At 34.6% G+C, this 63,689-nt stretch overlaps 1 protein-coding gene across 1 annotated transcript; it reads right to left on the bottom strand.

The window, feature by feature from the left end:
* Positions 1 to 6,270: 6,270 nt before the first annotated feature.
* Positions 6,271 to 30,227, bottom strand: PLSCR5 (phospholipid scramblase family member 5). Its single transcript, XM_019748851.2, has 8 exons — positions 29,969 to 30,227; positions 25,007 to 25,170; positions 20,153 to 20,195; positions 18,989 to 19,209; positions 16,220 to 16,381; positions 14,434 to 14,595; positions 12,094 to 12,176; positions 6,271 to 6,349 (listed from the first exon to the last, which is right to left on the bottom strand). The coding sequence occupies exons 1-7, from the start codon at positions 30,066 to 30,068 to the stop codon at positions 12,138 to 12,140; spliced, it is 891 nt and encodes a 296-aa protein (XP_019604410.1). The 5' UTR covers positions 30,069 to 30,227; the 3' UTR covers positions 6,271 to 6,349; positions 12,094 to 12,137.
* Between the last annotated feature and the right edge of the window lie 33,462 nt (positions 30,228 to 63,689).

The raw sequence follows: 63,689 nt of genomic DNA, 5'->3' as shown, positions 1-63,689 counted from the left end.
TAGTGGTTACTAGAGGGTAGTGGGGAGGGGTGTGGTAGATGAAGGTAAATGGGATCAAATATGGTGATGGAAGGAGAACTGACTCTGGGTGGTGAATACACAATGTGGTATGTATTACAGAATTGTACACTTAAAACATGTAACTTTCTAACAATTGTCACCTCAATAAACAAAAAAATTGCTAATTCTGCTACTTATTAATACTTCTAATAAATATTTCCTGGAAAGGGAGCTAAAACTATTAGTTCAAATCGAAAATTCAGATTTTCTTCAGATTATGATACTAAATCTCAGGGGTCCCAGGAATAAAGTAAAATGTTATTTTTCAAGAATTCTTACTTTTATTTTATTTTATAACGGTGGTCTGCTATCCTCACTGTGCATGGAGAAAAGGAAGGGGTTAGAAATGAAATCAGTGTAGAGTTTCCAATTAACTGTTTTTAAACATTCTTCTTACTCCCACCTTGCATGAGACTGGTGACTTTGAGCCAGGAACCTCCACGGGATCAGGGCGTTTCTCTCTTGCAGACTGTTCATGTATACACTGGGATGCCTTTTGCTGGTTCTGTTTTGTTCATCATTATCTTCATTTGCACAATTTTATTAGAGACTTAGGAAACAGGGGCGATACGTTCTTATACTGAGTTGTTTTTAACTGGAAAAGACATTTTGAGACACTTGTTTTCAAAAGTCAATCTACTGATTATGTAGAAAAATAGATTGTAGGAAAGAAAGGCTGGTGCCAGGGACATAAGTGATCAGGTTCAGAAATAGAATAGTGACAGTAGAAATGGAGCTAAAGAAAGAGAAGTAAGAAGTAAAAAGAAGGTAAAATTCATAGCAATTGGTGACTATTTTGTCATCGGTAGTTGTATACGCACAAGAAGAAATAATTGCTTCCTTTGGCATGACCAAGAGGCATAATTTTGATATAAAACAGTATGTAAAACACCAGGCTACATGTTTCTTCAGAATTACTATTTGTATAATTAGTTTCTAAGCAACCAAATTTGATCTACTGACAAATTATATTTTAACCGACAAATCATATTTTCTGAAATCTAATACAGAGCCAGGATGTCTGGATTTACATGTAAACAGTATGGAGCAGTTCATTGAGAAGTTGGAAGCCATAATTCTACATCTAATTTTTCATTTTTTTTTCTCTTTTTCTGTAACTCCATAAAATAATATCTGAGGCTCAACCTTCTAACTCAGATTAATCAAATGTTTATACTTTCGATTCTAGAAGAAATACTCCACTCTTATCCAAATGACAGGTTTGTCCACCTATTTTTAGTATATATATATTTTTGTTGTATTATTCTATGGGCTTGGCTTAGCTTTTTCCCCATAATTTTTCTGCAGCATGCTGAAATACTCCCTGCGTAACTAATGCCACATTCTTTCTGATCCTCATGCTTGCTAATTGCTCTCTATAGTAATTCCAAGTTATTTTTGTTACATTAAAACAGTTCTTCACTCATTTTCTCTGTTTCCTTTCTTTTCATCATGCCCAAATGCACCAAATTAGGATCCTTAACAAAATCCATTACTACTACCTTCTCTAAGGCCTAATAATGTTTGAAGGCCCATAGCCCAAGAAAATAACTAAATCATGTCTTTCTTTTTTAACTCACTGTAACATTGAGCATGGTTAATTACCACTCACCTCATGGAAACCACTTCTCTCTTACTTTCTATAGCATCATGTTCTTGTCTTTACTACTGGTCTTCAGGCAGTTCTACTCTGTTCTTTGGGGGCTCTTCTTCTTCTGCAGTTTTAAAGGATAGTATCCCATGGTTTCCTTCCACGTTTGACATTCTTCTCTTTTCATGCAACATAGTTTCAGTGGGTTAAGTCAGGCAATCACAGCTTCAATTCCCCAATTTAAACCTTTGAGCTAGAACTCTCTCCAGATAGGCATTTGCCAATTTTCTTCACTTTGATGTTCTATAAGCACCTCAAAACCAATCCAGTAAGAGATGAACTTCCTCTCCCAATTTCTCTTCTGAATGCGTTTTTTATGTGGGTGGAAAATAAGCTAGTAATAAAAAGATTATCATGTGTATTACTGATAAATTAGATACCAAGTGATTTCAAAGTGTAAATTTTGTACTATTTAGTATTTTGACAGAAGGATATTTATTCATCCCCATCTTTATTATTTATGTACATTGATGTCACCTCAAATCAGACTGCTACTGAATTATATAAATATTAACAGGCTGGGATTTAAATATGTTAGCTAGTATCTTAGATTCCAGGAAACTCAGTACAAGCTCATAGGTTGGACATTATGACAAATAAATCAATGGAAAAAATAGAAATACATTTTCATTAAAGATAAACTCATTTACAATACAATTTAAAAAATTGGGAGTAGTCATAAAAGGGGGAAAAGGAACCATCATTTTTCTTAATTTGATTCTTATTTTTTCTATGAATTCAAGAAATGTTACAAATTTTTCCCTGAGGTAAATCTGAATAATTGTTTTCAAAGATAGTTGCACTTTACCCATTATGTGTGGTGGGGGTGGGGATTGGTGGGGGAAGTTTTGTGTGTGTGTGTGTGTGTGTGATGGGTTTATTGTTCAAATATTTCAGAAATATATAAAGTAGTAATTAAGTACATTACGCCTGTACGAACTGTGAATCACTATTAAATTTGAGATATGTTCTTCCAGATTTTTAAATTTAAGAATATCCTCTATAGTGTATATGTAATTACTATTTTTTTTTATTTTTACAAAAAAGTGAATCATAGCTCTGCATACTTCTGTAAAACTTGCTTTTCCTCTACCTACTGTATTATAGCTATTTTCCATCCTCCTTCCCCATCCCTTGCTCCTGTCCTCTGGCTCCCATATAAATGACTATCAATCTAATTTTTAGAAAATAAAATTTCCTTTTCTGTACGAATAATTATTTATTAACTAATCCACTACTGGTTAACATTTAAGATGTCTCCATTCACTTTATTGTGACTATTAAAACAGTTTTGGTACTAGCACCCTTGTACATATGACTTTGAAAACTTTTGCATTTATTTAACATATCTATAGAAAAATCCTGACAAAACAAAGTTGCTTGCTCAACTAATGTGTACATTTGAAATTTTTTACACCTGATGCCAAATTTCCCTCCTGATCAATATCAATTTACTCTCCCACCAAGAGGGTATAAAAAGTGCTGCTTTCTTGATCCTTCGATAACAACGATAACAACGGATAATTCAAACATTTGAATCTTTTCTAATCTGATTCATTTCTTTAATAGACAGTTTGAACATAATTTTATTTTTACTAGCCATTAATATTTCCTTTTTAATGAATTTTATGTTCATTAAATTTTATGGTCATTGTTATGCCTGTTTCCTTTTAAAATATATGTCTCATACCTTGGTAGAAGCTGTTTCCTCATTGTTAATAAGCACTTGTTTTCTTTTATGTTACACATTTTTCCCCCTTTTACATAACAGAAAATTTTAATCATCTAGAATTTTGTGGTTTATTTTCATATCCAAATTTCTGTTTGTGTGTGACCATAAATTATATTTTAATTTTTTTAAATAGTTATATCAAATAGCAATATTTTCAGCTTCATGTTACAGTCTCCCTGAATACTTGTGGCTTAGGTACTAAGTGATCTCTTAAAACATTAATGATCTCACTAAAAATTTTGTAGCTGGGCTGTCCAGGATTGGTACAACAGCTCTATCGTGTCATCAAAGACCCCCATTCCTCCTATTATTGGAGTTGTCATCCTTCCAGTATTGACCTACTGACTCATTAAGATCACTGCTGGGCCAGCCCGGTGACTCAGGCAGTTGGAGCTCCGTGTTCCTAATGCCCAAAGGCTGCTGGTTCGATTCCCACATGGGCCAGTGGGCTCTCAACCAGAAGGTTGCTGGTTTGACTCCTCGACTCCCACAACGGATGATGGATTCCACCCCTTGCAACTAAGATTGAACATGGCACCTTGAGCTGAGCTGCCACTGAGCTCCTGGATGGCTCAGTTGGTTGAAGTGCGTCCTCTCAACCACAAGGTTGCCAGTTCTATTTCTGCAAGGTGTGGTGGGCTGTGCTCCCTGCAACTAATAATGGCAACTGGACCTGGAGCTGAGCTGCACCCTCTACACCTAAGATTGAAAGGACAACAACTTGTGTGGAAAAAGTCCTGGAGATACACACTGTTCTCCAATAAAGTCCTGTACCCCAATAAAATATTGAAAAAAAAGATTGTTGCTACATTTTCAGGCATCAATCGTGTTCCAAGGAGGAAGAATTGGGTAGAAAAGTGGGCCAGCCACATCTGTTCTTTTAAACAAAAAAGTAAATGCTTTACTGGAAGCCGTAATAGACTTTGGTTATGTTTCATGGACAAGAGCTGTGTTACATGGCAACACCTAGATCCAAAAAAATAAATAAATAAATAAAGCTGAGGGAACATATAGTTTTAAAATAGACATAGATTTGTAGGATAAACCTATATTCTGGCTGTCATGTTTTTAAACATATATCTAAAAACATTTTGTATGGCTTTTATGATTGCATACTTGTGCTTCTGCCATAGCAAATAGGAAATTTAACCTTTTGAACTTCTCTTTTTTTCACACATACCTTACATGTAGTTATTTTTTACTTTACAAAAGTGATCATAATTCTGCATACTTCTGCAGAGTAACTTGTTTTTTCTTTACTTACTATGACATAGATATTTTCTATTCTGTCTGCCCATATATCTATGTATGAGGTCAATGAATTTCATGAACTTAAAAAAAGTGCTACATACCTCATTGCTGAATATCACTACGGTCACCTTCCAAGTACTTCCCTTGGGAAGCTGTGCACTGACGCCAGCGCCTAGTCCAGGCTTCAAAGCGATTTTGGAATTCTTTTTCTGGAATGGCCATCGGAGCTGTCGTCGTATTACTCTTGATGTCCTGAATGTCATCAAAATGTCATCCTTTCAATATTTCCTTTATCTTCGGGTAAAGAGAGAAGTCATTGGGGGCCAGATCAGGTGAGTAGGGAGGGTGTTCCAATACAGTTATTTGTTTACTGGCCAAAAACTCCCTCACAGTGTCGTGTGAGCTGGTGCATTGTCATGATGCAAGAGCCGTGAATTGTTGGCGCAAATTTCAGGTCGTTTTTATCTAACTTTTTCACGCAGCCTTTTCAGCACTTCCAAATAGTAAACTTGGTTAACTGTTTGTCCAATTGGTACAAATTCATAAAGAATAATCCCTCTGATATCAAAAACGGTTAGCAACATTGTTGCAATAAGTTTTCAAACTTAATTGTCAGACCTCATATCATTTATCTGACTTACAATCTAATTTTAAGAAAAGAGTTTTCTATTCTATGTGCAAATCATAATTTATTAATCTATTTACCATTGTGAGCATTTCCCCTGTTTATTAATAGATTTTTATGTAAAATCTGGTGTGGTAAAAAGGCCTGTGAACATGAAGTAGATGAAAGTCATTCAATTTTTCTACTTCTTATTTTCTAACTCGACTATATGGAGGTTGTACCTCATCATTTCCAAAGTTACACACAATTGAAAACCTCTTTTTTTTTTGTGAGGCCCTATGTGTGGAAGTGCTTTGAAATACTCTATGGAATTATATCAATCTATAGATGATGCCCTACTATTATTGTGATTTTGCGATCACTCAGTAAACTGGAAATGGGTTAAGAACAATCAACTAGAGATTTGCACAAGGATTCCCGAGGGACATGATTGTCCTATATAAAGGTGTCAGACTACAAGGAAGTTTAAGTAAGTAAACCAGAGCTAGATTACCAAAGTTTTTGAATGCCAAATTCGGGATTTAGACTTAAAAATGAAGTTTATACCATTTTGTCAGCATTAAGTAATAAGCTGTTTGCAATACTGGTTGCACATTTATATTACTGGGAAGATTTTAAATAAAGAATACAGTTGTCTAGGAGACACTCATAGGGATTTTGACCTAATTGGTCTGAAATGAGGCCAGGGTATTTGTATGTTTTAAAGAATCTCTTCACAATTGGCGTTTATTAAAAATGTGATTTGAACAGTTAAACGATTGAAAGTCACCCAGACAAGATAATATTGATTTCTCTATATTTTACACTATATTTCCCCTACTTCTGTCCCCCCCTCCTCCCATCATCCTGGATAGAATATTCATTATGGTTTTTGTGCTCCTATCACATTACTATATTAAAGCCTATTTAAAAATGGTGGAGCATTCCCATCCATGATCAGACCTACTCACCCTTGCTTGATGACCTTGAATCACCAAATCTGGAAGAGATTTGACTCCATGTATGTGGCACGGCTTTGACTATACATTTCCTGTGAAGATGATCAAGATGCAACATACAAATGACCAAAGTGAAGAGATTTTCTACATGATTCTAAATAATTTGAGATTTTGTGCATTGGTTGTTTGCTCTTAAGGGATGAATAGCAAATCAGATATGGGAATTTACTTACAATTATATTCTCAGTCTTTATGGTTGCGTTTACTGAACTATTTGATAAGAAAGTGTTATTTAGTTTCCTTGGAAAAATAAGAATATCTGCATTCACTAAATTGAAATTGTATTCAGTCTGTTCATCAAAAATAGTTAATTACTAAACTTTTATGCTGTGCGTAATGCATCCATAAAAATGGTCTGTTTCTTGTTTGATAAGAAAAATAACATCAAATTCACCCTCCTACATACAAAATCAGCATGTTTTCTTTTCCAGATTATAGAAATAACAAAGTAAATACTCGATAGATAAGTGTGTGTCCATGAGTCTGCTGGTATAAGCGGAGCTGATAATGTGGTGTTGCTGCCATCTGCAGGCTGAAAGACTTATTAAAAGTATATGTTACCTGTATGTATATAACTGGGTTTTGAACAACTCACTTATTTAAAATACTAAGAACTGTTTAATTGCTCTATTAGGCTTTCTATGTATTTTCTACTGCTAGCTTTAAACACACTTAAAACTGTAATATATTTTAAAACACTCAAAGTACTTGTGAATATAGTATAGGTGTCAAAATGAATACTGAGATTATGTTTATTGATTATTTGATTATGCTGAAATTAATGTTGAAAAAGCAATTAAATGGTTGATTAAAATAGCCTTTATGATTTACTGATACCAGAAAATATTTTCTAAATCTTTTATGTTTGACAGTTTTAAAAAAAACAACACGAAACACTCCAATAAAATGTAAACTTTTTCTCAAAGTGATTTTTTTCAGGATTATCAATTTCCTACTTAATCTGTTGTATGGAATAGTAACCACAGAGGTATCCACAAAAATCACACCAAAGATAGACTGTCAGTGGATGAAAGATTTTAAGTTGTTTGTGTGTTACTTTTCCAAAAGCAGACCGCACATAGCATTGATGAGTCTATTACTTATTTAGGTCTCAAAGGGATGAGAACACGTCTTTCTTAGCTTTTGAATTCTCATTCTATGTATTTTAAAAGTTCTTCTCATTTTGCCATTTCTTGTCTCATCAGAGAAGGTAGACAAAAAGCTAACAACTCTGTAAAATTTGGCAAGTTCCTTTAACCTCCCTGAGTGTTGATTTCCTCTTCTGTGCTTTTGGGCTTATAATAATCCTTTTGTTTTGCTGCACTGAAATTAGATGAGAATTGTAGGTGAGAAATCGAGCACCATGTCTAAAACATGCACATTAATGTTAGCTTTGATATATTCATGAAACAAACAATTTCATCATGTTTAGTTTTGTTTCAGGCAAAATACCAACTTTCATATTTGAAATCTTTTATATTTCTATTGTAATTGATCTTTAAACCCAGATATTTCTAATTAAATAGGAAATGCCCATAAAATGCATTTCAGTTATTTTGATAATACTTTTTTGGCAGATAGTCATAAAATACTTGCTCGGTTAACAAACATAATGTGGTTTCTCCTTTTCTCTAACAAAAATTTAATTATTCAGTTGTTTTTTCTTTAAAATAAACCATAGATTCCTTACATTTTTTAATTTAAATTATTTAAATCTGTGATGCTTAAATTTAACATTTGAACAGTTGGAAGAATTACAATACATGTCACTAAGTACAATGCTCACTTGTTTTGGTAAAAAATGTCCTAGTATAAGAAATAGACAAAACCATTTGCATTTAGAGAATTTTTATTAAAAAGCGTTTTTTTTCTTTTTAAGATAACCCACAGGTTCCAAACAAAGTATTAGAAGAAAGAAAAATAAATCAAAATTTATATAAAGGAAAAATTGATGAACTTAACTATTATAAATAATTTATTTCCCCCTAATTTTAACAATTAAAGAAACTGTGACAGAACTGTAAAACTAAGACTAAGAGTAAATTGTGAAGCATTAACATAAACCTAAAAGGTTTATTCTTATTTTGATAAAAACAACAAATCTAAAATAAATGTATATAAACCTCTAATTAAGGCTCAAGTGAATCCAAATTTTAGTGAACTTCTATATATACTATCTGGGCTACACTCTTATTCTTCAAATCACTGTTCAAAATCTCTCTTTTGAAGGGAAGTCTGAGTGATTTATCTAATGAGTTTTAATTTCTTTTCTCTAGGATATTATGTTTAAAGAAAGATATTTAAGGTGTTGTTTTGTTTGTTTTTGTTTTTCAGTACCTGTTGGTTCATTCTGACTCAGTTACTGAGTTCAGTCGAGTTTCTAAATAAATTTCAAAGCACAAAGCATGTACATCCAGGAGAAGAAGTTATCCTTTGAATCACGATCTAACATTATTACCTGGGACACAGCTGAGTGGGCAAGTGCAGCCTCATGGCTCAAGAAGAGAGTCTGAACTCATGACTCCTGGGGCCTCTTCATTCTTGGTGATAACTACCATGATTCTCACATCTATGACTTTGTGCTGTGCTCCTCTGGCTTGGAATGTTTTCCTAGCCACCCACTTCCCGGCGCTTACCCAGCCTGGTCTGGAGGACACACACTCATCGTATGTTAGCTACTCTCTAAGGGTTCTAACCTCCCACCCTAAGCGTATTGAATGTTTCCTCTTTTTGTGCCTTGATGTACAGTCTTCTACTATAGCGACTGTAACATTGAATTGCAGTGTTCGCGAGTGGCATGGCCATATCTTCTGTTTCCTTCAACAGAAATTGGAGCTTCAGTGCTTAATATCCTTGACATCCCACATTCAATGAAGTGCCATGTTTTGTCAATGTCAATTCCTCTTTCACAACCTTCCTTGCAAGACTACACTATATGATCTAGCTCCTGTCTACTTTTCCTACTGCAACTTACACCTCTCTTCCTCTTGTTTACTATACTCCAGTTTCTCAGGCTTCTTGTTTCTCAAACTTGCTCATCAGACTCTGGATTCAGAGACCTTGTGGTTGCTTTTCCATCTGCCTAGAACTCTCTTTTCCTAAATATTTTTATAAATAGCTGCTCCCCCCATCCCGCCCCTTTCTACGCACAAATGTAACAGCATCTCCATTTCTATTTCTTTATTCTGAATTACTTTTCTTCATGGTTTTGGGAATATAAAGTTCTCAGAATCAGTTGTTTTCCATCATAGCAATGAGTAACAATCAAAATCAGTATTAAACTGGTTTAATCTATCAGTGATTCATTTCAAAAGTGTATGCACTTCTGAAAGAACATCCCCTGCAATCAACTTCTGAAAATCAGAACATCAGCAACAGCTTCAGTCCAGTGAACAGATTTCTGAGTCAGCCAGTCAGCAACAGTCTTACTCTGGTAGACATATTTCCATAGCTAACATCAACGCCCCAGCTTCTAAACTCCACCGTTCTCCAAAACCCTGTCTAAGCTTTCTTATTTGCTCATAAACTGTGTCTTACAATCTCAGCTCTCCCAGCCTGAGCAAGCAATACATTCAGCTTATTGTTTTAAATAGTGAGTGATAGATTCTTTATCAATATTTGATGGTCACCTATGATTGCATATTTGTGTTATCTTTTGAATTATTATCTATCTGTATTAGGATAGGAGCTCCAAGAGGGCAGGTACCTGTTGCTTTGTTTACTGCTAGAACTTAACGTGGACACAGCGCCTCACACATAATATCAACTTCACAAGTATCTGTTGAGTGCATCTTTAGCGTAGGAATAATTGCCACTAAGCATAATATCCCCACTGCCTAAAACAGTGCCTAGTACGCAGAAGTTATTGCATAAAACATTAGTTAATGAATAAATAAATTAATTTATTTCCCATGCGTGTTTTAAAATATGTTAGAATATCCTTGAAGTAATCCAAATATTATTTAATATTCAGAACGCTGTGGATTCATACTATTCTCATAAATACATTCTCTTTTCAGAAATACACTAGATGAAAAGATGCCCACCTGTTTGACATCTCCTTTTGGAAGACATAAAGGCATTGTAATTTTAAAATGTTTAAAACTGAAACCATGCTTTTTGCCCTCAAACCAGATCCTCCTCGAATGATCTCTCTGTTTGTAAATGGGATAGTCCAGAAAAACCCCTTTCTCCCTCAAATCTTGATTTTCAACCCAGCATCAAGTAATGGTGATTTTATCTCCTAAATTTATCTTGAATCTGCTCACTTCTTTCCCTTTACATATGTGCCACATTAATCTAGCTACCATTAATTGTCAGCTAAACTGTTTTAGGAACCTACTAATTGGTCCATGGACATCCTCTCTAGCCCTCTCACTAATCTCATCTTTAAGCCGTAAACTCTCAGAAAAGGTGTAAAGTAAGGATGAAGAATGCTAAAGGAAACTGAACCAGGAAATGAAGGAGAAATTTTTCCTTTCCAACTTACACAACCTAAAGCCCTTAAACCAGAAAGCAGAACTAAATTGGTATATGTGGATTATTTGAGGAACTTAACTCCCACATATAATGTTATTTCTAGGTGGTAGATTCCTAACGCCAAACATCTAACAGAGTAACGGATGCTTGGAACACATTCCCTAACTGGGGGATTGCCTGGAGTTTCTCTAAACACCTTTACATGTAGATGGAAATTTGGGTGGTATTTGTGTAGTTCTAAAGTAGAGCTTAAATGGCTGCATGGTCCTTGGCTTCAAACAAATTTTCCTCATTCTGAGAAGGGGAGGAGAACTATTATCAGTCATGAAAACTTTTTCCTCTGATGTGGGCTTTGGAAATGTATGGATAACTAGCCGTAATAATCTGGAGGACTCCGAAACCAGTAAAGTGGAAGACATTGATTGGATTGACTGTGCTTCCTGACTTCCACATTTGCCTCACGTATTAAGGTTTTATGTGTGTTGGTTTGTTTTTGTTTGCATGTTTTTAAGTCCTACGTTGTCCAGCCTTAGATCACCATTTTTTTTTTTTTTTACTGAATTTTCACTGCAAATGGATAAAGTCCCTGCTCTATACCATTGTTTTTACTAACTTAAAAGTCTGTTTATATGCTTATTTAAATCTCTGCCATGGATCTGTATTTAAAGTATGCTTTGGATTGCAAATATTAGCTTCCTCATGGAATGTAAGTGTGCCTTTTGGCACTAGAACAAATTGACTTCATCTATCTTCCATTTCATCTTTAAACATATTATTTAACCAACTTTTAGCTTTTCCAATATAAAGTAAAAATGTCTCACAGTAATAAGATTAATAAACAAAGTAAAAAACGACTACTTATGGAAAAATATTTTAGAAATACAGTTCTTTTGATTAGTAACCAGTTTTGGTACCAGAAAAACTTCAAAGTGCTCTTTAAACATTGAATTTTCATCAGTGATTTTGCAAGCCTTAGTTCCCATCTTTCATGCTTACCCATGTAACAACTTCAAAAGAATAAAAAGAAAAAATGGTAATCTCTCTGAGGAACCTTGTCCTAGGACCAGCAATCTTGTTTTTAGCCATCATGCATCCACAACTGGGTAATTGCTTCATTACATTATGGTTTAATAAATATAATAATGAACATTTTATTACAAAAGAGCAACTACTCAAACCATTCATAAATGAAATCCAAGCCCAATGGATTTCTAGAAGAAAATGAAAACGAATTAGACAGCATCAAGTGTCGACATCTTCAAGGGAAAGAGATCATTTAAACTTGTCTTTTACTTACTGAAAAATGTTCTGTGTATTTTATTGTTTTTGTCGTCTTGCTTGTTATAATCCAGCCAGTGAATGTTCAAAGAACATAAAATCCTACAAATAAATAAACTGAATATGAGTGAATTTACAAAGAGGCAACAATTTAAGATCAAGAGTCTCACATGTAAGCTTTGATTATATAAAGCAATTATGTTTCCCAGTGGTGTTCCAGCAACACGTGATTTATCAGTAGGAGAAAAATAAAAAAGGTTTAGGTTTCATGACACTTGCGTATCTAATTTTTAGAGCACAGGTGACTTGGAAACCTTATCCAAATCATCAGCATGGTATCATCAAAATTTGGGGTGATCAAGCCTTTGCAGAATGCGACTGTAGGGCCTGCTGGGTCAATGCAGGCAGTTGTAATAAACACTGACCTTTGAACAAGAATTAGATATGTCACTATGGACCATGTGGTCAGTAACTAGAGTGTCATCTGAGGAAGTACTGAAAATTATACCCGAGTACCTTGGGAGGTGAGAGGTTAGAGCTGTGGGTTGTGAAGTGGTAGCCTTAAACTACAGGAGAACAAAAATTAGGATGTACTGATGAATTTTGCTGTTTGGATCTCCACACCAACAGCTTTTTAAAGGTGTCTTACAACAAGGTAATACAATGGAGGCGGTATTTAAAAATTAAAAAACATAATTCTTCCTATCAATTTATATGTAGAAGTCAGTAATTTATGTTGGTAATATTTGTGAGAAATTGTTTTAAAAGCTATGTTGGCAAAAAAGTGCAAATGTTTTATAATATTATGGTAAAAAGGAAAGAAAGGAAATGGATGGGAGCCATTTGATATTCTCAGTGAGCATGTTTCCCCCTTAGACACTAGGGTTAAGAAGCTATCTTTTCTGATGATTGGGGTATTATCTAGATCAGTGCTTCTCCAATTTATAGAGTATAGGCAATTGTTGACAGTACATTTTTGCCATCAGCCTGTTACACAAAATAGGTGGGTAGGGCAGATTAAAGATGATCACTTTTTAAATATAAACATTAAGTGTAAAGTTTAATGAAAAATGTCAAATTAAAGTTTTGGGAAGTGTGTGTGTGTGTGTGTGTGTGTGTGTGTGTGTCTGTGTGTGATGCACATGTGTATTTGGAGGGATTGGATTTGTAGTGCAGAACGATAAAATGGAAAAGGTGAGCAGGAAATGGCAAATTAAAAGCCCTGTCAAATGGATAGAAGAGAATAGGGAATGAAAAAAATATTAGGTGATAGGCAAGATTGACTGGAATTGGTTATACTTGTAGATGAAAATGGGAATTAGGTGTAAGAGACTTTTTAGTAGGGATAGAAACCTAGCATTCTACATATATAAATTCTACCTTCTACCAATGATAGGGAACCAATAAGTTCAAATAATTCCTCTGAAGTTTCTGTAGAAAAAAATCTCTCTGTATATGTAATTACTTATTCTGTATTAAACTCTAAGTATCCATCAATGATGTAACTAAGGAATTATTTTTAGTTAATATATTTCCCAAATGTCTTTAGAAGATACTGAGTAAATAGGACCATTTTTTCCCCCACAGCAGCACACATTAATATGACTATAAGATTTAGGATTCCAAAACCCTGAAGAACAATGAAATGAGAAGTAGAATACAGCCTTACATTAAAATTCCATGAGTCATGTGAGTGTATTGAAGATGCTAGGCAATGAGGGAAGTATTAGAGGGGACATCAGGAGATAGCCAAATATTTGGCACAGGTATTACTTGACTTCTGTTCTTATCACCAACCTCACACCAAAGAAGAAATATTTTTAATGAAGTTGTAAGTTGGAAAGGAAGGACAAAGACGTAATATCTTTGTAATAATTGGCGCTGATATATATTGATGCATCATGTCATCTCATGTATCTATGTACATATTGGAAGGGCAAGAAAATCGCACTTCCCACATTCTGAATATCACCTAGCTCATTGTTAAGCAATGAGACTGTCCTGAACTTTACCTAGGATAAATCATTGGGATATATACCTTTATGTATTTTTCAGTGGAAGTGAAAATAGGTGAAAAATCTAAATTGAAGTTGAAAAAGAAGGGAAACTCAGATTTTGAGGACATGATGACAAGGATGTGACAGGGCATCAATCCCCGAGGAAGAGGGAGTGTGAGGTCCCCTGGGAAGGGCTGCCTGACAGAAATGCAGGCTCTTGCATTCTGACTTCTGAAGAATGTTGGTCCTAAACTAGCCTTCTATGCATGAGACTTAGTCTTTGGGGTCAACGTTGTTTATTTGTAATGGGCAATTGAAAAGGAGAGAAATAAATCACCTACATTCTTTAAAACCACACTTACAAGGAGAAAACAAGCACCAATCATCGCTGCTTTGACTGTCACGTCCAGATCCGCGGGAACGTGAATCCCGAAATTGTCAGCGTTAGTGAAGACGCCATTCACAAATCCTGACCAGTATTTGGAAATCTTCCCAATTGTAAGCTTTTCATCAATGGTCTTCACCTTTGCAAAACAAATAAGAGGTGTTAAATTTGAAGGGGAAACAGATGGTTTTAGATCTCCTCACATGTTTACTTCAAAAGAGGTATGAATTATTTTATTCATTATCTCTAAATGATAATTTGATGTGATTCATTCCTTTATATAAACATAGGTTTGTAGATTTAACTTTCCAGTTCACTCTTCAGGAATTGTGCTCTTCTGACAGTTTTCAAATCCATCATAATTTTATTTTTATCTGCAGGTGGATAATATAATAGCAATAATTAAGGTCAGGCTACCACAAGATGGCAGTAGGTACATAATCTCAATTATGTGGTCTAACCCTGAAGGTCATTCGTTTACCTGAAGTCCAGATTTTAAACCTCAATTCTTCATTAAAATAATAAATAAATAAATAAATAAGTAAATAAATGAAATATGTTTGAGAAAGATTTTAGAAGGAATTAGATTCACTTCTAGGTACAATTTGTTAACTTTTAAATTTTATTGCTAAGATTTTATCATTACAAACACACTTAAATATTATCAGCTGTTGTTTAATCTTATTTTTTTATTATACTCAGATGTTTATTAGACCATTCCTTTATAATCCCTACGTCTTGGTTTTGAATTTAAGAAGCCCTAATATACCATACAAGAAATTCAGACTAATTTGACATAAAAAATCTATTGTCCTTCTCAGCTAGAAGGGCCAGCTACAATTAGACTTTACCAAGTATTCATTTGCTTGCCCTGTTTCCCATTCAAAGGCTGAAAGTGATTTAGTATAAACTTTCACTTTTAGTATGTCAGTAAAAGAAAATAAAGAAAGTTACTTATAACATCCCTATGCCACAAAAACTAAAACTCTTATGTCTAAATTCTCCTTGATCATAGGGCATATTTTTATACTTCACTCTTCAGAAAGCCATGCCAAGTCCTTTTGGAGTGACGTGGAGTTAGAAGAGCTCATTTTACAAAACGTACATTGTATTCTCTGTGAACGGTGTTCCCTGAAGTCCCACAAACTGAATGTCCCAAGTGGGATATACATGAATGAATGAACGAATGAATAAAAAATAAATATACAATTTAAATCAGGCCATCTCCTCTGCCTAAGATTTATTTCTAGAAGAAGCTATTGAGATAGTTCATATTGATACAGATTGAATTTGCAACTACATATTGTATTTTAACATTCAATTTACACAAATAGTTTTATGTGAGAGCAGATTGTTTTACAAAAAAAGTTAGCAAGTCTTATGAACATAGCTTTTCTTTAAATTAGTGATATTTTAATGGAATGTGCTTCTGAGATGAGATCTGAACTGGGGTACTTGACTACCAGGGCTATAGGAAAGAAGAAACAATATATGTGATTCTAAACTATATATATATTTGCTTTATACCATGGGTGCTATACTTCCACATAAATCAAATTTATGTAGTATGTTTCAAAAAATTATTGGACTTAGTATTCTGAAATTATGAATTACTATTGGCATGTACAATATCGGCTTGTTGCATTATTTCACAGATGTATTATTTTCTAAATTTATTTCATGATTTTCACATTTTAAAAATTGAATTATGTTGCAAAAAATCAGGACCTAAGTGACAACTTCCTTAGTTTTTTCAATCATACCTCAAAATCCACATCGCCAAAACAGCCACATGTTGCACAAGGACCAACAATTTTCAAAATATCTTCTTTGTTTGCATTTTGGATTGTAAATTTAGGCAGAAAAGGGTCCCACTTCTGTGCAACATAACCAACTATAGTACCAGGAGGGGCTTGGATTTCTAACTGTAAGAAGAAATAATAATAAAGTAAGATTTTCTAAGGTTATTGTATTTTAATTTTATTATAACGTAAATTTACTTCTAAACAATATATTTTTATGAAATTATTTTTGTATTCTACAAATCATTTTAGATATGTGCTTCTAAGGAAGCAACGCAGGTTGTTGTTTTTTTTCATATTTTATAGAAGCTAAGAAATTCACTGTATAGATATATGTTTGGCACTATGTACTAAAAGTCCATGTCTTTGACCTTATTTCCCTAAAGAGAACCTGCCCCAGAACGGTTTCTGACCCTGGTCGACTGGCTTCTTTGCCACTTTACTTCCAACTACAATAGTTGGTCAAGCATAGGAAGCTGTTTCCCACGATGGACCTACTATCTCCCAGTTGCTGCTACAACACACATCTATTTTTAATCCTTAATTACCAATTATTAAGCACTCATAATTTTTTTCTCTTCAGATTGTCAACTTTCAGCTTCTCTGTGTTCAATTAAAAACAAATGATTCTGCAGAGTTACAGTTATTGCATACCAATTTGATTACTGTCTCATGTCTTCCAAAGTGTTAAAGACTAGCAATTGTGTTTTCAAGCTTTAGTATTTTACCCATTACCCTTCATTCTAATTTCTTTATTTTTCCTCATCTTATATTTCAATATACTTATGTAGACAAATCAAATCCTTTGGAAAATAAGCTGGAGGTGGGTGCCACTAATGAAAATTGTTTGATTTTAAATTAACCAACTTTCCATCATCAGATCTCATTTTGTCTTTACTTATTTATTAAGTTCATAGTCTTATGTGTATGTCTGTAGTGTTCTTGGATAGACAGAGGTGGTTTTAATAAGACTGCTTAGAATTATATAGTATTGTAGTGGGGTCACTTTTAAAGTAATTGGTTTGATTTTGACCAAGTTTTAAAAAAATTATTAACAGGTATCAAGATACAACTTATGTTTAATTAGGTGATGCTGGGCTACTATAAAATAAAACATCGATCATCAGAAATTTTTAAATGGACTTACTGCATTTTGCCATGTGTAATGCTCTCCCGTGTATAATGCACACCCATGTTTTTGGCCCAAACTTTCAGGGCAAAAGTTTTCATTTTAACTTTTTAATTCAAATTTTTATTTGTTTACATTAGGTACTTGTTTTTTTGTATTATAAAGGAATTTTAGTTTTTATTTTTTAACATATTATGATACAAGAAATTTTATGTAACAAATAATTACAAAACACAAGAACAGATACAAGGTACGAGAAATTTTATATACCGGTAACAAACTTACAATATTTATGCATCATAGAAGACCAAGAACTCTTCATCGTTGCAAGTTTGTCATAAGTTCAACAAAACTGATTATTGTATTCTAGGGTATTATTTTGCATACGAATATCGAATATCGTTATTGATTTCTAGAGTTACACTTTTAACATATAAGCATAAATAAAAGAATTAAAAGCATTTATATAGATATGGAATTAGTACTATCCATGTAAAATGTGCATCCTTATTTTTCCCTCACAAATTTGGGCAGAAAAGTACACATTAAACACAGCAAAATATGGTATATTCTGTGGTTATACTGACTATACCATGTTGGGGCATATTAGATCTTAAATATCCTCCTCAGTAGGAGGATGAAATTCTTGGGCTCTATGTATGAGTCTTTAGCTATCTTATCACTTAACCAGGTGATTACCTATAAATAATTGGAGAATTAGCTTCAATATATATTGTTGGAAACATCCCTAATTTACCTCCTTCCATTAATATTTTTCTCCCATCATGCTAAGTTAAGTACTTATACATTTAGGTCCTCCGTAGAGAAATTTGGGCTTGAATAAGGACACCTGGATTGAGTCCAGTTTATGATATTTCCTGGATGTGTGATCATAGGTAAGTCTTACCTCCACTCTCTAAGCCCCAGTTTCCTCAGCTGCAAGTTGTGGAAAGTAAAATCTGTTCTTTCTAGCGTATAGAGATGTCAAGACATCAAAGAAGGTAAATGTTCTGTATCAACTTAAATGTATTATGTCAATAAAAGTTATTATTATAGGTCCATTAAAGAGTAATGAAGATCTATTACATATTAAAATAAAATAATTGAATGAATCCCTCTACAACAATAGCATTGTGTTTTGCAAAATTGAAGTTTGTCGTAAATGTGTGAATGGAATGTGACATTCTGTACTAAGTAATAATACCTAACCAAGAGAGAACATCTTCAAAGAGTTTAGTGTCACTTAGCACTTCCTGAACTTAGCTACACTAAGAGAACACAAAGGGACAAAGGGTGTACTTGCTTAATGGTGAAACTCATAGCCATTGCAATTATATGGCTACAGACAAGATTCATGATGCATGAGCTGTCTTCAGCAATTAACGTCACGGAAGTCACTATCCTTTTTGGTTGGAAAGGAAAAAAATGGAGCGAATTACCAAATCCTCAAGCTGTTCTGATTCTAAAGGAGTGATGAACTAATTCAAACAATTTAAAGGTTAATTGTCCCACAGCTCCGGATGAATGCCATTTATTAAAGAAATAATTGCTAATCTTTTCAAACGTACGGGGGGAAAAGCACACCAGAGCCAACGACTCACCTCTTGGAGGTAGCAAGGGCACCAGCAGCTGTTACATCTCAGGGGCCTGTTTACCGTAATCACCTCTCGACCCGAATTGTCCGTGATCCGCAGAGTGCAAGAGCGCAGTGTAGAACAGAAAGTACGATTGAAGCAGATGCTTTCCTCCACTGCAAAGTAAATTCTTTGTCCCAAGCTGTTTTTGATCTCATATTTGTTAGAGGTCTCAGTGCCAAGTATCACTGATGGAGGAAAAAACCCCACAAAACCATCAAAATAAAGTTAGTGCATAGTTTCACACCTTCAAATAAGTAACAGTGATACTGTTATTAAAAGAGAACAAACATAGTGACAGATTAATTATTAAGTATGTGGTATATTCTTCAAACAAATCTACTTCCGTGCTCTGCAATTTGAGGACTTAGCTATCAAAATTAAACTCTGAAGACAAAGTTGTATGATTAATAAATTTTGATCTTAGATATACGATCACCTCAGAAACATGCAGTATCATTTTTCAACTAAGAAAGCAATGCTCTAAAGAAGAATTGAATACTCAAATAATGATATTATTGTTATGGAATTTATTGGAACAACCCATATGATAGTAATGATTTTTTTCCAAAACCTCTATCTGGTAATACTCATAATGTATGCCAGTCTACTATCTCTGTTTCAATTTTGACTTATTACATAAGTAATATTGAATATTAAGAACAAAAAATACTCAAGAAATTTGAATTTAGTTGGTCATACTTGTAAATTTGTGCATTGTTAAATAATTTGCCTGAATCACTGATGAAATGATAAAACAGTAGAATTTTGTTTCCATGGATTGTTGTTATTTGGGTCAACGTTGGTTTCCATTTCTGAAATTACTAAGAAAATTTAAATTATTAGGAACTATGGAAATGATCACATAACTTTTATTATTTTAAGATTCAAAATAATGTTGGATTCCTAATGGCAACATCACTGAAGACGTAGGGAGATTTATGCTTTTAGGTTTATCTATGTCAGACTAATTATTTTACTTCCAATGTTTATTAAAAAAAAGAAAAAGAACTAGTGCTCTTTTTGACCTAAATGTATTCTAAATATTTAACTTTATAAAATATTTAGATGTAAAAGAATTTCTAATGTAATTTCAAGAGTTTTAATAAGTATAAAATATAATATACTTACTTCCAAGAAGCTCCACCTGCTGGTGTATAATTATCAGGTCTAACTGTTAAAGGATAACAAAGGAAACAAAAAGCATTACATCACAACACTCTGAAAACCTTTGGAGATATTATTAAGCTGTTCAATAGACTATATGAAATTAGGTGATTTTTATGTTCTTTACTAGAAAAACTGTTGAATACAGATCACAGTTTATAATGAAAAAGAAAGTAAAGTGTTTTTTATTCAAGTGAAACTAAAAAATTACAAGAACCTGAGAATTCCAAGGCAGAGTTGTCCAGAATAAAAATAGAAACTGGTCAACTCCATTCTCTTTCTGTGGTAGTAGAATAAAAGAGTAGCTTTTGGAAACAACACCTTGAGAAGATTTTTAAACAATCTCTGAATAATAATGCCTAAAATTTTAAAAGTCCTGCCCCACCCCAACTTTTTTTTTTAAAGAAATGAAACAAAACAATGATCTGAATGCCTGGCCCCTCCTCCCAATCCTGCCTAACTTTATTTTGACTCTGTCATACTGTAGCTCATTTCTCACAGTGATGAAATGTCCTTGTTAAAGCCGAAAGAGGTTATTCTAGAATTTTCTTATTCACACCTTCCTTTGGACTAGAAAAAAACTGAAAATCCTGCTGATGTTAACAAAATACCAATTTTAGCAGAATAAGAATTATGCCACTAAATGTATGACATGATATAATCTGCCATATGTTATTAGAAATGAAGTTAATTACAGAGATAAAGTATCCACAGAGTTGAAAAATAACTATGTTAAAAAGTATACAGTTGTTTTTTAAAGAAAATGTTAAAAATGTGTTCTTAGAATTAATTTCACTTGTATATATTTTAAATTTGATATTCAGTACTCGAAGATTCACCATAATAAAATCATGAACACTGAATATAATGCTGGCTTTTTTCTTTTCTAACGTTTCATTTTTTAAAATTTGCCTTTATTTGTTTTTTGATTTTTAATTTTAATTTTTCAATTACAGTTTACATACAGTATTTATATTAGTTTCAGGTTTATAGCATAATGCTTAAACATCCATATAACTTATGAAGGGATCATTCCGATACTATTCTAATTCACCATTAAATTTGCTTTACTTAATTCTCCCTTCATATTAATAAACTCACTTGAACTGAAGTAGTTAAACTGAAGTAGTTATGACTAATATTTGGCATTGATTGGGCAACACAAACCCAGAAAATTTGAAGTTACATTATTTCCTTCATTTTCCTTGTATATCCTAAGGTAGAGGCAAAACTAATGTAATTTCCTCTATTCAAATAGTATTATTGATAAAAGAGTATATGTGACCTCTTTTTTAAAGACTCACAAAATTTTTTTTCCAAAAATATTTTATGATTTAAGATATTTTAAAACCTATTTTAACAATTATTGTAATTTTTTAAAAAGTTAGAATCAGTTGTTTGTAGTGTTCTGTTGTTAGTTCTGCTCTCCTCTTTTGAGGAAAATGGAGGGTTGTGTGGGAAGAGAAGACATAAGCCTCCAAAAGGATAGCCATGCTGATTTGGCAGTGCATCTGTGTAGAAGAAACTTAGGCATGGAGAACTATGAGGCAAAACTAAGGCAGGAGTTTAGGAGCTTTAGCCTTGAAATTGAGTTTTAGCCTTGAAATTGAGAGGCTATATATTGAGATCCACTCCACAAGGAAAAGGGAAATTGTACCTTTCTAATATCTAATAATAGCAGTTGTTTATTTAATGACTACCTTGAGGTAGTTACTGTGCTAGATATTTTGACATAGTGTCTGATTTAATTCTCACAAGAACTCAGAGAGATATATATCATAATGCTTTACATATGAGGAAACAATCCCAGAGAGATTAAGGATACCCAAGATTGCAGTTTGTAAATGGTTAGGCTAGAATTTGAACCAGGTCATACTGTAGCCAATTTTGCTGTGCTTTCTGCTCTGTTATGGTGGCATCACTAACCTAATCTTAGAAACTTGGAGAAACAATTCTTCAGGGAAACTATGGAAGTTTTGAATACCTTTCTTCCCTATTTTCTCTACTCTTATTTACCCCCTCCTCTGTAATAACATTTGATTTGATTTGATTTGATCTATCTCTGGGAAAACCTCCTGCATTTGAGGGTCTTATTTTTGGTTGCTCTAGTAGTTTCCTTTAATTAGTCTTAGGCCACTTATAAACCATGGTCCAAATAAGCCTTTTCCACCTGTGCTATTAGTTGAAGGACTGGGAATTGTTGGAAAGTTTACACTTTAAATTTCATTTAATCATATATGTAGGTATCAGGGCAAGTAAAGCACTCCTAAAGTATGAAAGCTATAGAATGGAAATCTATGGTACCCTTAGATATATAGCTTAATAATAAATTCTTCCGTATAATTTATCAGCTTTACAGGTATCACTGATTCCATTTAGTATATGTACAGTTGACCCTTGAACAGCATGGGTTTGAATTGCATGGGTCCACTTATATCCAGATTATTTTCAATAAATACTGTAAATGTATTTTCTCCTTATGATTATCTTAATAACATTTTATTTTTTCTAGCTTACTTTGTTGTAAGAATACAGTATATAATACATATAACATACACAATTTGTGTTAATTGACTATGTTATCGGTAAGGCTTCCAGTCAACAGTCGGCGATTAGTAGTTAAGTTTTGGGGAGTAAATAGTTATATGTGGATTTTTGACTGTGCAAGGGGTTGGTGTCCCTAACCTATGTGTTGTTCCAGAGTTAACTGTACTTCAAAATAAACTGGATCTTTGTAGACTTTAACTCACTACTCTTACTTGTAGGTAACTAAATGATAATAGTTATCCTCTGACACTTGAAGAATAAAATGTTATTGACTATTATGAATATATTAATCCAATCTGGAAAGAGAAGCTATTAGTTTTATTCTTTGCTTTTAATTTACATGAAAAACATATACATATACACATATACATATATTTATATACATACCTGGTAATTTATTTACAAATTATTAATGGAAACAAGATTTTCCATAATCATTGGGTGGACTTGATTAAAAGGGAATAGATGCATTTTTTAAAATTTACTTTGATTTTTTTTAATTTAGAAGAATTTTGTATATTTTCCTGTTTTTTATTGAAGAATATACTATTTCCAAAAGTTCGTAATTTTATTTAATTCTTATGGCTTTTAATTAAAAGTTAATGCATAAAAATTAATTTTATGTAGTCTTTTACAGATTGGTGGCATAAAACTTTAAAAATGATCATTCATCCTATTATATATATGCTCCTTTAAAGCAAATAAATGTTCTTTTAGTATAAAGTGGATAAATTATCTACACCGTTGAAGTAAAATATTCACCAATCTGTGGCATATTTTTGTTTTCTGAAGAAGATTACCCAAGATATATTTTTGGAAAACTGACTTCATGTTAGAACTGAAACCAATGGGTTCATATCTCTATTTATTGAATGTGGAAAAAAAAATGTATTCATGTCAGGCATCTGGCCCCGGGTGTGTCATCATTCATGGATGGAAGAAGAATATGTGATGACCATATGTGATCATCAAACCTCAGCCCTCTGGCACTGGTATATCACTTTTATACTTGGCAAAACCTTGTCTGACAACGTTCCCAAACAGCTTGCAGCAGTTAATCAACTTTAGTCAGCTATTACAGCTGATCCTTTCTGCAGATGGAAGACGGTAGGTTAGCATTCCCAGCTCTTTTACATATCTCCCTGAGCTCCCCAGTCTCTGAAGTACATTTGTCTGCCAGTGGGTTACTGGAAAAGGCATCTGCAATTATAAACATTTTCCCAGGAACATATGCTGCATGCAGCTTAAACCCTATCAGGCATAACAGAAATCTCTTGTACCTTAAGGGAATTAACACAGAGATTTGATTTTGATAAAGGAGATAGACTTTATAGTTTGAAAGAATGCCAAACAAGCTGAAAATTGCAGCAAATGTGCTGACATCTCAATATTAATGTAAGTGTATCTCTACTCTTTTGTGGGATAAAATATCAAAGCAAAAATAATATATATAAATATAGTTGCTACTCATGGGCCATGTAATTCAGATGATAGTATTTCTTGATTGACTTATTGTTAGGCTTGAATCACTGCTAACACTCCGATGACTAAACTAGTGACTCTAATAATAATGTGATCTTTCAAACAAATTGGCCTGGACATGCAACAGTATCACAGACAATAGTATTAATTGGTAATTTGCTTGCCTTGGATTTCCATCCACATTCTGACATTCAGTTGAAGACATTCAACTCTCAGCTCATTGCAGAAGTCTCCAACTGAGTATTAACAATCTTCTATACACCTGCACACATTACAGTCGTGTGCTTATCTGCCTGTACTACACAGCCTTGTACTTTTTGTCAACATTTTGTGTCTTGCCAATTAATTACAGAATGTTTGGGTGAAAGCGACTAGGTTTTACATTTCTTACATGCTTTGATTATAGCAAGTCCTCAATAAATATTCTTTAATTAAATAGCTGTAGGCGTCTAGACAAATTAGACAATTCCTTGAGGGTAAATTTGCTGTCACCTTGAACAATGAACAGAAGGAGGATAAATGTGCTAAATAGCTCAATCAAAAATGTTTAGTCCTGTCACTCTGTCAAATAAATAAGGAAACTAGAAGTGGTAATAAAAGCAAACATAAACTTCTTCCCCCAAAATAGAAATAAATACCAGAAAAAAATGTATAATTTCATAGTTTATAATGCTTTTCTCACTTTAGTAAGTTATTTGTTGAAGTCCTTCAACCTTGGTTGAAAAGCAAAAATCAAGTTGTATTCATTTTAAGAGAAACACATTTGTAGAAATAGAGAAATAAAACCACCTGGCTTAAATACTCTAGACCAGGAGGGAGGCTGCCTGGCGGAGGGAGACCTGGCTGCCACACTTGGGTCCCTGGATTGGAAGGTGAGATGTGAAGGCTGTGGTCCGGGTCTGCAGCTCCAGGAAGAAAACCAGGCAGACCTCTACTTCTTTGGTTTTGTGCATCTGCAAGAAAATGAAAATCCCAGCCCATATTTCAATTTAGGTCATTTCATTTAGTTTTTCTTATAATATTTCTTACTTCTTAGTTCAGAGGACAGAGTCTCTCCTGCTGCCCTTTCCTTCATTTTCACCTACTCACTTGACCCCTAAACCAAAGAAAAAGGAAGGTAGAAGACTGCTAGTAGTAGCTGTGAGAATAAATTGGGTAATTTAGGCAAGGCACATGATTTTAGAAAATATATTTTTTGAAGACCTGTAAAACTTCTCTTCAAAGAGCTGAAAAATTATAAACTACAAAAGGAAATAAATGGTAAAAGGAGCTAGATATTTTCTACTCATAAAAAGATAACCTTATATGTAGGTTTTGAATCATAATGATGACTTTCAAGGCCTGTCCTCCCTTCCCTACATATTATGAAGGTGTCTTGTAATTTCGAAGAATATTTTGTGTCTTTATCGATCATACTGTTATGGGTAGGTTTAATTCAATGGTTCTCATTCTTTAGCCTGCACCAGAACCTCCTGAAGGCTTGTTCAAATAAGATTCCTGCGACCCATTGCAGAATTTCTGATTCAGTAGTTGGGGTCGGGGGTGGGGCTTAAATATTTGCATTTCTAATAAGTTCCCAAGTAAGCTAATGCTGCTGGTCTGACAATATACTTTGAGAACTAATGGTTTAATTCTGTATACTATGAGAATATTCATAACTAATTTATGACCTTCTTAAAGGCAGTATAATATCTAATTTAGCTTGGGTTTGCAGTATTTTGTGTAAAAGCATCCAAAAATTCTTTTAACAATATGAATCCCTTTGTAGCTCGCCCAATGTTGCAAAAGATAAAATAATTACAGAATTCTACAATGTTTGGCTTTGGTGTTTTAGAGAATCACCTGTTTTCTACAGTATTGCCAGGTAAGAATTGTTACTATTTCAATGATCACTAGATTGAAATATGGAGATTTGCTGTTTACCCTGCATTAATCTGGAGCCTGTGTAATATTATGTATAAGCCCTAATAAATGGTGCATGCAGAAGTACTCTTCTTTGTTAAAGGATATAAATTATAGCCTCTCTACTATTATTTTTTCACTTTTTCTTCTCACCTGACTGCCATTTTGATATCTCCCTCAATAGATACCTTTTTTTCCAAAGATTATCAGTGTTCTTACTTCTCACCTTTATTAATCCATTAGTTATCAGAATCCTAACATGTGCATTCATTTAATTTATCTACATTATACAGTTTTAGAATGAGTGTAGGTGTGGATCAAATCTCGTGACAGATATTTTCAAATATTAGAGGGGCCATTATTAAGACAAATAATGCAGACTATTCTAAAGACATATGAAAGTGAAGGGCAAGGAAAATGGTTCTGGTTTATTATGAGAAGGAAATTTGTAAAAGTTGCATAAAGATTTGAATAAGTACTCTCATTGTACATATATTACAATTGGAGTCACATCGACATAATTCACAATAGGCTGGAATGTTCTCTCTTCAGCACTGACACCTTAATTCGTGTAAGTTGTGTGTGTGTGGGAGAGTACTTTTCCGAAACTTTTAAATCTCTAAAAAATAAATTTGGGAAAGGACTGAGTTGTCTTTGGAGATAGTAAGTTCCCCATTATTAAGAGAATTCAAGTTTAGCCAGGATGAGCACTTGGATAAAAACAAACAAACAAACAAAAAACAAACTGGTGAAGGAATATAGACATCAAAAAAATGGTACTTTGGACACTGACATAAACTGTTTCCAGTAATGACAGGCTCATGAAGGTTGTGTGTGGATGTGTTGTTAATGAGGAACAATAGAGAGATGATTCATTTATTTATTTAACCCTAAGTTAGTAGGAATAGATGAAGATGGATTGCTGTTTGTACTGGTCTGTGATATTTTGAATTTGGAGAAGCTTTGGGGTTAGGATCATATGGAAACAAACTTGTCACTTGGCCCTACTAAAATATCTCTACTCCGATAACATCATAGCAGTCGGCTTCCCATAAGACCCCATGCTGAACTTCTCCCAGATCTGGGCAGACAGAGAGGTCGTAAGCTTTAGAACTCCGCCTGCTCTTGAGAAGGGGCCTGAATGGTACCCCAACTGGTAACCTGAGAGGAAGACTATGGAACACCATGTCAGATGTGGGAGAGGAGCTAATGGCCAATATAGCAACAAAAACTGGAAAATAGTAACAGGCAACAAACAGCCTTTCTTCAGCATTAGTGCCCAAAGCACTAAGCTATAGACTTTCAGAGGAAAGAGGCAAAATCATGAAATGTTCCACATCGCAATCTTGCTGCTGGTTACACAGCTGCATCGTTATTTAAAAATCATAGAGCTTACATTGGGTGCTCATTATACACATTACTGTACACACGTTATTCTTCAATTAAAGAAACACGTGTAGGAATCACATTATTTCTAGTAATAGCTTGTAGAAGATTACTAGATTCTGTCTCGCCAATTTTATAGTTAAAAAGATTAGCAAATGACTCCACTTTTATCTTGTAACCTATGTGTGTTGGTACAAATGCAGTATGGAACTGAGCTTCCGGCAAGTGGCTCTACACCCTGACCCAGGATGATAGGTCCTCAGACCTCATGGCAGGCCCAGAGGCATTAATGCACTTTTGGCTCAGAGCAGACATATCCAAAGTCTTCTTTTATGAGGAGTCTCAAAAGGCAGGGACTGTTGCGATCACCATTCTGAGATCCCTGGTTTCCTCTTCCGGGATTTCAGTTCACATTGGAGCAGACTTTCAAGACAGCTCTTGTTCTCCTGTTTTTCTCAAACTTAAAACGAAGTTTGAGACCAACCTGTTCTTAAATTGTATTTGTTGACACTAAACCAGGGGACTCGAGACCACACAAAAGTTTCTTCAGATTAAATGGCATGCAGTGTTCAGACTATCCTATGGTTTAGTGGTGCCTATTGAACTGCCTACAAAATGTGTGAAATATCCAATAAGCCTATCTTCCTTGGGAAAATGATTGTTGTTGATATAGTTTCATGGTCCAGAGAACAGTGATGATGCTATAAATAATGCCTTTAAATATATCTAAAGAAAACTGTCTACAAAAATGTTTAAGTAAATAATGATGATAATCGACTCGCCACCTCCAACCAAATTTCTAATTCCAAAGGAAGCTCCATTTCACTTCTTTTAAGTAGCACAGGCACTCTAACACATGTGTTACCTACTTACTGTGTTATTTTGAGTAGGTTGCAGAAGGAGTGTTAGTTTTCCAACTGAAGTTTTACCTCTAAGTTTAGTGTTCAGTCCTTATCATTACTGAACATCATTGCTTTTTTTTTTTTGGTAGATTAATCAGATTTTGATCATAATATTACTTTCTAGTCACAAGTTTCTTCAAAGACTCAGACCACCAGATAAAGAAGGAACTCCTTTGAATTTCCATCCGGCTTTGAATTTCTATCTACTCTTTTAAAAATGTATAACTAGCTTATAAATATTTCACGTACTCTGCAACTCTTTACCTTACAGGCTATAGTTGTTGCTGTAAGTCCTATTTTATAAAGTGAAGAAGTGTTTTGAACGAAGTATTAGTGTCAGTCTTAAATGAAAGAAAAGACTTGTCAAGATTTTTTTTTGTTTTTAGTATAAAAATGAAGCACACATATATTAAAATTCATAATTTTGATGTCTCATGTCTACATTTTACAATTTGTTTGAGCTTTTCCAATGCTACTCAGGGACTGGTGTACATCAAATGTGGATGAAAAATGAAAATATTATCTTATTTGTTCCCTATTAAATAGCATCCAAAGTATATTTTGATAAAATAAGCAAATAAACATACACATTTCTTTGAATGGATCATTAATTTAATTTAGGATGTTTTAAGTCGGTGGACTCCATGATCCTATTTGTAATTAGGTTAGGATTTCCACCAATTTTACTAATCATAATTCTTCATGATAAAACTTTTCATTATAGCTTAGAGTTAAATGGCTTGTTCTAATAATGGAATAAAAACACATTATAATTTCATTTTTTATATAATTTCACATGTGTTTTTAGTGAGATAGTATCTCTTTACCTTAAAAAAAACAACCACATCTCTTGTGTTTTGAGAAGTTCTTTAAAGTAAGACAACACTAATAATATTTATAGTTTTAGGGATTTTAGGAAAAACTTACCAGTCCCCACCCACTACCTAATCAATCTGCTTGCTTAAATTAGTTGTTTTCTGTTTATTTTTTTATATTTAATTTACTATCAAAGACATTTTGAAACATTTTTGCTTTATAGTTCAGAAGTATTTACTTCTAGTCCATTAAATTTATTAGGAGTTACCAATAGCAGAGGTTGAATTCATTATAATAAATAGCTGTATCACATATTTTAAACAACAAATGGGAAATTAAACAATACCAAACTGTACTTTAACACTTTTTAAGTTAGGTGTGAAAAGTTTTCTTCAAACCCTTTTAAACTTGGAAGATCAGCCTGTCCTTGTGTTCGGCCTTAAATATTCAAAATCTAAATTTTGCTATGCAGCTTTTCTTATTAATTCACTATGTGCATATTCATGATAACTAAAACATTGTTTATATCTTAACTTTTCCATTCTAGTAGATAGTGTTTTTTTGTTTTGTTTTTTTAATTTAATGCAATATGCTCCTTGGAGTTAAAATTTTAAATTTCCAATGTTCAAAAGCAACAAATGACAGGTTTTAAAGTATCAATCTCACTGATTGTAACACCCCTACAATCTATACTTTTAGTCATACTAGAAAGGAAAAAGTATTAGCTGGCTGTATTTACTCTTACCTTTGGAGGCCATGAAGATGTGAGTCACTTCTTCAAAGGCAGCCAGGTTAAAAGAAAAGGCTTTCCTTGTTGCAGCAAGGAGAAGAAACACAGCATGCATGCAACTTCAGAAGGTGTCTGTCTGCTTCATGTCAGCTTACAAATAACAGAGGAAGGCAGTGCCTTGCTGTTTCCAGAGTGCTGTATTTTATCACTTTGGACAACAGGGGAAGACAAGCTATCACCAAAGGTAAACAATACTCAGAAACCATCATATCACTTGGTGGCTAAAGGAACAATTTGAAAATAATAAAAACCAGAAAGGAAAATACACAACACTCATTTTAAGAGTCTTGTTGCCACTGAGTTGTTTTTGCATTTCTTGGAATATATACTTTTGCATTCATATTCTAGTTTTCTAGAAATCTCCTGTGCCAGAATTTATGATAAAGTATTCTATCATGTGTAAGTTTCTGTCAGTTCTAAATGTAATTTTTTTTATAATTTGAAAATGTTTGAACATCAATTTTCTTATTTTTCTCTCCGGATTTCTACCCACTCTCTCCCCCCCAAAAAACCTAATAAAAAGAGGATGTATTCTCTACTATTTATGTACATAAATTCATCTTTCTTTTCATTTTTAATTGAATTTGATGAATCAGAGGCATTTGAAAATACAAAACTTCAATAACCTTGCAGTTAATTGAAACATACAGATGATATTTAACTACATATAGAATAGAAAATAAAGAAAAAGAAAGCCCTGTAACCTTGACTAGACAGCTCGTATTTCTAAACGCCGCTTACCAGGTGACCAGGGAGGTTTTTCTCACCAAGCCTTGGATGGCATGATTTGCAAAGGTTGGAACTGCAGGATATACAGCATTATCAGCAACACCGTCTACTTGTAAAAATTGTTAAGTGTCCTGAGAAGTCATGGAGACTGATGACAACTTATAAAGTGAGACTCACAGGTGGTAGGTAGCCAAAAGTTGAGGTTCTTCTGATTTGGCAAAAACATATTTCTTTTTATGTTGCCTTACAGGTGCCAAGCTGTTCCCCCACGCTCTTCCCAGGATTTCACAAGGGAGTGCCTCAGCAAACTGAGGCCCGATGGAATTATATCGGTCCCTCCCCTTCAATGGATTCCTTGGAGATATGCGTGCGTGTGAAGGCAAAGTTCAGGCTGGAACACAACGGGGAACTTTCGGAGAGACAGCCAGCAGGCTACGTAATACACAGATCTTGAGATAAACAATCGTTACCTCTTTAGAAGTTTACCAATAAAAACTACACGTTGGCTTGATTCGGGGTTCAGTCTGTTGAGACTGTTCCCCTTGGCCCGTGCTTATAATCTATTCGTGGCTACTGTCTTTTCTTAACCCTGCACTGCCCTTCTCCTTCCCTACAACCCACGTCGTGCTGGACGTGACATTTTTATTTTTGTTGTTTTGAAGTGTTTGGCATTGAAAAGAGCTGCCATTATTTAAGTTATTTTGCAGAAACAGTGTATAAACATGATTAGTATTTTTAAATTAAATTCCAGTTTCTTAAATTTCTTAACGTTTGTCATGGGCACTTGGAAACATTTTAAAGAAACTAATTTGTTATCAACACTATCAAACCTGGCATTTTAAATTATGGTCGTAATTACTCCGTTAATTTTGACTACAGAGCACCAATTTTGAAATAAAATAAAAATCTAAGTAAATTAACGTATATTTTGGCCTATACAAGGCCAACCATCTACGTATTTGGATTGACCATATGACTGACTGATGGAATTTTTCAATGTTTAACCTGCAACGGAGACTTTCTAGGCCATCTAACTTGGTAAAGTGTAGGCACTGCCCATTTCTTCCTTCACGCTTTCCCCCTATGTCTTGCCAAAGACAGCACCAACATTGTTTTTTTCTTTTTAAAGGCCCAGCTCATACCAACCTGAAGTCTCCTATCCCCTTCCTTCCACTCCTGTTTGCCAACCTTTCGCAAGGATTGGCTCACAAACCCGCCTTAATGAATGATGGGACGTTCAAGTTTCCTGTTAACAAGTGCTCTGCTCATGCAGCCAGCCAGGGGATGTCACTCTAGGAGCTGGTCTCGCTTCCTTTGCAGCTGCTGCTGCTGCTGCTGCCCTTCACCTTCACCTTGACAAGACTCAGTCCTCCTCTCCTAACACCTGCTGCCTCCACAGAAAAAGCAGGACCACTACAGATTACTCAAAATGGTCACACCATCCTCTCAGCTATGTGCTATGAAGCCTTGACTTTTTCAAGGAGCATCACTATCAGTTTCACTTTGCCATCAGTCTGCAATTTTCGGGTCCACTTCTTTCATTATAGGGGATAGATAGCAATACAAGGTGGGCATGTCTAACAGACATAACCCAGGGCTTGAAGATGACATGATGGAAATGCGGTACAAAAACACAGACTTACAAATGAGTATGGGAACATAGTCACGGGCCCATCCGTTCACAGGAGAGTCCCACTCGCCCTGGGTCTGCTGAGCCTTGGCTCTGTGGCCCTGCGACGTGGTGTGCTCGTGTACTCAGGGTGTTCTGTTTTGCTGTCCTCGTCTCTCCTCCTAGAAGGGCCTCTCTATGCTCACTGTTTTCAGTTTCAGCCAAGAGGAAATGGAAAAAATTACATCATAATGTCACCCAAGTCATCCCCTGTCCGTGGCCTTTTTGCAGGACACATCACACAGCTATTTCTGAAGGTCTATCCATTCAATATGTCATCATTTTTCAGAACTTTCCTCATTAGTTAATTATTTAAATGTTAGAGATTTGACTTAAATTTTCATGAGTGAAAAAGCTCAACAAAATTTTCTCTCTCAGTACAAAAGGAGAGACTGCCAATTTATTTAAATCTCTACATTGACCGAAAGGCTAACTGTTATAAAACAAAACAAAAACATCAATATGTTCCAGGTGGCATTTTGATTGTTTCCATTAGGTAAGGCAGTGGTTCTTATGCTCATGTGTAGCAGTCTTTTGAAGGTATATATCCAGAAACAAAAATGCTGACTTACAGAGTATGAAGATCTTTGTCTTTACTAGGTATCACTGAATAGATCTCCAATGTAACTGTAAACAATTCACAGGCAACAGTAATGGATAAGCATTCCCTTTTCCACATATCCCTTTCAAAACTGGCTTTTTCAGTAGAGTGGGAAATTAAGTAGGGGACTCCCAAATATTAATTTATGAGAAGGCAGCATCCAGAGGTCTTAATTACATTATAATCTGGGTAATGTAAACATCTTTATGTGTATTTAGGTTTTCAGCCATTTCTATTATGCTGTATCATGTGAGAATAACTAACAACAAATTTTATGAATAGCTGGCTATAAAAGTAACCACTACAGGTGTGAAATGGTTTGTAAATGGACTGTAATTTAGTGATAAGATAGTTTCTTTCATTCAGTGATTCTCATGGGATGATCTGCTAAAATGTGAACTGTGCAACCATGTAGCACATAATACATGCATTTCTATGCATAAATCTTATCCCTGGATATATAACATCCCAATTCACTGTGGAACAAGGCAGGGAGTGTATATAAATAAAATAATAAGGGGAATAAAACAAATATGGGGAAAATATTATTTTTATAATATTTTTTCTAGTCATTTGATTGAATACTACATTATAGGATATGAAATGTCTAACCTCTTAATGTAAACTTATATGTTTCTTCTCTGGGAATGTGCAGCTCCTATTTAGGCAGCCATTTATCACACTCTAGGAGCCTCCTATCAAAGTACATTTCTATACTGTTTTATTCAAACCTGAGCTTTGATATAGTGCTTCATTTGTTCACTCAATAAGCATTTATGAACTCTTCACTGTGTGCATAGCCTTATAGAGCATACTGAGATATAACGCCCTCCACCCTGGGGGAACATGCACTCCAGTGGAGCATCACAGTATGGCATGCAACATTCTTTTTGATTTTTAAGATTAAGAGTAAGTTACCACCTTCTGAAGATAAAACGATGTAACTCATTCTCTCTCTGTAAAACAAGGCTAATTAGAATCAGTAATGCATCATTCAAATGAACCATTCTTTGTTTCACACATACATGTCTAATTTTCCTTTCCTCTGTTCCTTTAAAACAGAAAAAAATAATACTATTAGGATATTCTTTCTCAAATAATGAAAGGACAGTAAACTGGATCATGCTTCTTAGCCATTAACAAGAGATGGATTTCTTAGCCTCTCTCTTTCTGCCTACTTAAAATGATATTGATTTAAAGGACTCGGGAAAAAAAAAAAAAAAAGGAAAGAATCCTGGATACAGAGAAGAATTTATGTGAAACTAAGAGAAAGCTGGTCCTGGATCAAATATAGCTAGAGGGGTCCCCACTCACCAAGATGACATGGAAAAGACTCCTAATTTAGAATCCACAGACCCTAGGGGACAAATCCATATTCAGTAGATTGTAAAGCCCAGTGCAGAAGCAAAAGTTTAGTTTGTGTATAGAAGTTCTTTTTTCAATTTTCAGCCTCATACTGTCTTTTTCTTTTGGTAAGACTAAGTTATGTTGAATGGAGTTATTTGAAGTAGTCTGTCTTTATTGTGCTCTGTCTTCTGACATTTGCCTGATCTGTCATGCATAATGCAAACTTTTAATAGTTCACAATGGTGTTTTCCTTTAACGAGTCTAAAAGTAGAGAGAATGTTCTCAGAGGTTCTGGCTTATTCTAGGCTATATTACTAGAAAAAGAGACAGAAATTATGAGCATAAAGCTGTACTCTACAGACTATGACATATCAGCAACTACTTAGATGTCCTTCAGGGTGGATGTTTATGTGTGTATCCAAGAGGTAGAGATAGAGAGAGGGAGAGACAAAAGGGGAGGGGGAGAGAGAGAGAGAGAGAGAGAGAGAGAGAGAGAGAGGAAATTGGAGCTAGTAAGTAGATTGAGAGGGGCAATGAAGACCTTGAAAATCTTGAGACCCCAATTTACCCCACAAAGAACTACTTTACATTTTGAAAATCTCATTTCTACTATTATGTTAAATATACTTACCTTGTGCCTTGGTTCTTGTGCCTTGCTCAGTATGGTCACTTTGTCTTCTCTACATGTGCCTGCATCTTCAGACGTCACCAAAATACTGCAACAATCCCTTGGGTGGTTGCAGCTGACAGCCCAGCAGTGCTCTGTATACAGCTGCTCTCGCTGACAGCAGCCATAGCATGAACAGCTCGTGCAGCTGCAATTCAGTCCAAGCCACAGACATCAGTCGTTTTCTGCAGCACATTTTCTTCACATTTCCAGGATTGAAAATAAACTTCCCCAAGCCTAGATCTTCCCAAGAGCAAAGTTCCCAAGAAATGGAGATAATTATTATAACAAATCTACATTAAGCATATCAACAAAGTACATTAGAGCTAATTTAGCCTTAATAGTGCATGTTCAGTGTTTTCTTCTGATGCTATTTATAGGCTAGATCACCAGAAAATATTATCGCCTTTGAATGCATGCCTTGTTAAATGGTGACTAAAAGAGGAGGATGTGTCCTATATGCCATGGAGAATGGTGCTTCACTGAATGGGAGTGGAAAAGGAAGGCCTGTTTTTGTTATTTGTGCATTCTTTTTCTTGTTGTTTTTGCCCAATGCAGGTCCTGACCTATTGCAGGCATTCATGAATGCTAACTGAAAGAATGATGGAAAAGATGTCACCAAAACCATTGTTTTTTGTTTGGGTCTTCTTCCTTTGATTATTTTGTCTGCAAACAAATATGTGAACTGTGAAACATGGATGAGAATTATGATCTTGCTCCTGACTTCAAATTAGTCAGTCGTGATTTGAATAAGATGTATACAAGTATGTTATTATTTTTGGTGTAACAAGAAGTAATTGTGTTTGTTTAAAGTGAAGTCTATGTTTTGTGTAGGTTTTTCTTTTGAAATCACTTCAGTCATGTTTTTCTTAAGTTACTAAATAGATTCTAGCGCACTGTGGTCAATAGAAATATATTTTTAGCACATACGTAACTTGAAATTTTCTAGGAGCCGCATCAATGTCAAAAAAACCAGGTGAAATTAATTTAAATAATATGTTTTATTTAACCAACTATTTCAAACATGTAATTTCAACATGTGGCACTAGCCAATTTTCAAGTGCTCAGTATCCATATATGGCTAGGGGCCACTGTGTTGGACATGGAAATCTTAGTGTATTTATCCAGCAGAAGACTTGGCTGGTGACAGATCAATAATTGTTTGCTAATCTTATGTTTTCATATATACATATATTTTTTTCACACACACACAAACACACACACACACACACACACACACACAAACTTCTAGGTAATTTCAAACTTCAATTTTTCATTTATTTTTAAAATAAAAGTCACACATTAAATTGATAGTATACTGGAAATAATAAATAAAAAGTAAAAGATTATGTTTTCCCCAAAGCAGTTCTTTTTCCCCAAAGTAATTACTGTTCACTCTCATATATATATGAGATGCCAGGTAAAAAATATGCTTATACATATAAAATGGGAATATATATTTAGAATTTCTGCCCATATGAATTTTTTTTTTAAATTAGTTTCAGGTGTATAAAACAATGTAATAGTTAGACATTTATACCCCTCACAAAGTGATAACCCTCTTCCCCCAATCTACTATCCTTCTGACATCTTATATAGCTGTTACAGTTCGACTGGCTCTATTCTTTCTGCTGTACTCCACATCCTGTGAACATATATATATATATAAAATTATAGTTGACATTCATTATTGTTATTCAGCTTCAGCTTCAGGTGTACACTGCAGTGGTCAGATACCACACTGTCCATGAAGTGGTCTCCTTAATAAGACAAGTGTCCATCGGACACTCTACAAAATCTTTACAACATTATTGATTATATTCCCCAAACTGTCTTTCATATCCCCATGGCAATCTTGTGGTTACCAATTGTGATTTCTAATCCCCTCACCTTCTCCCTCATCCCTACACCCCTCCCATCTAGCAACCCTCAGTTTTTCTCCCTATCTCTGAGACAGTTTCTAATTAGTTTGTTCATTTATTCTATTCTTTAGAGTCTACATATAAGTGAGATCATATGGTATTTGTCTTTCTCTGTTTGATTTATTTCACTTAGCATAATGTTCTCTAGGTCCATCCATATCGTTGCAAATGGTAACATTTCATTCTTCTTTATGGGTTAGTAATACTCCGTTGTATAAATGTACCATTGTTTCTTAATCCAGTCATCTACCTATGGGCATTTCGGTTGTTTCCATGTCCTGTATATTGTGAATAGCGCTGCAATAAACATAGGGGTGCATACATTTTTTTCAAATTAGTGTTTTGTATTTCTCTGGATAGATATCTAGGAGTGGAACTGCTGGGTCATAAGGTAGTTCCATTTTCAGTTTTTTGAGTTACCTCCATACTGATTTCCATAGTGGTTGCACCAATCTGCAATCTCACCAGCAGTGCATGAGGGATCCCTTTTCCCACATCCTCACCAGCATTTGTTGTTTGTTGATTTATTGATGATAGCCATTCTGACTGGAGTGAGGTGATATCTCATTGTGGTTTTTATTTTGCATTTCTCTAATGACCAGTGAGGTTGAACATTTTTTTACACGTCTGTTTGCCATCTGTATGTCCTCTTTAGAAAAATGTCTCTTCATGTCCTCTGCCCATTTTTTAATTGGATTGTTTTTTTTTTTTTTTTTTTGGTGTTGAGTTGAATAAGTTTTTTATAAATTTTGGATATTAACCCCTTATCAGATATATATCATTGACAAATACCTTCTCCCATTCAGTAGGATGCCTTTTTGTTTTATTGATGGTTTCTTTTGCTGTGAAAAAACTTTTAGTTTGATATAATCCCATATGTTTATTTTTTTCTCTTCCCTTGCCTGAGGGAAAATATCAGTAAAAATATTATTAAGAGTAATGTCTGCAAATTTACTTCCTATATTTTCTTCTAGGAGTTTTATGGTTTTGGATCTTACATTTAAGTCTTTAACTCATTTTGAATTTATTCTTGTATGTGGAGTAAGGAGGTGGTCCAGCTTCATTTTTTATTGCATGCATCTGTCCAGTTTTCCCAGCACTATTTATTGAACAGACTGTCTTTACCCCAATGTAAATTCTTGCTTCCATTGTCATAGATTAAATGACCATATAGGAATGGATTTATTTCTGGGCTATCTATTCTGTTCCATTGATGTATGATTCTGTTTTTATGCCAGTACCATGCTGTGTTCATTACTATAGCCTTGTAGTATGATTTGATATCAGGTATCGAGATACCTCCCACTTTGTTCTTATTTCTTAAGATTGCTGTGGCTATTCGGGGTTTTTTATGGTTCCATATAAATTTTAGGATTATATGTTCTACTTCTGTGAAACATGTCCTTGGTAGTTTGATAGGAACTGTGTTGAATCTGTATATTACCTTAGGCAGTATGGACATTTTAACTATATTAATTCTTCCTATCTATGAGCATGGTATGTGTTTCCATCTATTTGTATCTTCTTTAATTTCTATTTTCAGTGACTTATAATTTTCTGAGTACAGGTCTTTTACTTCTTTGGTTAAATATATTCCTCAGTATTTATAGTTTTTAAAGCAATTGTAAAAGGGACTGTTTTCTTAATTTCTCCTTCTGTTAGTTTATTATTGTTGTATACAAATGCAACTGAATTCTGAATATTAGTTTTGTATCCTGCTATTTTACTAAATTCATTTATCAGTTCTAATAGGTTTTGGTGGACTCTTTGGGGTTCTCTCTATATAGAATCATGTCATCTGCATATAATGACAGTTTTACTTCCTCCTTTTCAATTTGGATGCCTTTTATTTCTTTTTCTTGCCTGATTGCTGTGGCTAGAACTTCCAGCACTATGTTGAATAAAAGGGGAGAAAGTGGCAATCTTGTCTTGTTCCTGATCTTAAGGGGAATGGTTTTAGCTTTTCCCCATTGAGTATGATGTTAGCTGTGGGTTTATCATACATGGCCTTTATTATGTTGAGTTATGATCCCTCTATTCCCACTTTCTTAGAGTTTTTATCATAAATGGCTGTTGGATTTTGTCAAATGCTTTTTCTGCATCTATTTATATGATGGTATGATTTTTATTTTTTATTTTATTAATGTGATGTATCACATAATTGATTTGCGAATATTGAACCAAACTTGCATACCAGGAATGAATGCCACTTGATCATGGTGTATGATCTTCTTAATGTGTTGCTGAATTCTGTTTGCTAATATTTTGTTGAGGAGTTTTGCGTCTATGTTCATTAGGGATATTGGCCTGTAGTTTTCTTTTTTTGTAATGTCTTTGTCTGATTTTTGGGATGAGGGTGATAGTGGCCTCGTAAAAAGTGTTTGGGAGCCTTCCCTCCTTCTGGGTTTTTGGAATAGTTTGTGGAGACTAGGTGATAATTCTTTTTTGAATGTTTTGTAAAATTTACCTATAAAGCCATCTGATCCAGGACTTTTGTTTGTTGGGAGCTTGTTGATTACTGATTCAGTTTCACTGGTAGTGATCAGTCTACTTAGAGTTTCTGTTTCTTCTTGAGTTAGCCTTGGAAGGTTATATGCTTCTAGAAAATTATCATTTCTTCCAGATTGTCTACTCTGTTGGCGTATAGTTGCTCACAGTATTTTCTTAAATATTTTTGTTTATATAGAGGCCTTAACTGGGTTCAGTCACATATACTGTCCAGATGGTCTCAAACCCATATTTCTATTTCTAGGCTGTGTCTTTGGGGCAGCTTCTGGTAGAGGGAAGGCAAGTGGAATGCATATTCCAAGGATGGGGGTGGGAGCAAGGGGGGTGGGGAGCCACAGATTGCCTGGGTCCAGCTTGAGGGTCAAAGAAGGTTATGTCCTCTCAATTACCTCCTCCAGCACAACCAAAATGGCCATTCACAAAATATTTGATAAACAGTTGCATACTAATATAATGAAATGCTACACATAAATTAAAATGAATAAACTGTAACTATGTGCATGCAGTATGGGTATTCCTTACAATCAGGGTACTGAATGAAAGAAGAAGTCACAGAAAAATGTGTGTATGGAGTGATTCCGTTTCTATAAAGTTTGAGATAGGCTAAACCAAAGGCATGTGTAACTACTGAAACTATATGTTTTTAAAAATAAAGTGAATATGGGATTTCTATTCCATCCTTTAAAGAGAAAAGGAAGATATGTGACTAGGTAGGGACCTACAAGTTGAATTTTAGGTCCTGGCAACATTTTAACTTTTAACTGGTGTGGTGTGTAGATTTTACACCTTCTCTCTAAACAAGCATCAACCCCTGATATCTTATCCTTCTTCTCAGTTTATGATTTTACATCCCTCTTCATTGAGGGAATAAAAGTTTTCAGAAGATGACTTTCTTTTTTTTAAATTAAAATTTATTGTGGTGACAATGGTTAGTAAAATTACATAGGTTTCAAGTGTATGATTCTTTAATACATCATCTATATATCACATTGTGTGATCACCACCCAGAATCAGTTCTCCTTCCATCACTATGTATTTGTTAAGGGGAGAGGGGGGTGGTAGATGAGGGTAAATTGAAGATGACTTTCAAAAACTCCCATGTTCTTATCTACTCTCCTGTGAACAGCTACAAATGCACATAGTTTGCCTTCCTCCATGTATCTGTAGATGATTTATCCATGCTACTCTCTTCACATGTGCACCACCTCTGATGCTGTCTTGCACATTTACGTGCAAAACAAAACTTACGTCAAGTTTTCATTCTCATAAACTGCCATCATAAATACTTTTTTTTTCATTGACTTGCTCTTTTACCAGCTACAGACCATTTCTTTGCTCTTCTTAGGAGCCAAAACTATTAAAAGAGTTCTGTATTTGCAGCCTCTGATTTCTTACCTTCCACGTTGTCTCTGGAGTTTGCCTTAATCATTCCACAAAACACTACTTTTGTTAAGGTTAATGATAATTTCCATGTGCTTAATCCAATTTTTGCCACTCTTTTTGCTTGACCTATAGACAACACTTGACACAATTGACCTCGCTCCTTGACACACTTTCCTCAACAGGCTTTCAGTATATCACATTGTTTTTTGGTTTTTACTGATCACTCCTCAGTCTATTTTGCTGATGACACCTCTTCTTTCAAATGTCTACTTTAGAGTACCCCAAGTCCCAAGTCTTAGTCATTTTTTTCTATAACATTCACTTCCTTGGTGATCTTGTCTACTCTCGTGGCTTTAAATACAATATATATGTTGATTACTCCAAAATAACTCTCTAGCTCAGGCTGCTCTTCTGAACTCTCTGTATATTAACACCTCCAACTCAACAAGTTCAAACTGAACTGCTAATCTGCGTTGCCCAGCTAATCCATGGCAACCCTATATTTCCAGTTATTTAGGCCAAATCTTGTGGGTCATTCTTGATTCCTCTCTTTATCTGTTACCTTACATTTCACACAGGGAATTCTTGGCTCTTTCTTCAAAATATATCAAGAATCCAACCAGTTTTTATCACCTCCACTGCTTCCGTCTTAGTCCAGCCTGGATTATTGCAGTAGTTTCATAAATAGACTCCTTGTTTCTACCCTTGCCCCATACAGTTAATTTTCAATACAACTACAAGAACAATGCTTTGAAAATGTATGTTAGATCACATCACTCCTCTCCTCAAACCTAAGAATAATATAGATAGACTGTACTACTGGTCTCTACTGTCACATATTCTGATACCCTTCTCCTTATTTGCTGAAAAGTCACACTATTCTTAGAACATGCCTGGGATTCTTCCACTTTAGACCGCTGCTCTAACTATTCCCTCTACTTAGAAACTCTTCTGCAAGATATATGCAGAGTAACTCCCTCATCTCACCTATGTTTTTGCATAAATGTCACATTTCCAATGAAGTCTATCTTAATCACCCTATTTAATATTCCTACACCACCACTCCCATTTAACAGTTTATTTTCCTCTCTTGGCTCGGAAATTAGAGATTCTATTTCTATTCTTCAAAGCCTAACCTTACACACTGAGCATGTATACATAATAAAGTCTAAACCTATCATCTATAACCATGTATCTTAACAAGATTTGGTCTTAGTTCGATATATAAAATTCTTATTGCTTATGTTTAGCCCTTTACCACAGCTTCACCATATCATGGGTGGTTAATTGGTCATGATGTTGTGTTTTCAAAAAGAGGCTCATGGGTTCATGTTTTTTTAATTCATGCATATCTGAAAATTTCTTTCTGTTGACTTTATACTTACTTGATAGATCAGCTTGGTATAACATTCTTGGATTACACTTTATTTCCCTTTAGATCTTTGTGACTCTGCCTCACCCCTCCCCTGCTTTTTTTTTTTTTTTTTAATATTTGTGATAGTCTGAGGACAACAGGTATTTTCCACCTCATAAGTGTCTTACTTTTCTTGCCTAGATGACTGAAGAATTCTTTCTTTATCCTTAAAGTTCAAGAAGTTGACTATCATGTATTTAGATGGTTATCTGTTTTGGAAGACTTCTTTCAGAAGCACATAATCTTTTGATCCATACACCCATTTATTCTTTTATATGAGGAAATTTTTTAAAAATATATTTTTTCTGTTCCACTAGCTGTGCTCTCTACTTCAGATATAAGGATTATCCTAGGTTTCGTCCTGTTACCTGCTCTATATCTATTATCTTCTCATTAATTGCTTTAACCACTCTGTCCAATTTCTCTGCATTCACATTGTTACCTTGAGTCTCTATGTTAATCTTTTCTGTTATCCATTTTACCAATGTTACTTAGTATTATATAATCTAGTTACTTGAGTTATCTGTTATTTTCAAATTATTTCTTAGTTCTGTAAAGCTGTTTAGCCCTCTTAATTTGGTTCTGAGCCCTGCATTTTCATTTTATTCAGCTATTTTACCATTAGTATATCGATACCTTGGATTTGTGTTTTCTTTCAATTTTTCTTTGGGAAGAAACAGTAATTTTTTCTTTGAAAGTTGATTTTTTTTTTCATTTTTGTATGCCATTATTTCTTTCTATCTCCATTTCATCCAACTTCTTTCCTTCCTTCCTTTCTTTTATTTTTCTTTCTCTGTCCTCCTTTCCTTTCTTTTTTCTTTCAATAGCTTTTTTTACAGTGTTAACATGCTCCTTTCTTCCTTCCTTCTCTATCAAGGCCTTCTAATTCTTTTGATGAACTCTGGATAAATCCTCCATGATTTCCTTTTCCAACTTAACATCTTGGTTTTTCACAGTCTATTACTTTTAGGTAGCTTAAGGCCATGAAGGTCAAGGGGGGAATTTATCCTGGGCTCTGTGATATCTTATTTAGAGGATTTGTTCTCTGTATTCCTTTTTCCATTTTTGTGAAATATTTTGTATCAGTTTCAATGTCCTAATTGGCTGTGTATCCTGTTTCTGTTCTGTGGTGGAGTAAAGTGAAATCCTAGCACCCCACTTAGCTTCTGAGATGATTAGCCTACCTAGTTCTCTTGTCATTTTTTCCAGACTCCATGTTCACATTCTCCCCACACTGGGACAGAAACACAATTGGAAACTATTGTTTGCCCACAGAATATTTAGATTGACCAGTCTACTGTGGGGGTTACAGTATGAGCAGTTGGGACACGGCATGGTAAGGGATCTAAGAGACTGCTTAAAGATGTCTAGACCCATGGCTGTTAATACTCCCATTTCACCTATGCCTCATTCCCCTCTCTCAGAGGATCAGCTTTGCATTTTTAAACTCTTTGTCTTTGACTAATTTGCCTTCCAGTTGGAGACAGTTAATTCTAGGAAATACTGTTCATTCTATCTTTCCTTCAAACATCCTTCCTGCTGGGAAAATCTAAATGAAGAGTCAGACATTTTTCATGCTCTGACACAGTAGGGAGGGGCTAATATCTAGAGCTTCTGTCCATATTTTTCCTAGCCTGCCTATACATCTCTTCAATTTGCTTGTCAAATTGGGAAGAAATATTTTTAAATTGTAGGATTCAAGACACAGAAAGAGCTCTTAAATCATGTATTATAGTGTTTATTAACCAGTAGCTTAGGTATTTATTCAGTTTGTGTATTATTTTTGATAGTAGGTACTGATAATTACTTAGCAAGAAGAAAAACAAGTTGTGAATAAAATAATTTGCCTAAGTACATCTAACTAGATATATATCTCCTGACTCTAGATTTCCTAATGCCCTTATTACTATATTTCTATTACACTTTTTTTTTTCCTTTTTGCCTACTAAAGCCAATAGAACAATACAGAGACATAAAAATTATTTATTTTAGCCTTTTGTGTCATTCACAATTTAAGCTGATTGGTAAATTTTTAAGCTGAGTTTTTAAGGTTTTTTTTTTAAATTAAAAAATCTACCATATTTTGGTCAGTTAATCAGGAACAGCAAATTTGATTTGCAGACTCATGCTGTTATAAATTGAGATATACTGTCCAATGTTTTAGAAAGGAGCAAGGGGTGATTTCATTAAATTTCTAAGGCCTGTCTTGTGTCTGACCATCAGTGTGCTATTATTACACATAAAGTCTTGTTTCTTGTGAGGAAAATCTTTTTCTTTCTTTCTTTTTCAAATCCCCTGTCACTTTCCAAATCATTTTTGAGAATCTACCAATCAAAGGAAATTGTTCTTTGAGCTTCTCAGCTGTATTCTTTGTCACCATGGAAACCAAGCCAAACTGTTACCAAGGTAACCTTCCTGAAGCCCCGATTTCACTCTCATTATCAGTTCTTCCTCAGATTAATGAATTCATTGCTAGTTTAACATAAACAATGCTGTATTTGTATATAATATATGGATTAATGTATGATTATTTTTAATTCTCATTTCAAATTATATATAAATGAATTTATGGTTCAAGATGAAGGAACAAGCACATTCATGTGGCAGTATTCTGAGAAATTGATTGTCTGAAAAGAGAATTAATTTGACCTTGATCCTGAGAATATTTTCCCTTTAGTGGCACACATTTTGTAGCTTAAGGTCACTTGTTCTTTTTTCTCCCCACACAACATGGTTCTGCAGTATTGTATTTCATAATATTATACATACAATTATTGGGCTTTAATTTGTGTAATCAACCTGTGGATAAAGCACAGAGGACAAAGTTAAAGATAAATAACAGAAGGTAAATTATAGACACCTTGAAAACATAAAAGCAATTGTATATCTTTATAATGTGGTGAAACAATGTGCAATTTTATTAAATAGCTAATCTAGTTGAGAGTCCATAGGTACTGATTAAATTGATAAATCAGGAATTTGAAGCATAAGCATATTTTGGAATAATAATCTTCTAAATATTTTCAGATAATTATAGTACTTAGATATTTGAATATTTTAAGGTAACTTAGACATCTTCTCATATCCATCAAAGAGAAAAACAGTAAATTGTTAAAAGGAAAGTGGAACGGGTTGGAAGTTAGAATCTAAGACTCACATTTTAAGACTTCTGCATAGGAGGACATTTATGTTTTAAGCACTAAGCACTATAAGCTTCCAATCATGTTGTTCTATAATTTAAAGTGGTGATTTTCACAGTAAAAAGGAATGTCTAAGAATTTTTATTTCTCTCCAAACTGAATACAAATATACACACGTGTGCTAGCTTTTCTGGGAGGGTTCTATTCCCTACAAACACTTCTCCTTTTCTTAGATTGTCCATTTGTTTCCTTTTTCTAGAAGGGAGAAAGTACAGGGGCATTTGTCAGCGGAGCGGAGGTCCTGAATTTGGAGCATGAGCAAAGCGAGGGTTAGCACCTGCCCTGCCTGCATGTGAATGAGGGAAGAACCCCAGCAGACAGGGTACTGAGAGGAAACAGATGGCACCTTCAACATCAAACAAGATCAGGAATGTTTGTTTACAAAGGCATTATTTCTCAATTTGTGGGTATGGGACAAAAATCCTCAGTCTCTTTGTCAGGCACAAAGGGACAAGTGTGTGACTTACCACAGGCACCCAAGAGAGTCACAACAGGGTGGCTGCCATGAGAGGAACAAGACAGGGAAATAGTTACTCTGACCTCACTCTCCCTGGACCTTCCCATCTCCCAACTCCCCACTGGCTAATCGCCAACAAGAAGCCAGAGGGCATACAGGTTCTGTTTTGTAGAACAAAGAAGTCAGCTTCTCCGGGTAGAAAGGAGGGTAGGGAGAGGTGGAGATGGGCCAAGAATGGATTTTTAGGGGTAAAAGGAAGATATGCCTACCTTGACATCCTTCTGTGATTTGGTAACATTAGGATTTTACTCTCACGTGTTGGAAAAATTGTAATCATTTTACCAACCTGCCATATCTACAATATGAATGGCCTTCTCTGAGGGCAACTTTGTACACTGAACAACCTGCAAAGCCATGGGTTGCTGGCTTGACTCCATGCACAGGGTCTTTTATTTATAATGCCACACTAACCAGTAAAATTAAGCTACTATGAACTTAAATTTCATTACATCTCCAGCATCACATGATGAAATTCAGAAGGTACCAGCTCACCCCGTCAAAATGCTTCAGGTCCAAAAACTCCACCATCAGAGAATTCCTTTGAATTTCCTTTTCTACAGTCCTTATTTGGAATACTTATACTCCTGGTTGGGGAAAAACAACAAAATAATTCTTATTATAGGAATAGTAACCTCAAATAAAGATTTAAAAGTTCTAGGGCATCACTAGAGTCCTTGGTTCACTTGAAAAAGGAAAGGAGGAAAATTCACATGCCCTTAACATCTTTTGCATCAGATGCTATGAGAAGAAATTAAATGTATGTATTTACTTCAGTTTAGCTCATCACAACAAATTGATAAGGAGAATAACTTTCTCTGTTTTACAACTGCTGTGTATGTTTTCTGCAAAATATGGTTCCAATCATGTTCTTTGATTGCTATTCAGTTGAAGGTGATTATGCCATAAAATAACCAGTTAGTAGAGGAAAAGAGTGTGAGAAGGTAAGAGACTAGATCAATGAATATCAAAATGTGTCTTGGGAAATCCTCACGTTCTAGGAAGAGGGCTCTGGGGCTTCTGAGTTGGCAGGGGTAAGGCAGGACTGGGGCTCAAGTGAGGCTGAGCAGGGATATTTTGGACCCTTTCTTCCCTTCTTCAAACAAACGTTGATTCAAACTGCTTTCAAAAATTTCTTAAAAACAACTGGTCTACAAATTCTAAAAATTGTATTACCAGTTTCTTAATATGCATTCAAAATCACTTCTAATATATAAGTGGCATAAAGCTTTCAAAGGGTACTACAGTACAGTAGAAATGAAGCAATAATCCTCTTGCTATCCACGTAGAAACCAGTATTGCCTATTTTGCTCCACAAAGGTTCGTTAACTCATTTAGAGCCAGACACTTCGTTAAACAAACATGTAATCAGATACAAGCAGTTCCTCTGAACATGAAAGTGAGAAACAGCATAGAATAACCTCCCAGGCTAAAGACCTGACGTTTGAGTATTCTTTTGGGACTCTTTTTTTTGATTGCCCTCTTACATTTATCACGAGAACTGTTTGGAGGAATTTGTTAAATTAATAAGCAACTGTAATCTGTCCACCTACCATGTGAGTATTGTGTTTTGATGCTGATGCTGAATCTAGAAATAACCTGTAATTTTGCCCACGCAGGTAGAGGTGTGAACTGTACCTATCCAGTTACACAGAGAGCGTTATGTGACCTGCCAGCAAGCCGTCTTGATAAAGTAGTGAAGGCAAAAGAATTCAAAACAGTTTCTTTCCTCATGTAAACATCTTTATTACATGTGCTTTTCATTGAAATATAATTGACAAATAATAGTGTGCAAGTTTAAAGTGATATATTTACGAGTATATATTGCAATATGATGAAGACCTGAGCATTACCTACCACCTCTATCACATCACATAATTATCATTTCTTTTTGTGGTGGGTACAATTAAGATCTAGTCTCTTAGCAGCTTTGAAGATTATAATAGAGTATTGTTGACTATAATCAGTATGCTGTGCATTCGATCTACAGAACTTATTTATATACTAATTGCAAGTTTGTAACCTTAAATCTAATAACCCCCTCCCCCAGCCTCTGGTAACCACCATTCTACTTCATGTTTTTATGAGTTTGGCTTTTTTTTAGATTCTATATACAAGAGATATACAGTATGTATCTCTCTCTACCTGACTTACTTCACTTAGCATAACGCCCTCAAGGTCCATCCATGTTGTTACAAATGGCAGGATTTCACAACAGTTTTTTTTGTTTGTTTGTAACTAAAATGGTATTACCAAAGTAGAAGATGCTAGGGGATCTCACAGAAGCCCACCACATTCCTCTTCTTTGTGTGCCAGGAGAAAGGAGACCATTAGCTAGTCTACTAGTTTAAAGTAAGAAAAGAAAAAAAGCTATATTTGAGAGTGTTCAGTTTTAAAAATTAGTATATTTAGCAAAAAAGGAAATGGAGGTGAAGCACATGAGTTCTAATCTATTTCATTATATTTGCACATATTAGCATACAAGAGAACTAACAGAATGAAACTAATTAATTAAGTCAAGTAGAAGCAAATAAACAAACCAATGGCAAGGATGGAATGTGAAAGCTGTAGAATTTGACTGCAAGTATTTGTAGAAAAGGAAATTGAGAAAAGGGCTATACCTATATCATCTGTGTTAAATATTTCCCCCTCATACTTTATCTCCTTTATAATGAGGAAAAGTCTGAAAAATATTACATTGGCCTAAGTTACTACTCAGAAGGCTATTTAACATAGAAAACAATGAATGACAATGCTGCTCAGTTGTAAGTCATCTCCAGGTTTTGGCCGCTCACCTCCTTATCCTTATGCATGTTTTACAAGTAATTTAGAAAGATAAATTTAGAGCAAAGGTGATTCCACAAAACATTTCTTGTAATTCGTTGCAATGTTTAATTGACCTCCCCTTACTGGCGAGAAGTTCTTAAATTTGTGTGAAATGCTTTGCTCAGCAATTTAAATATCACATGAAACAAAATCTGAAGTACTATTTCTCTCATTTGTCTCTGTGCCATGCCAGGGCCTTTGTCTCCTTCCTTTGAATAGAATCTTCCTGAAATACATGTCAATATTTGCCTTCTCCTCTTCCTCTCCCCACCCACTACCTGCCATTCTGAACTTAGACAGTGCAATCTGGCTTCTGCTTCCCAATTCAAAGGCTTGACACTTCTCTAAAATAGCGGTTTCCAAGGTGACATATGATCCTCTGGTTTCCAAACCTAAATATGCTTTGAAAGTTTTATTCATTTGACCTCTCTTGGCAGTTAACTGGGTTGACAACTCCCTTGTTTGGACACACATTCCTCCTTTGAGTTATTTGACATTGTTTCCTTTTACTACTCTAAGAGCTTTCTTATATTTACCTAACTGTTAATTTTGGTTAAAATTATGCTACATCCTTGGTTCTCTCTCTCTTCTCATTTTATGCTCTCTGCCTGAACAGTCTTATCTATATGCTGACTCTAATCTCTATCAAATCCAAAATCTGTGTTAGTCCATATCTCTCTTCTGGTCTTTAGATTTGTATAACACACGTTTTATATAAAAACATACCCATATTGACAACTCAGAAATCTCTGATGTTCTGTAAGTTGTACACATATACACCCCACCACCACCACTACCAAGAACAACATCAACGACCCCATGATAAATCAGATTTTCACCACTAAATCTCTATAATTTGTCTTTCTATTGGCTAGTCATCATGCTGGACATGGGGCTTAGAATCAAATAAAATACATATTAATACATGGCCCTCCAGGAGTAATAAGCCCAGCAACCTTCAGCTCTCTCTTTAGTTTACCTCTTAAGGGCTACTGTGCCATCTTGGCTTACCCATGCTGTGCTGTAACAGCCTGTTTCCTCATATACATCTCTCACACAGATTGTCAAAAGGACAGAGACTCCTTTTATACGATATATGTTTCTTTATAACTCAATATAGATTTGTTGACTTAAATGAATGGATTATCCCAAGTGCCATATAACCACCTAAATATTATATACATTTGATGTAAAAGAAAATTCTTATTTTCTCTCTTGAGTATCATTTTCATACTTGTGTAACTATTCTCCTAGCAGGTCAAGAACTTTCCATGCATTATTTCAAAGTATATATTTTGTATTTATGAGCAAAATGCAAGGGATCATGTAAAATGCAGGTGACTTTTGATGATTGTATTGATCAAAGAAATATATTTATAGAAATATAGCCTGAAATATTAAAGAACTACCAATTTAAAAAGGCATCTGGAATTTTTTTGGTATTATACCATTCCATCTAGGATAAGAAAGAAGTGGCACTTTTATTTCATCTTTTCTTAAAGATTTTTTATTAAAATATTTTATTTAATAAAGATTTTTATTAAAAGATAGCTAACATACAATATTATATTAATTTCAGGTGTACCCAATATTTCAATATTTATATACCTGAAGAAGGGATCACCATGATAAGTCCAGCAACCATCCGACACCATACCAAACTATCACAATATTATTGACAATATTCCTTATATTTGTTTTATACCTGGGAATTTAAACTTCTTATTTACCTTTTTCCCCCATTTTCAATTTTTCAATTACAATTGACATATGATATTATTTTACATTAATTTCAGATGTATAGCATAGTGATTAGACATATAATTTAAGAAGTGACCCCCTGACTAATCTAGTACCCACCTGGCACTATACATACCGTGTTTCCCTGAAAATAAGACCTAGCCAGACAATCAGCTCTAATGCGTCTTTTGGAGTAAAAATTAATATAAGACCCGGTCTTATATAATAATATAATATAATATAATATAATATAATATAATATAATATAATATAATATAATAAACACTGGGTCTTATATTAATTTTTGCTCCAAAAGACACATTAGAGCTGATTGCCTGGCTAGGTCTTATTTTTGGGGAAACATGGTAGCTATTACCATAATATTAATTATATTCCCTATACTTTACATCCCCATGACTATTTTTGTAACTACCAATTTGTACTTCTTAATGTCTTCACCTTTTTCACGTTGCTCCCAACCTCCCTCCCATCTATCACCCCAATAAATCTATTACCCATCTGACACCATACATAGTTGTTACATTATTATTGATTATATTCCTTTTGCTATACCCTACATCACCATGACTACTTTATAACAACAAACTTGTACTTCCAAATCCTTTTCCCTTTTTCACCCACCTCCAAACCCCTTCCCAATCTGGCAACCATCAAAATGTTCTCTGTATCTATGAGTTTCTTTCTGTTTTGTTTGTTTGCTTTGTCCTTTAGATTCCATATATAAGCAAAATCACGTTGCATCTGTCTTTCTCTGTCAGACTTACTCCACTCAGCACAATACTCTCCAAGTCCATCCATGTCACCACAGATGACAAGAACCCGTTCCCTTCCCTGGCCGAGCACTATTACATTGTATAAATGCATCACATACTCTTTCCATTCATCCATTCTATTTATCCATTCATCCATCATCTTGGCCATTGTAAACAATGCTGCAATGAACTTACGGATGCACGTGTTCCCTCAAAGTAGCATTTGGGTTATTTCAGATAAACACCTTGAAATGGGATTAGTGGGTCCTTCATTGTCTCTTGTTATAGCCTTTATTTTAAAGTCTATTTTTTATGGTATAAGTCTATTTGTTTGTTATCCCTTCATTTTTTTATTTGTTTTCATCTTCATGAAATATGGGGGGTGGGGGGTGGGAGATGAGGGTAAGGGAGATCGAATACATGGTGATGGAAGGAGAACTGACTCTGGGTGATGAACACACAATGGGATTTATAGATGATGTAATACAGAATTGTACACCTGAAATCTATGTAATTTTACTAACAATTGTCACCCCAATAAATTTAATAAAATTAAAAAAAAAAAAAAAAAAAAAAGAAATATCTTTTTCCATCCTTTACTTTCACTTGGTGTGTGTCTTTTGATCTGAAGTGAGTCTCTTGTAGGCAGCATGTGTAAGGGTCTTATTTTCTTTTTTTTTATTATTATTTAAAACTAATTAAAGTTTATTGGGTGACAATGTTAGTAAAATTTCATAGGTTTCAGGTGTACAATTCTGCAATACACCATCTATATATCACATTATGTGTTCACCACCCTGAGTCAGTTCTCTTTCCATCACCGTATATTTGATCCCTTTTACCCTCATCTATCACCCCTGTCCCTTACGGCATTTTATTGTCTTATCCATTTAGCCACTCTATCTTTTGATTGGAACATTTAATCCATTTACATAGAAAATAATTGTTTATAGATATGTAGTTATTACCAATTTACTATTCATATTTTTTGTTTTTTTTTCTTTTCATCTTGAAGAAGTCCTTCTAAGATTCCTTGTAATAGTGGTTTGGTGGTGATGACCTCCTTTAGCTTTTTCTTATCTGGGAAGCTCTTTGTCCTTACATTCTAAATGATAGCTTTGCTGGGTAGAGTAGCCTTGGTTGTAGGTCCTTGTTTGTCATCACTTTGATGATTTCCTGCCAATTCCTTCCAGCCTGCAAAGTTTCTGTTGAGAAATCATTTGATAGCCTGATGGGAGCTCCCTTGTAGGTAACTAACAGCTTTTCTCTTGCTGCTTTTCTGATTTTTTGTCTTTAACCTTTGGCATTTTAATTATGATGTGTCTCGGTGTGAACCTCTTTGGATTCATCTTGTTTGGGACTCTCTGTTCTTCCTGGGCTTGTATGTCTATTTTCTTCACCAGATTAGGGACATTTCCTGTCATTATTTCTTCAAATAAGTTTTCAATTCTTAATCTCTCTCTACTCCTTCTCATACCCCAACGATGCAAATGTTGGTACACTTGTTGTTGTCCTAGGGGACTTTTAAAGTATATATCTTTTTTTTTTTTTTTTTGAGATTTTTCTTTCTTTTTGCTGTTCTATTGGGGTGTTTTTTTAACCTTATCTTCTAAATCACTGATTCAATCTTCTGCTTCATGTAATCTACTATTAATTCCCTCTAATCTTCATTTCAGTTATTGCATTCTTTATTTCAGACTGATTCTTTTTTATCTCAATTTTTATGTTTCCTATCTCTTGGTGAAGTTCTCCCTGAGTTCACTGAGCATCTTTATAACCAGTGTTTTGAACTCTCCATCTGGTAGATTGTCTCCATTTTGTTTAGTTCTTTTTCTTGAGTTTTCTCGTTACTTCATTTGGGATGTATTTCTTTGTTTCCTCATTTTTGCTGCCTCCCTGTGTTTGTTTTTAACTATTAGGTAGGGCTGCTATGTTTCCTGGTCTTTCTAGAGTGGTCTTATGTAGTAGGTGTCCTGTGGGGCCCAGTGGCACAGTATCTCTGATCACCAAAGCTGGACGTTCAAGTTGTGCCCCTATGTAGGTTGTATGTGCCCTCCTGTTGTAGTTGAGCTTTGGTTGCTATTTGCATGTGAATGGGAGGGATTGATCCTCTGGTTCATTGATTGTGAGGACTGGCTGTGACTACAGTGGAGTAGTTGTTTTGTAGGGACTGACCCTATGGACAGGATTTGCTTTAGCAGGACTCTGGTGCCTGCCCAGTCTGCCCTTTGGGTGTCTCATCCTTGGAGGTGGCCATGTGATGCTTTGGCTAGGTCTGAAGCTGGTAATGAGGTGTGCCAACCCCCTAGGAGTGGCCCTGCTGGACCAAGTTTAGCTGCCCCCTGTGCCTTGCCAGAGGCCACCTGGTATGAGTCACAAAGAAATCCAGAGATGGTTTCCACCCATGCTGGGCTTGGAGGTGTCTTGAGATGCCAAGTTGAGATCCAAGGGCAGATTTTATGAGTGCTGGGCTAGGGTTGCTCAGTCAAAGGTACGGGACATGCTGAAGCCAGATGTTGCTTGTTTAGGGTGAACCTTTGAGAGATTTTAGGAAAGTCTGCTGCATGAGCAAAGGCAGGCAGTTTATACAGAAAAACCACTGGAAGCAGTTTGGGTGGGCACAAAATTTGGGTGGGGCAAGATATTAGGGAATCAGGGCAAATAAATTGTGTTAGCCAGTTTGATGGAGACTCAGATATGGTGTCTGCCTGCATCTGCATGATAGGAGGGTGAAGGGTCAACAAAGAAGCAATGACTTCTGCCAGCTCCTCCATTCCTCTCCCTGAAGCCAGACAATTCAGTTCTTGCCTCTATGTCCCTGGTGCCTTTTAGCTGCTGCATAAGTGCTGGAGCTCAGAGTGAGTGAATCTGTCAGCGAGTAAGTCTATGCACAGGCCCTTTAAGAGGAGCACCTGGGACTGCAGCCGCCTTCCACCTCACTCAGACACAATCTCTGCTGGTTTTCACAGCCAGAAGTTATGGGGACTTCTCCCTGGCACTGGAATCTTGGGCTGGGGAGCCTGGTGTGGAGCATAGATCCCTTGACCCTTGGGTACCTCTGCATCTGAGATATCCCTCCCAATTTTTAACAATCACAGGGGTGTGGGACCAGCCCATTCCACATCTCTGCCCCTCTTGCCAGTCTCGAGGTGGCTTCTTCTGTATATCCTTTGTGGTAGGGCTTTGGTTCAGCTAGACTTAAGGTGATTCTCAATAATGGTTGTTCTGTAGTTTAGTTGTAATTTTGAAATGGCACAGTGTTTACCCATCCACCATCTTAACTGGACCCACATTGCATCTTTTTATTTAGAAGTTCTTATCACATATTTTTATTGGTCTTGTTATTATAATGAAAAAACTTGTTTATTAATATCACAGTGAAAATCTTGATCATAATTCATAGGTCTTTTACTTGTGTTAGGGTATGGGGGAGGAAAGTTAATTTTTCCTTCTACCCGTTTAAGTTCTTTTACTGGACTAATCAAATGAACATGAGATAGAGTAATAGGAGAAAATGACCAAATTTATTATGTATCTACATATGGGCGTTCCCTAAGAATATGAGACCTCAGGACAGATGAGGTAGCTAAGGTTTATATGGCATCTTGAGTTAAGAAGTGGGTGGTGGTTGTTCTCTGGTATTTCAAAAGGCAGGAAGGCACTTTACATAGAGATGGAAAAGCAAATGCTTAGTAAATAAATGTTTGCGGTTTTTTTTTGGCTAACACTAACAATGGGACATTGATCAAATGGACCTTGCTAGGTTCCTTCCTGTCTATCACACTTATTTCATATTAAACTGTAGTTATCTATGATGATAACTCCTTTCTTGGAGCAGGTCCTCTATCTGAATTCTTTTAGGCAGTTAGGGGAAAACCCAAAGTTTTTCCTTGAGTCTTTCATTAAATATAACCAGCTTAAAATGATCACTATCCCAAAGAGGCATATTTTGGGGTGGCAAGCTCTGCTCTCCCTCAATGTTCAGGGTATTGTGTAAAGTCTTGGACATCGTATACAAATGTTAGTGTATGTACATAAGTTAATTTTATGGGAATGGCTCTGTAGCTTTTATAAGAATTTCAGACGGGTCTGTTTTCCCCAAAATGTTAAGAATCATAATGACATGCACTTTGCTGTATATTATATCTGAAAATTATTAATGAGAAAATTTTTTTTTCCAGAAAATGTCAAATGAATACTTTAAGCTAAAAAAAAAAAAAACATTTTGTTTTTTGAAATTGACACTACACAGAAATACAAGCTCTCTTGATGCTGACCTTACAAGGACATTACTATTTCTATCTGAATAGATTCACTTCCAATTTGGAGCATAGCCCATGTTCCATTACCATGCAGCCCACAACATGCTTGAGATTGGTAATTAGGGTGCAAATTGTGGTGGTATTTCTGGTGACTTGGACATGTGTTCAATAGAAACAAAAATGAGCCCCTTAACTCATTTCACACGGGCCAGAAAACATCTGCCAGATGGTTATAGCTTTCAGTAACTATTAGACTGAAGCACATTTGAACAAATGACTTAGATATATAGTGTTTGAAAGCTTATTCTGAAATTTCTAACATATCCATGGAGATTAGTCTTAATGAAAAACTACATTAATCTAGTTCATGTATTGTGATTAGCCTGAAATGGATAATTCTGTCTCACTTTCACCAAAGTCAAGCTAAAAATGCCTTTATCCACTTTCGTATAATACTAACAAAATATCAGGGCGATTTATTGATATAAGGGTATTTATTAGGACATGAAAATTAATTTCAGTTCCCTGAGGTATCTCATTTTAATTAACCAAACCATGATCCTGTTTTATTAATTAGTATGCTGAAGGAATTAGTTTGAGATGAATTTCATTCTAATAAAGCACTTATCTTCTAAAATAATAAAAAGAGCATTAACAATCTCAATCTAATTTGTTTTATACTTTTAATAACAGTTTTGAAATTCCATTCAGAAGACAAATATTCATTATTTTTAATTTAAAACTTTATTTGGGTGTGCATATTTCTTTTTTTTTAACTTTTTTTATTAGTTTCAGGTGCACGAAACAATACAATAATTAGACATTTAACATTTATATCCCTCACACAGTGACAACCCCCCTCCCCCCATCCACTACCCCTCTGATATCGCACACAGCCATTACATTTCCACTATCTCTATTTCTAATGCTGTACTCCGCTTCTTGTAACTATATATATATATATATATATATATATATATATATATATATATATATATATATATATATATAAAATTGTAGTTGACATTCATTGTTGTTCAGCTTCAGGTGTGCTTATTTCTTACAAGCCTCATTATCAGTGGTACTATAGTTCTAGCATCATATCTTTTAAAGATTATTAATGTGAGCACAAATTCACTTAAACTGTTATATTAGTAAACTTTCTGTTGAATATAAACCTCATATTTATCTCACTCCCAGTGTTTTTCTCACTCACTTATGAAAGTATCTGGGTATGCCACAGAGTATGACTAGTAGGCAAGCCAGGTAGAATCTGTAAATAACACCCTGCTCTACCCAAACATGTAATTTCTGCATAGTCATATATTTTATTTTAGATTGCTGTTATTGGTATATTCTTGTATTTTGAAGCTTATCTTAAATACAACTAAAATATTTAAAGCAACAATATAATTCACATATTAGATGAATAGTGTATGGGATATCACATTAAGACTACTATTATAATGCAGCATGTTGAATAATTTCAAATACCTTTGTCTATGTTAAGCCACAGCGATGGCTTCAGGTGGTATAAAATTCTTAAGAGACCTGGATTATAACAAGCTAAATGGTATAGAAACTCATCAGAGAACTTTGCTGCTTACATATTTGTTTTGCTGCAAACATGTTTGTATTTGAGGACATCATAGGTTGTTCTCAAATACAACATTGGAAAATGGAGTATTTTCAATTAATACCAAAATACAAGAAAAAAAATCAAGATTTTGTATATGGTTTCTGTTTTTAAATCTTTCATACTGATAACCTACACTGTAAAAAGTCAGATAATAAATATTTAGGCTCTGTGGGCCAACAGGTAAAATTGAGAGCATTATGGAAGTCATTGCAAAACAAAACAAATGAGAAAACATGATTCCACAAATCATTTTGACGAAATTCAAAATATAATAATCGAAGACAATTTTTGGTAATACAAGCTACTAAAGAGAAGAATGGAATTATCCTTTAGGAATAATCTTTTCCTTAATTGTGGTTCAAAGTTAGTGTTCCCTGTCATCAAAATCAATAACTGATTTTCATCTGTCAATGCTAATCTGTAATGAGATTTTATGTATTTCTTCATTGAAAATGTCTTTTCACAGAAATAGATACTTCCAAATAGTGACATCAACCTATGAGAGCATATGTATATGTAAGGCATTTTTGGAATTGTTAGATTCTTCTCTAGTATTTGCCTTTTGGCATGTCATTACATTTCAGATTATTTGCTTCCAGTTGAAGGTTAGGTAGCAGCTACTCACTTACACAGTTAAATGAATTTTGAAATATGGAAATTTCCTTTGAACTTAGAGCTATTAGAACTTAGTTTGAACTTGAAAAGTATACTTCCCACAAAATTGTGTGGTAATACGGAGGTATTTCTTTTTATCTTAACTTTTGATAACCTAGGAAGTATATAAAGCAGCTTGACATTACTTATGATTCAAACAATATTAATTGTAATAAAATTGACATTCCTGCAGTATAAGTTTTTCATATAAATACTATTATCAGTACTTATAATTTTGCCTTGTAATTTTAGATGAAATTAATTAAGCAACATCATCAAATCTACAACACAAGGTAATTTCAAAATCCATTCAGCATTCAAAAACAGTAGTTCAGGGTGGTTCTTTTTGATCACAAAAATTTTAATTTTGTCTCTGACCTCAAAAAATAGCAATAAAATGTCCTGAAAAGCTATAAAATTGCTTTGTGGTAGAGCAAGTCAGGGTAGTCAGCTTCTCTTTCTGACACACATTCACAGAATTGATAATGATTACATCCATGAAAGCCAATGAAAATCACTGTTGATACTAAAAATCACCAGTAGTAGCTTACCTAATATAGTCTTTTATTCTTGATGCGCTTATTAATAATGAGTCACTGTGTTAGTTTGGGGACTCTAGGAGGCAGACACCAAAGTGGGATTAGGTGTGCATGAAATATATTGCTGGAAACATGTGAGATGGACAAATGGGAAGGGGATGGAGGAGGTGGGGAGAACCTTCAGACTCTGAAGCAGTTATGACTCCTTCCAGAGAGAAGAAAGAAGGATCTTGCATTGCAGTTTAAAGAAAGTTTTGGGCAAACCAAGGGGAAGTACTTGAGTCAAAGTCACCCATCAGAAGGGTCCCTTCTGTGTTCAGCCTTTGGCTGGAAGCAGCCCCTGGGTAGTATGGCTTCAGCACACTCATGTTGGTAGATTTTGAATGCAGCAGCTCAGGTCACCAGTAAATTGCATTATCTTCAGCAACGGATCTGTGTGTGCATATTTATGGCTGCCACAGCCCAACACTTACTCCACACAAATTTGCTTCTTTACATTTATTTGGAGAGAAGCTTCTCTGTGATTCCCATGGGTCTGTCTTCCTGAGGGGAAACTTAAAAGAGAGAAATTTGAACTAAAGCCCCAGTCACTGCACTTAATCTTGTCTGCCACTGGTGTTCATCCCTTTCTTCCTACGCAATCCATTCCTAATTTCCTTTGCCCTCAGTTATCAACTCAGAATATCTTGTGCTTGCCTGGTGTTTTACCCAAACCTTCATTTCTGAGGGTCTGAATGCTTGATGATCATACTTTTCTCAGGCCTGAATTGCTGTATGTATCTGTTCAGTGAGGCAAGGCAGTACCAGGAGGGGCTCAAGTCGATAACTTGGGTTATACAAGTGTTCCTTCCTGCCCCCACTGTGTAAAAAGCAGCCCTACCTTCTCCTACCACTCAGAGTCAATTATCCTTGTTAGTATGGTGGTTTCTATTCTTGTCTGCTGGTCTCTGGATACAAGGAGTCCTGGTGGACAAAGTGCCCTGGTGGCAGCTGTAACTTACAATTAAATGGAATCCTTGCTGATTCCCTTGGTAAGAGTTATCTATCTATCATCTATCATCTATTGTCTATCTATCATCAATTTCTCTATCATCTATCTATCTATCTATCTATCTGGATGTGGGAGTAGGACAGAAAGGATAGGATGGCAATTAGGCTTTACTGAATATACTTTGTTCTGTACATTTGACTTTTTAACCACCTATATATTTCAATAACTATAAAACTAATTTAAATTTGAAAAATTCAATTCCTAAAAATCAAACTCAAAATGCAATAAATAAATCTAACTGTGTATTTATAGATGGCATAACCACACAGAAGGTAGAAAGGTCAAGCCTTTCTGATGATTTGAACTCCCCTTCTTTAGCTTCTATATCCTAGAATAATTCAAAGTTTTCTGCTGGATCCCTTTGGAAACATGTCCTACCACTTGGGGAATTTTCCTGGGTCAATATGGCCCACAGGGAAAACATAGGAGTACATGCTTGCCCAAACCCATTATGCAAGATGCCTTCTGCTGGATTTTTAACTCCCACACATCTCCAATTGAAAATCAGGCATCAGTTTCAGCATTCCATGAGCTCCAGAAATCCCAGATCAAGTTATGCAAGTGGTTGAGTTTAATCCCTCCCACTCGTTTTGAGATGAATAGGAAACACATTTTCCCCCTCCTCATATTGCTCGGAGATTGCCTGGCCCTTCGGCAATACTTTCAAAAAATTTTTCTCACCCAGTCATCATTGAATCACTCTCTGAATTGCCTTTTATATGCCTTTGTGTGGATGAGGTACTAAGATGTCTGACTATTTTGCGATCATTACGTACCAAGTTCAGCATAGCTTCTCTATCCCTCTTTTAAAATTGGGAAGAAATTTCCTCTTGAGTTGTCAGCTTTGGAGCTTCAACTGAAAGTAAAAGTCCAGGTATTACAGGCAAATGGTTGAATGACCCTGGACAAAGTTCTACAATAGTCACAGTAGACAAGACCACAGAACTTTGACAAACCACAAGACTGCCATCATTGGGCTACTGGGCCACCTTAAAGAATAAATACCTAGTAGAGTACTTCATGCTGAATGGTTATGAAGCCATGTGTTCTTTTTATGAAGTACTAATTAAAGATCAATATAGATTTTAGCAGAGTGACATGGAGAATTTCCCTATTGCTTGTGAAGCGCCATCTCCCAGTCAAGAGACTAGAAAGAGAAGGAGAATGCCTGATTCTTGATTTAACATTATGGGAAATAAATAGATAATATCTATAATGTAAACAAAAAGTCAAGAAGTAGATGTAAAGGCATGTAAATTAAAGAAGCGTAATAAATTACAAAAAAGAAAAGAGAGGTAACAAATTGGAGATGACTCTCACTGGGGATTAGGTAATGCAAGTGGGAGAATTCTTTGATAATATGGAGAAGAAAGTAATTTAACTTGTAGTATAGATTTCTTCCTCTCTTTCAGATAATCTGTATAGTTTTATTTTTTTCATATTGTGAACTGGTAAACATTAGCCTCATTTTGCTGTTACATTTATGTAATAAAATAAACCTAAAACAATTGGGAAAAATAAAATTAGTCTAAGAATCTGATTTGCTGTAACTGTAATTAATCATGACTGTGCAATAGTAAATATTTGGGTTAGAAATTTTAATTAACTATTGATGAACAAATATTATATGAAGAAATAGTATATGCAGTAGAGGAATAAAAAGGAAATACAGAAAACATGTGACTGATCTTCATTATGTGCAAATGTCAACCAGCTGGACCTCAAACACTATATGATGCTTCTAAAAACTCATGTTTACCCCAAGTAGGCTCTTTATTATCTTCTGAATACCCTCTTAATGACAAACCTTGTTTGACACAGTCTAGGATAATGCATAAGAAAATTTACCTGGAAAGGATAATTAATTTAACATCTAAATTATCTGGAAAACACTTGTATACAAATAAATATACGATACTATATGTTTAGAGTAGAATTAAATATATTTGCTACTTTGAAAGTGAAATATTTTCTTCATGTCTATTCTATATGATCAGGTGTACATTTTATTTATATTATGAAAGGATAGGCTCAGGAAATGAAGGCAACTTTTTTTTTGAGAAGAAAGTCCTTTAGAGGAAAGTCCTCTTCTAAAGAAAAGACTATCAGAATATAGACTCAGAATTGAGATGGTAAATATTGGGTATGAGAGTTAAGTAATTTAGGGTAGATGTTATATTTATTTAATGGCACATTTGTGATTTTGGTTGACTTCCCAACATTTGTGCGTCTCTCACCCCCACTGTAGCTGCCATGCTGTTTGTCAAACTGTCTAAATCCAAGAGTAAACACTTGAGAGGTCCAAGGCAACTGTGAAAATTCTGTTTCTCTTTTCAATGTTCAGGAACTCAGGCATACGCCAGCCAGTTCACTGCATTCATTCCCCTGGTGACAATGATTGGTTTAGGAATGGGCATGTAACCCAAGTGCTTTAACTAGTCCAAAGGAATGGAATTTTTTTGTGCTTTTAGGGCAGAGGCCTTTTCTTTCTCTTGAGCTGGTCATGAATGAGGAAGCATTCATGGCTTTGATTAGTACTGGTAACTATCTTAAAACCACAAGGTTAAAAGCTGCTTTTAGGTTGAAGCCATTGATGGCAGAATGGAGAGACCAAAAGTGTTGGCCCTTCAGGACATAATAGAACAGACAGATTATTTAACCCTGGACTGCCTACTATGTTGGCCAATACATAACCTTGTTGTTCATTATGAATCAGCTTTTGTGTAACAACTAGTTAGAATTATCCTAATGGATCTCTAATTAAGGGAAAAGTTTCATTCTCTAATAAGAAACAGTTGTCATGGAACAGTTAGCTAATATTCATTACACTCAAATAAATACTGTGTATTTATTTATTTAATTAGTTTATTTACTTTGGCTTTTTCTTATGATACACTGAAAAGAATTATAAATATTCATAATTTAAAAACTGAGGGGGAAACTTTCATAGTAGAGTCACCTAGTGGTGAGAAGCACATTCTATGGATACAAAGAAAAAATATTACACATTTTGAGATTTCAGAGCAATTTTAATAAAATAATATTTAAGACAAGCAATAATTTTATTTTTGTAATATATAAATAATATCAACACCAATTATGAGTTCTAAAATTATGATTATTTATAGATATATATATGATATTAATAAATGATGAGAATACCAATGTTTATATGTGTGTGCTTCCTATTGCCGGTAAACAAAATTTCCCTGGACAAAATTTTTGTGATCTTTTCCTTATCTTCTCCCTACAACAGGTCATCAGCACAAAACTTAATGTTTGCTTCTTTACATCTTATTGCCTTGCATGCAGATTAGGGTTATTGATATTTCGACATGTCACTGATCTATAGAACAACACTGGCCAAGCATCCTAAAATTCTTGGTTGCCTATAAAAGAAAATTACTAATATCAATTTTCTGTGTGAAATATTTCTTTTTAGGAATACTTTACAATATCAGTGTTAAACAGAAAATACACTACACTACTATTTCACAAATACATATATATATATATTTTCTCTCTCTCTCTCTCTCTCTCTCTCTCTCTCTCTCTCTCTATATATATATATATATATATATATATATATATATATATATATATATATATATGGTGGTCCTCTGTTATGTTTGAATCACTGTACTATATTTACTCTATCAGTTTTCCATGAGAGTACAGATTTTGGGATTTTGAGTACAAGTAGCTTCAGAGAGTATGAAATATTTTTATGAATAATTCAGTATGTCTTCTTTCACCTTTGCTCTGTAATTTCAAATATGTATTTTGTGTTTGTATATAAATACTTATATATTTACATATATTTGACTGTGATGTTCACAGTAACCTAAGTTACTTGTTATGTGGAGAACCATTAACTATTTCATGTCTAATGATTTCCTTGGAATGCATTAATTACTAACATCCTCTTGAACCATTATTAACTTGTTACATAAATTGTAATTGAACAAATATTATATGAAGAAATAGTATATGCAGTAGAGGAATAAAAAGGAAATACAGAAAACATGTGACTGATCTTCATTATGTGCAAATGTCAACCAGCTGGACCTCAAACACTATATGATGCTTCTAAAAACTCATGTTTACCCCAAGTAGGCTCTTTATTATCTTCTGAATACCCTCTTAATGACAAACCTTGTTTGACACAGTCTAGGATAATGCATAAGAAAATTTACCTGGAAAGGATAATTAATTTAACATCTAAATTATCTGGAAAA

This window comes from Rhinolophus sinicus, linkage group LG01 (genome assembly GCF_036562045.2).
Source record: "Rhinolophus sinicus isolate RSC01 linkage group LG01, ASM3656204v1, whole genome shotgun sequence".
Taxonomy (NCBI): domain Eukaryota; kingdom Metazoa; phylum Chordata; class Mammalia; order Chiroptera; family Rhinolophidae; genus Rhinolophus; species Rhinolophus sinicus.
This window is presented reverse-complemented; position numbering and strand designations above follow the sequence as displayed.

Bases quoted from the DNA above. Each gene is read 5' to 3' on its own strand.
- PLSCR5 (XM_019748851.2), bottom strand. From the start codon at position 30,068: ATGCATGCTGTGTTTCTTCTCCTTGCTGCAACAAGGAAAGCCTTTTCT. The intron at 25,171-29,968 runs GTAAGAGTAAAT...ATTTTCTTGCAG, and splicing joins CATCTTCATGGCCTCCAAAG to ATGCACAAAACCAAAGAAGT. The intron at 16,382-18,988 runs GTGAGTCGTTGG...TTCTTCTTACAG, and splicing joins GCCCTTGCTACCTCCAAGAG to TTAGAAATCCAAGCCCCTCC.